Source organism: Ricinus communis, chromosome 6 (genome assembly GCF_019578655.1).
Source record: "Ricinus communis isolate WT05 ecotype wild-type chromosome 6, ASM1957865v1, whole genome shotgun sequence".
Taxonomy (NCBI): domain Eukaryota; kingdom Viridiplantae; phylum Streptophyta; class Magnoliopsida; order Malpighiales; family Euphorbiaceae; genus Ricinus; species Ricinus communis.
In genome coordinates, this window is record NC_063261.1 from 8,470,803 (window position 1) to 8,531,750 (window position 60,948).

The 60,948-nt window shown below is 35.3% G+C and overlaps 2 protein-coding genes and 1 pseudogene across 2 annotated transcripts; 2 read left to right on the forward strand and 1 right to left on the reverse strand.

Moving 5' to 3' along the window:
- The first annotated feature begins 6,610 nt into the window (after positions 1–6,610).
- LOC125370271 lies at positions 6,611–19,569 on the forward strand. Its single transcript, XM_048375270.1, has 2 exons — positions 6,611–6,977; positions 19,400–19,569. Exons 1-2 carry the CDS (start codon positions 6,611–6,613, stop codon positions 19,567–19,569), a joined length of 537 nt encoding a protein of 178 aa, XP_048231227.1.
- An 8,423-nt stretch (positions 19,570–27,992) lies between these two features.
- On the reverse strand, positions 27,993–34,559 carry LOC8289188 (probable disease resistance RPP8-like protein 2). The gene is made up of 2 exons (XM_002512119.4): positions 33,246–34,559; positions 27,993–29,929 (listed from the first exon to the last, which is right to left on the reverse strand). Exons 1-2 carry the CDS (start codon positions 34,228–34,230, stop codon positions 28,488–28,490), a joined length of 2,427 nt encoding a protein of 808 aa, XP_002512165.2. The 5' UTR covers positions 34,231–34,559; the 3' UTR covers positions 27,993–28,487.
- Positions 34,560–36,048: 1,489 nt separating this feature from the next.
- LOC112533714 lies at positions 36,049–45,855 on the forward strand (annotated as a pseudogene).
- The last annotated feature ends 15,093 nt before the right edge of the window (positions 45,856–60,948 follow it).

Genomic DNA, 60,948 nt, shown 5'->3' on the forward strand with positions numbered 1-60,948 from the left:
CTAGCCCAATTTATTAAACTTTTCCCAATCCCCCATTTACTTGATTAACCTAATTAGCTATTCAGTTATGCAAAAGAGGCTTACTTAGTCTAGCCTAATTATAACTTATGTTCCAGTTACCAAGTATTAATCCTAAATGGGCAACATCTTACATTTCAAGGCTTGTTTTAATTTTTCTAAGTCTAATTGGTTTTATAATTTAGGTTAAGTTTACCATCTTTCTAACCTAATGGGCTACAGATTACATGCAAAGGTTCAATTAAAAGCCCTAGGTCTAGATGTGCCTTTTTTAATTATCAATCACATAAACAGGCATTCATCCATCAAATCACAGATCATAAAACATAAATCATAAACAAAGTAAAAATAAAAGAAAGTAATAAAACTAAGCTATTACAACCCTCCTACAATTAATTAACTCGAAAATAAATGAAAATATGCAAAAATAATTAAAAAAATCCTAAAAAATCAACAAAACTAGTGATTAATAAACGAATGGCTAATTAGCTATGTGATAGAGTCGATCAACTCTGGGTACAGAGGATTGGCGGTTCATAGAGCCGATTAGCTCTAGTGTTTTTCCTATGCCAGATTCAACAATTTGATCCTCCAAACTCCCATGCATTCAAGATCCATGCACAAAAACATATAAAAATGACCAAAACACAACAAAATAATTTTTAAGACAAGAAGACTCAAATTAACTAAAAATAAACTTACAATAAACAAATTTCCTAAGTATGGAAGTTTTCTAAAAACATGAATATTAAGCTAATCATGTGAAATCAATAAAACTTAGATCTAATCATGCAAACAAATGTGAATTATCATCAAAGAAAACCTAGCATGCTAATCTAGTAATATAATTGTCAAATTCAAGACCTAAGAACACAAAAGTTATCAAATTCAAAATTCAAGTATATAAATATAATGAAAAGAACATAGAGTTAATGGAATCATCATAATAATCCTAGATCTAGGCATATAAAGCATGTGAAATAGTTATTAGGAGGAAGTCATAACAAAACCCTAGCATGTTACTAATCATAAAGAAAATCATAAAAAGAAAAGGAAGATGATGAGATGATTAGTTTAAAACTCTCAAGTTGTTACGTATTATGCAGAACCTCGAGTCTCAGGAGTAGAGGAGGAAGTTGAATTATTGATTGGGTAGCAATACATAGTGTTTTGGCTAGGTGTTTAGTTTTTATAAATCTCAAATCTTTACTAATGATTGCCAACCCCCTAACTTAGGGTTTCCTTTTCTATATAAAAAAGGATGGAGGAAACCCTCGGCCATGATACACATCTCCTTAATTATTGATAATGACCAATAATTATTCAATAATTACTGGACTTATCAAAACTATTATGAACAATACTTACTGATAAATATTGAATTAATCATAAAAATATTTAAAAATTCAAATAATTATCAATAAAACCTTATAGAAGATATATTTAATAATTTTTGGCGGGAGCCAAAAAAACCCCTAAAACAACACAAAAAAATTTATTTTTTCGAGCCTATCAGACTATATAGAGCCAATCAGTTCTACACATAGCCAATTGGCTTTGTGTACAACTGACTGGCTGTGCACGAAGCCGATTAGCTCTAGGTTGGCCACCTTTAGAAATTTTTACAATTTAGCCCTTAAACTTTCTAATTATTTTATTTTCATCCCAAAGGCTTAATTTCTTCTATCAATTTAGTCCAAATTGATTTCAGAAAATGATTTTTTTTCTTAATTACTTACAATCCAAGCTAGGATTTGACTGTCCTCAACTCCTAGAGACTTTGGAGAATAACAATTTTCATCATCAGAATTTTTATAATTTCCTCGATATTTAGATTCGAAATATGAGTGCTTATAATCACATAAACACTTAGACAACTTATTAGCAACTCTCGATTTGGATGTTAAGATCAAAATGGAGATCAATTGACCCTTAGGTCAACAATTTCTCCCTTTGTGATTTTGACAACCAAATTGATTATAGAGATAAAATTGTGTGATTATAAATGCAATTGAATGAATAATAGACAAGATCAAGATTAGAAATAAGCACTCCCTCTTAATTTAAATAGGTTTCAGTAAAACAAGTTTTTAAAAGAAATTTCTCCCCCTTAATATGCATTTAAGTTTATGACACTAATGAAGGCTCATTTTGTTTAATGACCTTAGCACTCCCCCTAAATGATCGTCGTTACCAATAGTATCTTTTCTCGACATCTCTCCTCCTTTATTAAAATAAAAAATATGACAAAGAGACATTAAAAGGATAAAATAGACTCAATGAAAAAGAATTAAATTTCATAAATGAAGAGAAAAGATGCAAAAAGATGTGTGATCAAGGCATGGTTTTATGCATGAAAAGAAAAGAAGGAAAAGAAAGAAAATAAAAATTCAAAAGAAATTAGTTATCCTCTTCTTCTTCTTCCACCATAGGAGCCTTGCCTTTTGCACCACTACTAAAACCGACATGAGTAGTAGGTGCTCTCTCAACTTGCTCTTCCTCTTCCTAATCCTCGTGTGACATGGAGGAAGCTTATGAAATTTTTAAAATCTATAAGATCTGCATATAAATGATAAAAATAGTTCCAAGTTTATTCCATTCTCTTGAGAACCTTTTCATTAGAAGAAAGGAAAGCTTGACTCTCATAGGTTGAAGGAGTAGACTCACTAGAAAATCTATGATCCTTCTTCCTTTTCTTCCTATCATCCACATATTCTCCAATTAATAGAAAGAATTCCCCATCAATTTTCCATTCAGGGCTTAACTTAATAACCCTAGCATGTTCAAAGAATGGAAGACCTAATGAAATAGGAGCAATAGGAAGAGTTAGGTAGGTCTTATTGAGAGGAGTGAGGAATTTGAAGTGTTTGGCTATTTTGGTGATACATGAGGAAACAAGAATAACACCCTTTTCAATGTTGCTAGGATGGAAGAGATGATTGAGAAAAAATTTAGAAGTGAGAATCCTCTTACTATTGATCATTGCGTATAAGAACAAGAGGTCTTTTTGAGGAACTTTCTCAATCCCATTATCTCTTGCATGTATGTTTGAGGCCACCATCCGATGCACTATCCAATGAGAGAGGGGTTTTAGGTCTTTTGAGAGAGAGTCTTTGGTGTTAGTGTCTTTTATAGAAATTTAGCTTCAAAATTGAGAATGAGAGAGAGGCATTTCAATAATATTCCTAATAATTCTCTTAAAACCAAAAAATGGATGAGAAGTAAGCTTTAGACAAGGTTTACTTCTTTCTAAACATCCTAAACTTGATCCTATAGAAATCATCACCATCTCTCTTTTTGTTGATCACCATTGAAGAAAGGAATTCATTTATGAGATTTTTATAACCTACATCTAGGATTTAGGGTAGGAGGAAGAACTTCTAACCTAAATTCTCAAGTAGAGAATTTACATCTTAATCAATACTAAGCTTTTGAAGTGCCTCTTCATTAAAGAACCGAGTAGCTTAGTGATAAGTGCTAAAAGCACTTACTATTGAGCTATATTTTATATTGATTTTACTTCCAATTGAGTTTAATTTATTTGTTTAGAGCTTGGTTTTTAGTTCTTTTGCACATCTTGAAGATATTACATGGCAAATAGGTATTTAGAATAAAAAAACATGAGAATCAGGCTAAGAGAATGCATTTCTATCAAGGTTAAAGTCCCACACGGGCATGGCACAGAAAGACACTTGCCCGTGTCACAAGTTAGAGCAAAAAAGATTAAAGTAGTAGAAAATTTTCATGGAAGCATACGACTATATGGCTTGCTCGTGTTGATTGAGCAAAATGGCAGATTGTAAAGTAGCTTACATGGGAAGGATGCATGCATGTGTGCCTTTCCATGTCACATAGTCAAAATTGATAGATTGTGCATGAGGATCACATGGATAGCTCATATGCCCATGTAACCCTCCTGTGTGACCAAAAATATGGATTTTTGCTATAGATATGCTTAAGACATGATACGATTATGTGGTGCCTGTGTTGTCCCCCTGTCAATCATAAAAATTTACTAAAGGAACATTTAGGGTTGTTTTAGGAGGGAATTGTCATTATTTCATTTCTAGAGAGAAACACTTAGAAGACTTGTTTTACTTTTATTTCTTAGGGTTTTATTGGTTATTTTCAAGGAAGAACATCATCTCAATCATTGTTTTCCAAGATTGAAGATCCAAGATTAAAGATTTTCATCTCTAATCATCCATGAATAGTTTGAGATTTCTTTCCCTAATCTTTTTTTTTTCACAATGTATAGGAACTAATTTTCTTTTTATATGGGTATTGATGAACCCTAATTTATATTGTATGGATTGATTCAGAGCTAATGCAATTAAGTCTTTTTTATAAGTTTTTTTGTTCCTTTGATTGCTTAATCATCTATTTCAATAGATAAGTCGACGTATTGATTAGGATTTGTTTTCATAAATTGATTAGAGATAACTATTTATGAATTGATCACATCTTAGAGATTAAGGATTGATTGGAATATTAGAGATAGATCTATAAGATCCTTTGGCTTAATTGCTCCTTAATATTAATGCATATGACCTAAGTGAATGGGTTTGAGAAAGATTTCTTTCCCTCCTCTTAGAAATTAGGGGTTTAATCACTTGAGAAAGGTTTCTACCTAATTTTGTGGAATACCAACTCAACTAATGGTTTTGATTCAATTGATATTTATTTCATGAAGTTTACAACTTATTAGGGGGATTCATCACCTGATAGGTTTTATCTTTGACAAATATACCAATTATTTATTTCCTATTTTCAACATTAGTTTACTTTTAAATATTATTATATCCAAACTATAATTTGATTGTTAGACGTTAGTATATAAGTGAAAATAATATTCATAGTTAGTCTCTAGTGGAACGATACTCTTATTCATCAATTTATTTCTTGATGCGATCGATGCACTTTGCCGTGTGTGGATCAGGAGGAACCAAACTAAGAAGGGGGAATTGCAGCTCCACCTAAGGAGAGAACCATGCAAGAGTATGCAAGCCAAATCTAAATGGGGCTACTTCGAGTATTATTAGACCAAATTTTGCTATAAATAATTTTGAGATCAAGCCTAACATTATTCAAATGGTGCAAAATAATTGCATTTTAATGATTTACCAGATGAGGATCCAAACACTCATTTGGATGTTTTTCTTAAGATTTATGATACCTTTAAGATTAATGAGGTATTAGATGATGATATTAAATTGACGCTATTCCCATTTTTGTTGAAAGATAAGGTGAAGAAGTGATTGAAGTCATTTCTAGCTGGGACATTTATGATGTAGAATCAGCTGGCCGAGATATTCTTAGAAAGATACTTTCCACCTTCCAAGATGGTCAAGTTGAGGGATGACATAGAAAGATTTCTTCAACAAGAGAATCAAACTTATACCTGGGAATAGTTCAAGACTTACTGAGGAGCTGTCCACATCATGGTTTACTTTTATGGCTATAAATTCAAATGTTCTTTAGTGGACTAAATTATGCAAGTAAATAGTCTATTAATGCTGCAGCATGTGGATAATTGAATAATAAGACTCCACAAAAAGCTATGGATCTTATTGAGGATATGGCAATCACGAACTATCAATGGCAAAATTCTAGAGAGTAGGTTTGAGTCAAAAGTGTTGGGATCCATGTAGTCGACACTATGGTAACTATAAATGCACAATTATAGGCCATGAGCAAGAAGATGGATGCTTTAACTATATCTTCATTTCGAAGATAGGCACAAGGTATGACTTATGATTGGTGTGGGGGTGGCCATCAAAGTCAAGATTGCCAAAATGGTAATACTTTTGCTAAGCCAGAGCCGATTGATTATGTGGAAAATGCTCAAAGGCGGTAGAATAACCATTGTAGCAACACTTATAATTTGGGGTGGACAAATAATTCAATTTTTCTTGGGGAAATTAGAATCAGCAAAGACTTCCACCACCAAGATTTCAGCAGCAAAACCAACATCAAGCTCTTCCTAGAAGGGGTGACTTAGAGGAGATGATGGAGAAGTTCATTCTCAACTTCTAAAACTCGATTTCAATCTATAGAAACCACTCTTATGAATCAGCAAGCTTCGATTCACAACTTAGAGATTGAAGTGGGGCTGATTACAAAAATCTTAAGTGAAAGGCCACAAGGAAGCTTGCCAAGTAACATAGAAGCTAATCCTAAAGAGCAGTTTAAGGTTATCACATTGAGGAGTGGTAAGGAATTAAGAACTAAAATGAATGAAGCAAATGAGAGTTCGACTACAGTTGAGAATGTAGTTAATGAATAAAGGGTGAAGAGGCTAAAGTGGAAGAGAAAGATGAAGCAATAGCAAAGCCTACCCCTATTGTGAAGGAGTATCAACCAAGGATGCCTTTTCTAGCCCATCTTTAGAAAGACAAAATGGATACACAATTTGTAAGTTTCTTGAACTTTTTAAACAATTGCATGGTAATATGTCTTTTATGGAAGCTTTATCATAAATGTCCAAGTATACTAAGTTCTTGAAGGAACTCCTCTCTAATAAGAGGAAACTTGAGGAAGTAAGTTCACAAAGGAATTCTTCTCTAATAAGAGGAAACTTAAGGAAGTGTCAATGGTGCAACTCTCAGAGAAGAGCTCGGCAATTATTGAAAGAAGATTACTAAAGAAGCTAAAAGACCCTAGGGGTTTTACTATTCCTTATTTTATTGGTAATGTGCCTGATTTGGGGGCTAGCATTAGTGTTATACCCTACAATTTATTTAAGAAACTAGAACTTGAAGAACCTAAGCCTACAATCATGAGCATTCAATTAGCTGTATACTCTAAGCGTATCATTGAGGATGTGTTAGTTAATGTTCAAGAGTTTATTTTTCTTATGGATTTTGTGATTATGGATATGGATGAAAGTGTTGATGTTTACCTTATTTTAGGAAAACTCTTTCTTGCTACAGCCAGAGCTGGTATTGATTTTCATGATGGTAAGCTTATTCTTATGGTTGGGGAAGAACAAGTGACCTTTTAGATTCCTAATGCTATGAAACACCCACTCATACTTGATGACATGGACTTTAGTGATGATAAGATTGAGCATTGAACTATTAATTTTATTTCATCTATTGTTGCTAAAAAAATTCTCTTAAGTTATGTATAGTACATGAGTAGGAAAATGTAAGATGGAAGAAGCTTTAAAGTAGCTAATCTATCTTGAGGGAGAAAAGCCGATGAGAAAGAGGGCATTCGAGTCTATTAAGATGCCACAAGAAAATAGGATAAGACCATCCATTGAAGACCCACCTACTTTGGAGCTTAAGCAACTCCCGGCTCATTTGGAATATGTGTTCTTAATGGAGGGATCGGAGCTCCCAATAATAATTAGTTTTGAATTATTAGAGGATAAAAAATCTCAGCTATTGGAAGTGTTAAGGAGGCGATAGAAGGAAATAGCATGGAAAATTGCACATATTAAAGGGATAAGCCCTTCTTTTTGCACACACAATATGCTTATAGAAGAAGAATTCAAGACTATGTTGCAGCCCCAAAGGCGTCTAAACCCCAACATGAAAGAGGTAGTGAAGAAGGAGGTGATCAAGCTTCTTGATGTAGGGATAATTTATCCCATTTCAGACAGTTCTTGGGTAAGCCCAATACAAGTGGTGCCTAAGAAAGAAGGCATGACAGTCGTAATATATGAAAATAATGAGCTTATCCTAGCAAGGACAGTAATAGGTTGAAGAGTGTTCATCGACTATAGGAAATTAAATGATGTCACTAGAAAAGATAATTTCCCATTGCCCTTCATTGATCAGATGTTATAAAGATTGTTAGGGCATAAATATTAATGCTTCTTAGATGGTATGGTATGTCAGGGTACTTTCACATTTCAAGAGCTCCTAAAGATCAGGAGAAGACCACCTTCACATGACCCTACGGGACCTTTGCTTATAGAAGAATGCCATTTGATTTTTGTAATACACCAGCCACTTTTCAAAGGTGCATGATGGCTATCTTTTATGATTTGGTAAGAATATTATAGAAAACTTCATGGATGATTTTTCTATTCAGAGGGACTAATTTGAACAATATTTGGAGCATTTAGAGAGAGTACTAATTAGATAAGAGGAGACCAATTTGGTTTTAAATTAGGAAAAGTGCCATTTTATAGTACAAAAGGCATTATTTTAGGCCATAAGATCTCAAGTAAGAGAATTGAGGTTGATACAATAAAGGTTGAGACTATTAAGAAATTTCCACCTTCGTCATCTGTTAAAGCTATTAGGACTTTTCTTGGACATGCATAATTTTACCATAGATTCATGAAAGACTTCTCTAAAATAGCTAGACCTCTTACTAGGCTTTCGGGGAAGGATTTTGACTTTGTGTTTGATGAAGAGTGTATGGCAACCTTCTCCTCTCTAAAAGCCAAGCTTATTAATGCCCCAATTATGGTAGCACTAGATTGGAGTGTACCATTTGAGCTAATATGCAATGCGAGTGATTTCAACATTGGAGCTGTTCTTGGTTAAAGGAAGGAAAAGCACTTTCAACTCATCTATTATGCAAGTAAGACGATGATTGAAATGCAAGCAAACTACACTACTACTGAAAAGGAATTGCTTGCAGTTATTTTTACTTTTAACAAGTTTCAATCACACTTGATCTTGTCAAAAGTGATTGTGTATACTAACCATTCGAGATTGAGGTATTTATTCTCTAAAACTGATGCACAACCAAGATTAATAAAATGGGTTTTACTTTTATAGGAATTTGACTTAGAGATAAGACAAGAGAGGAGCAGAAAACTTGGCAACTGACCATTTATCGCGCCTTGAGAACCCTCATTTAGAAAAGCTACATGAAAAGGATGTCACTAATCATTTTTCGGATGAGCAATTGTATGCTATGGTAAGTTTGGTAAGTTATTCAAATTTTTCTATTCCATGGTATGCTGACTTTACAAATTATGTTGTTGTCATAGAACTTCTGAAAGATTATTCTTGTCAACAAAAGAATACTCTTTATTGATTTGAAATATTACTTTTGGGAAGATCACTTTTTATTTAAAATATATGCTGACAAGATAATAAGGAGGTGTGTGGCCTTGCCGGAATCTATGAGCATTCTTGGTCATTGCCATAATGGACCAGCTAGAGGACATTATGGAGCAAGTAGAACAGCTCAAATAGTACTATAATCAGGATTCTATTAGCTAACTCTATTCAAGGATAGCCAATTATTTGTGCAAGAATGTGATCATTGCCAACATACACGTAACATTTTGTCTCATGATGAGATGCCCCAAGATATACTTTAACATGAAATTTTTGATGTATGGGCATCGACTTTATAAGACCGTCTCCTAATTCATTTGGTAATAAATATATCTTGGTGGCTATTGATTATGTTTCAATATGGGTTGAGGCACAGGCTTTTCTTGGAAATGATGCTAGTTTGGTAAAATTCTTGAAAAACATTTCTGCAAGTTTGGCATCCCTAAGGCCATTATTAGTGATAGGGGTACACACTTTCACAATGCTCAACTAGAGAAAGTGTTGAGAAGGGTTGGCATCATGCATAAATTTGCCACTCCCTATCACCTTCAAAATAATGGCCAAGTAGAAAACTGATGTGCGTAAAATACACACATCTAAATGGGGTTTTTAAGATTGATTTTATGGACATTTGGATGTGAATTGGTCCCAACACTCACCCTATGCGTCTGTTTGTGTGCATTAGGTCCAAAAGAAGTCAAAGAATGATAAAGGGAAGAATTGGAGCATAATTGGACGTCAAAGCTACCGAAACAAGCTAAGTATGCGCATAAGGAAGCTGAACATGGCCATGTTAGTTTCAACACTGGTCGTGTTCCCAACACGGGCACCAACACGGCCGTGTTGGGTGCATCAAACATCAAAGAAAAAGAAGTTTTTAGGGAGCACGACCACAGAGAGTAACACGGGCATAAACACCAGCCAGTGTTGGGAACATGGGCATCAACACGGCCGTGTTGGCGGCGACAGGGGAAATTAATTAAAAGAAAGAAGAGAGGAAAGAAAGAAAAAAGAGCGGGGGAGAACGTCCCAAACCCTAATATTTTTCTCTCTAAGGGTTTTCTTAGCTGGAACCAAGGGAAAAGGAGAATTGGATCAAGGTTTCAATCGGATTCCCTTCAAAGATTGAAGATTGGTAGAGGTTTGCTGATTGGTTTCAAATCGAGCAAGAGGAACAAGAATCGATTCAATTTGAGTAAGAGGAATTGGGGCTATTTACTCTCATCCAAGGGTGTAATCGGGTTTCTCTACCTTTACTCATTGTTGTAATTGAATTCTTGTGGATTTTGATAATGAACATGATTAGCTAGATTGATTAAATCCATTGGGATTTCTTTACTATGTTGGCTTAGTATTATATTGTTGGATTATTTGGGTTAGTTTTGTATTCTTCTTGCTTTCAATGCATTATTCATGAGACGTTGTGAATTGTGTGTTTAGATTGCTTTGTGTGATTGAGAAGTCCATTTGGCAATTGGAATTTTGAATAGCAAGAACTGGTTAATAATCGCTTAGAGATAAGGATAATTAACCAGCCGAATTAAGAATTAACAAAGCTAAATAAGAGGCGGATTAAAGCTTAATGCTAATTTAAGAATCAATGGTGAGGAAGAGATTCCAACTTTAGTTTATTAGGTTTAGGAATTCAGTTATCTCGAGAGAGAAACCGAATTCGGTTAAGAATTCATCCATGGGTAGCATAATTAGACTCACCAATCCTTTATCTTTTGTTTGATTGCCAACTAGTTTAGGTTCCCTTTGGGTTTGCTTTCCTGTCTTGGTTATTTTATTTATCAATTACTCCTGCATCTCCCTTAGAACTTAGCTTGTAGCTATTAGTTAGTTTAGAAATTATTCATCACTCATTTTAGGTTAATATAACAAAGAATAAATGAGTAACTCTAGGCTTTCACTTTCCCGAGGAATACGACCTTGATACTCGCCATTAGTGCTAGAGTGCATCGATAAGTACACTGCCTTAGATTGTAGCTAACACAATTAGCACACATCAAGTTTTTGGCGTCATTGCCGGGGAATGTTTGAAAACTAGAGTGAAATTTACTATTTGTTAATTTAGCCATTTTTTTATTTTTTTTATATTTATTTCTTTTATTTATACATATTTATTTAGTTAATCTTATGATTCAGATAGTGGAACATGTGCGTAAAACACACACATCTAAATGAGGTTTTTAAGAATGATTTTATGGACATTTGGATGTGAATTGGTCCCAACATTCACCCTATGCGTCTGTTTGTGTGCATTAGGTCCAAAAGAAGTCAAAGAATGATAAAGGGAAGAATTGGAGCATAATTGGACACCGAAGCTGCCGAAACAAGCTAAATATGCGCATGAGGAAGCTGAACAGGGCCGTGTTGGTTTCAACACTGGCGGTGTTCCCAACACGGGCACCAACACGGCCGTGTTGGTTGCATTAAACATCAAAGAAAAAGAAGTTTTTAGGGAGCACGACCACAGAGAGTAACACGGGCATAAACACCAGCCCGTGTTGGGAACACGGGCATCAACACGGTCATGTTGGCGGCGACAGGGGGAATTAATTAAAAGAAAGAAGAGAGGAAAGAGAAAGGAGTGGGGGGAGAACGTCCCAAAACCCTAATATTTCTCTCTCTAAGGGTTTTCTGAGCTGGAACTAAGGGAAAAGGAGACTTGGATCAAGGTTTCAATCGGATTCCCTTCAAAGATTGAAGATTGGGCGAGGTTCGTTGATTGGTTTTCAAATCGAGCAAGAGGAACAAGAATCGATTCAATTCGAGCAAGAGGAATCGGGGCTGTTTACTCTCATCCAAGGGTGTAATCGGGTTTCTTTACCTTTACTCTTTGTTGTAATTGTATTCTTGTGGATTTTGATAATGAACATGATTAGCTAGATTGATTAAATCCATTGGGATTTCTTCACTATGTTGGCTTAGTATTATATTATTGGATTGTTTGGGTTAGTTTTATATTCTTCTTGCTTTCAATATTAATAAGATAATGCATTATTCATGAGACGTTGTGAATTGTGTGTTTAGATTGCTTTGTGTGATTGAGAAGTCCATTTAGCAATTGGAATTTTGAATAGCAAGAACTGGTTAATAATCGCTTAGTGATAAGGATAATTAACTAGCCGGATTAAGAATTAACAAAGCTTAATAGAGGCGGATTAAACCTTAATGCTAATTTAAGAATCAATCGTTAGGAAGAGATTCCACTTTAGGTTATTAGGTTTAGGAATTCGATTATCTCGAGAGAGAAACCGAATTCGGTTAAGAATTCGTCCAGGGGTAGCATAATTAGACTCACCAATCCTTTATCTTTTGTTTGATTGCTAACTAGTTTAGGTTCCCTTTGGGTTTGCTTTCTTGTCTTGGTTATTTTATTTATCAATTACTCCTGCATCTCCCTTAGAATTTAGCTTGTAGCTATTAGTTAGTTTAGAAATTATTCATCACTCATTTTAGGTTAATATAACAAAGAACAAAGGAGTAACTTTGGGCTTTCACTTTCCCGAGGAATACGACCTTGATACTCGCCGTTAGTGCTAGACTGCATCGATAGGTACACTGCCTTAGATTGTAGCTAACACAAGTAGCACACATCAAGTTTTTAGCGCTGTTGTCGGGGAATGTTTGAAAACTAGAGTGAAATTTGCTATTTGTTAATTTAGCCATTTTCTTTTATTTATATTTATTTCTGTTTTATTTGTACATATTTATTTAGTTAAGTTTATGATTCATATAGTGGATGATAAGGAGGTTCAATGCTAAACTCTTTGTATGATACGTTGGAAAATGGGATCAGGAACCAAGAGAGTGCTAAAAATTGGGATACCCGTGCATCTTTAGAAGCTCGAGTGGAATCGTTTTGCAGGGCTACCGATCAACTCTCCACTCCTATCCTTTCATCTCAAGTTTTTTGTGAATTTTGTTGTGGTTTACATTTGAGTAAAGATTGTCCATTGTATAGTGATGTTGCTCATTGTTCTTATAACTATGAACAAGTGAATTATACGAGAAGTTGGCCAAATGAATCGTATGGAAGCACCTACAATCAAGAATGGAGCACTCATTCACCCTTTGGATGGAGCTTAGATGGCCAAGAACCACTAGAATTTCAGCAGCCTAATCTTGCACCATCAACTGAAGGTGAAGAGTTAGTGTCAGAGGAGCTGATGATGAGGTTTATTGCAAGTCTTAAGGATAGATTCCAACAAACAGAGAGGATACTTGAAGATCAACAAGCCTCGATTAAGAACATAGAGCATCAAGTAGGCTTAATCTTCAAGTTACTAGCTGAAGAGCAATTGGGAACTCCATCAAAGCACTCTGAATCCGAGGAACACTTGGTAGTCACTTTGCATTCAGGTGAGAATTTTTTTGGGTTATCTATTATGTTTGACGATGATGCTTCTGTGCAGGACGACTCTTTGAACATGGAGATAGAACTAGAAAAGGAAGAGGGAAACATGATCCCTCTAAAAGACTACCAACAGGAACGTACAGTTGATGATGTTGAGTTGTAGTTAGAGGAATTTTTGGTGGATTTTCCACAAGTCCCTTCGATGATGGAAGATGAGCATGAGTTATCCAATGAAGAAGTCTTGGAGGAGCTCGAGTTTCTTCTAGCAAGTGAACCAAGCCAAGGACTAGAGAAAACCATCGATGTTCCTGAAGAAATTGCCCAACCGTCAATCCTTCCAATTGGTGAAACTCCAGCTTTCAAATTGGAAGAGCCCCTAGAGCATCATGACTACGTGCAATTATACGAGGAGCGAGTTTTTCCCATTATACTGGCAGCTTTCTTGATAGTCGGGAAGAGGAAATTGACAATTATCCCTCCAAGCGGATACTTGAAGACATTTGCTTGTAAGAAGGATGGATGGTCGTCGATCACGCCCGTTTGCTTTTCACCATGAGTCCAGCTAAGAAGACTCATCACATCAAAAAGAAGCGCTTTTGGGAGGCACCCCAATTTTTATCTTTAATCTCTAATATTTTAACCTTTTGTTTTGAAACATTTTATTAGTTTTAGTTTTCAAATTTTTTTTAATTTTTGTTTCAGTTTTGATTTTAATTCTTTATTTTATTATTTGCAGCCACTCCGCTACCACAGACTAGCCAACGCCCTGATATCCCTGATGATGCACCTCTTTTCACTCCGGAGCCATAGTTAGGGCAGTATTAGCTCTTTTTTCCTTTTTCATTTCTTATATTTTGTACACTAGGGACAGTGTGTCCTTTAAGTGTGGGGTGGGTGATATTTATCCCATCTCAGTTGTTTGTTTATTCTTTGTGCAATTTTTTGTAAGATCTTGAAAATTTTTTACTTTATTTCGATGCTCTTACTGTTGACTTGATTTTGAAATACTGTTTATGTCCATGTGATCGGGTAAAACCGATAGTGTTGAGTCTTGCGAAAGAATGTAAGATAATTAGTTTGATTTTGCACTAAGTTGCTTTGGTTTATTTAATTTTGTTTTGATGATTTTTGTTTGGAACCTACTCAAAAGCACACGTGTGAGAAATTGAGCCTAAATTGTAAGGATACACTTTATATGCTTGTATTTATTTCTTGTTGAGAGTGCCAATTACTGTCTTTGCTTTTAGAACTTGCTCGGTAATGCTTATGAGGGCCACAAGGAGAGTTAACACTTTGGTATGATAGAGGCACTTAGGTTTTTGATGGTTGCTACTCGTGTTAGCTACAATCTAAGGCAGTGTACCTATCGATGCAGTCTAGCACTAATGGCGAGTATCAAGGTCGTATTCCTCGAGAAAGCGAAAGCCCAGAGTTACTCCTTTGTTCTTTGTTATATTAACCTAAAATGGATGATGAATAAATTCTAAACTAACTATTAACTACGAGCTAAGTCCTAAGGGAGATGCAGGAGTAATTGATAAGTGAAATAATCAAGACAAGAAGACAAACCCAAAGGGAATCTAAACTAGTTGGCAATCAAACAAAAGATAAAGGATCGGTGAGTCTAATTATGCTACCCGTGGACGAATTCTTAACCGAATTCGGTTTCTCTCTCGAGATAACCGAATTCCTAAACCTAATAACCTAAAGTTGGAATCTCTTCCTAACGATTGATTCTTAAATTAGCATTAAGCTTTAATCCGCCTCTATTAAGCTTTGTTAATTCTTAATCCGGCTAGTTAATTATCCTTATCTCTAAGCGATTATTAACCAGTTCTTGTTATTCAAAATTCCAATTGCCAAACGGATTTCTCAATCTCATAAAGCAATCTAAACATCACAATTCATAACATCTCATGAATAATGCATAATCTTATTAATACTGAAAACAAGAAGAATACAAAACCAACTCAAACAATCCAACAATATAATATCAAGCCAACATATTAAAGAAATCCCAATGGATTAAATCAGTCTAGCTAAACATGTTCATGTTTAAAACAATCTAGGAAATCAATTACAATGAAAGAATAATGAAAATAAAACATGTACACCCTTTTCTCTCGAATTGGATGAACAGCTTCAAATCTGGATCTACACTTTAATTAATCTCCCAAACTGCCTCTTGAATTGCTTCCACTACGGTTTTGTACTCGGAACCTTGCGATTCCGGGATTCTTACTCCCCGCAACTCTTTCTCGCACTCAATACTATGCAGAAACCGAACCAACCACTAGGGCTCAATGTCACTTCTTCCCCTCTCTTCTTCTCTAAGAAAAATGAATTTTTCTTATATATTTAACTCAGCACGGCCGTGGTCAAGGCCGTGCTGTCCATGCCATGCTGAAACTGTGGATCTCACCAAGTAGGGTTTCACCACGGCCGTGTTTCTCCCCGTGTTGGCTACCACGGGCCGTGTTGCTCCCCGTGTTATCCACCACGGGCCGTGCTGAAGGCCGTGGTGGCTATGGAAACCGTGCCCAAACTATTGTTTTGAAGACCAAGTTTTGATGGTTGGTCACGGCCAGAGTCTAGGCCGTGATGGTCAGCACGGCCTTGACTCAGGCCGTGATCAATGTGTGCAACGCGGGCTCTTGTCCGATCTTGATGAATTCTCATCCGTTTCCGCACGTATTGATCTATAATTGCTTAAACACCGATGATGGTCCTATAAATGTTCCTGAAATGCAAAAGAACATAAAACACGGGTGATCTGGGAATAAAAGCACAATAATTAATCTGGATCTACACTTTAATTAATCTCCCAAACTGCCTCTTGAATTGCTTCCACTACGGTTTTGTACTCGGAACCTTGCGATTCCCGGGATTCTTACTCCCATAACTCTTTCTCGCACTCAATACTATGCGAAACCGAACCAACCACTAGGGCTCAATGTCACTTCTTCCCCTCTCTTCTTCTCTAAGAAAAATGAATTTTTCTTATATATTTAACTTCAAGCACGGCTAGTGGTCAAGCTCTCATCTTGTGGATCTCACCAGTAGGGTTTCACCACGGTAGTGTTTCTCCCCGTGTTGGCTACCACGGGCCGTGTTGCTCCCCGTGTTATCCACCACGGGCCGTGCTGAAGGCCGTGGTGGCTACGGAAACCGTGCCCAAACTATTGTTTTGAAGACCAAGTTTTGATGGTTGGTCACGGCCAGAGTCTAGGCCGTGATGGTCAGCACGGCCTTGACTCAGGCCGTGATCAATGTGTGCAACGCGGGCTCTTGTCCGATCTTGATGAATTCTCATCCGTTTCCGCACGTATTGATCTATAATTGCTTAAACACCGATGATGGTCCTATAAATGTTCCTGAAATGCAAAAGAACATAAAACACGGGTGATCTGGGAATAAAAGCACAATAATTGCTAAGAACATACGCAATAATATGCAAGCAAATATGTGTAAAACTATGCTCATCAGTTTTTCATTCTAGCCAAATAGCCTTCATTCGTTTATTGATTCTGTAGATAACCCCTTCTTTCACCATTTTTTTTATCATATTCCATTACCACTTAGTTTTATTCTGCTTTGGGTTATGATTTTGCATATGAGTTATTTTTATTGGGAATTTTTGTCTTGGGAATAGTGTGGAATCTTATAGCAACTTTCTTCAATCCAAAAGAAATTCACTCTATTATGTGAATGTTCTTCCTTTATGAAAAAAAAAGAAAAAAAAAGAAAAAAAATAATAAGAAGAAGAAGAATAAAAGGGAAGGGTGATGAAAAGAAAGAAAGTAAGTGAGCTAAACATTTTGACTTAATTCCTATTTCCCACCTTGGACTACTATCCATTGTTTACCCCTTGTGATTATTGTGACTTGTGTGTAGGTCATGTATTTCATTGCAGAACACCATAGGTTCAACTCTGACCAAATTTACCTACCCTTACCTAATCCCCATTACAACCCTTATAAAGACCTCTTGACATGGTCGTTGACTCTCCATAAGTGGTAGGAGTAGGATTTAAGAGCAAGCATATAGTAAGTAAGGCAGTAGTTGATGCATTGAGCGATTAAACACTACCCTTTAAACACTTTGAGTGATTTAGAGTGAATCTGGTGAGGAGTTGATTCTGAATAATTTTGTTGAGACAGTATTTTATGAATTATTGGCATCTTGGTTGTGATACTTGAATTGATTGCTTCGTTTCTTTTTGTTTGACTTACGCTTGTTAAGGATATGTGCAATAGCTCTCTAGCTTGTCTATCAGTTTAAGTGTTGTTCCTTAGTTGTTTATTTTCCTTATTTTACTTTTGATTGCTTAAGGACAAGCAATGAGCTAAGTGTGGGGTTATTTGATGTTCGTAAAATACACACATCTAAATGAGGATTTTAAGAATGATTTTATGGACATTTGGATGTGAATTGGTCCCAACACTCACCCTTTGCGTCTATTTATGTGCATTAGGTCCAAAAGAAGTCAAAGAATGATAAAGGGAAGAATTGGAGCATAATTGGATGCCGAAGCTGCTGAAACAAGCTAAGTATGCGCACGAGGAAGCTGAACATGGCCGTGTTGGTTGCATCAAACATCAAAGAAAAAGAAGTTTTTAGGGAGCACGGCCACAGAGAGTAACACGAGCATAAACACTAGCCTGTGTTGGGAACACGGGCATCAACACGGCCATGTTGGCGGCGACAGGGGGAATTAATTAAAAGAAAGAAAAGAGGAAAGAAAGAAAAGAGAGCAGGGGAGAACGTCCCAAACCCTAATATTTCTCTCTCTAAGGGTTTTCTTAGCTGGAACTAAGGGAAAAGGAGACTTGGATCAAGGTTTTAATCGGATTCCCTTCAAAGATTGAAGATTGGGCGAGGTTCGTTGATTGGTTTTCAAATCGAGCAAGAGAAACAAGAATCGATTCAATTCGAGCAAGAGGAATTGGGGCTGTTTACTCTCATCCAAGGGTGTAATCGGGTTTGTCTACCTTTACTCATTGTTGTAATTGAATTCTTATGGATTTTGATAATGAACATGATTAGCTAGATTGATTAAATTCATTGGGATTTCTTTACTATGTTAGCTTAGTATTATATCGTTAGATTGTTTGGGTTAGTTTTGTATTCTTCTTGCTTTCAGTATTAATAAGATAATGCATTATTCATGAGACGTTGTGAATTGTGTGTTTAGATTGCTTTGTGTGATTGAGAAGTCCATTTGGCAATTGGAATTTTGAATAGTAAGAACTGGTTAATAATCGCTTAGAGATAAGGATAATTAACTAGCCGGATTAAGAATTAACAAAGCTTAATAGAGGCAGATTAAAGCTTAATGCTAATTTAAGAATCAATCGTTAGGAAGAGATTCCAACTTTAGGTTATTAGGTTTAGAAATTCGATTATCTCGAGAGAGAAACCAAATTCGGTTAAGAATTCGTCCATGGGTAGCATAATTAGACTCACCAATCCTTTATCTTTTGTTTGATTGCCAACTAGTTTAGGTTCCCTTTGGGTTTGCTTTCCTGTCTTGGTTATTTTATTTATCAATTACTCCTGCATCTCCCTTAGAACTTATCTTGTAGCTATTAGTTAGTTTAGAAATTATTCATCACTCATTTTAAGTTAATATAACAAAGAACGAAGGAGTAACTCTGGGCTTTCACTTTCCCGAGGAATACGACCTTGATACTCGCCATTAGTGCTAGACTGCATCGATAGGTACACTGCCTTAGATTGTAGCTAACACAATTAGGAACCATCAAAAACACAAATAGAGAGCTCAAGAGAATTCTGAGAAGACTGTATAGGAAGGATTGGTCTATGAAACTTGATGATACCATGTGGGCTTATAGAATTTCTTTTGAAATAACCTTAGGCACTACTTCTTATAGATTAGTATATAGAAAATCTTGCCATCTACCTGTTGAGATTGAGCATAAAGCTTTTTAGGCTATTAAACAAGTTAACCTTGATCTAACTAGTGCAGGTTTGAAAAGAAATTTGCAGGTTAATGAGTTAGATGAATGGAGGCTACATGCATATGAGAATGTTCCTCCAACCAAGAAACGCACAAAGAGACGACATGATTCTCGAATTAAGCCAAAAAGGGAGTTTCAAGCTGGAGATAAGGTACTTCTATCTGATTTGCAGCTTTAGTTATTTTCAGCTAAGTTAAAATCACGTTGGTCTAGTCCATTTATGGTTAAACAAGCTTTTCTATATGGAGTAGTGAGTTAAGACATCCTAAAAAGGGTGAATTTAAAGTCAATGGCCATAGATTGAAACTATATCTTGCAAGAGAGTTTGATTCAGAAAAAAAGTCTTATAATTTCGTGAGTCAACATGAGAAAACACCTAGATGTCTAGCTAAGATAACATTAAAGAAGCGTTTGGTATGAAGCAACCTACTTTTTGTTTTCTTGTTTCTTTATTTTAGTTTTATGCTATGCTCATTTTCAGTATTAGTTATTTATGCCTTTGTTATGCAATTTTTGTGTTTAAGGAATAATAGGCTCAATATACACCATTCAATTTGCTTTAGTCTAATTTTCATAGGTTTGAGCCCATCCTAGTTTTAATTGAATCCAATAAGGATATTGGTGTTTTAGTTAGTTAGAAATAAACTAGTAATTGTAATTTTTAAGTACTTTTCTTTTTCCTTTTTCTTTAAGGACTAGCATTTTAGTTTTATTTAGAAGACTAGAATCCTAATATTATTACCTTAGACTTTTGAACTTCAATAAGCATTATAACTCTTGAGATTTGCTCTATAAATGGAACCTTCTCCATTCCTTTTAGATTTTACATTCTTCCTACTTTTGCCATAGCCATGAGTTCTAGGGATACTCATGTGTATGATGTTCCTTCTTCCCCATTATCATCACCACCTAGAGCTAGACATAGGTCAAAATCACCATCCCTATGTAGCAAAAGATCACCCACACCACATCCAACTAAGTTTTGAAAGCGTGACTTTCCTGAACTCATTCATCATCCTCTAGAAGGTGGGTTCTATAGTATAGGAAGGGGAATCCATGGGATCTAAGGCTAGAAGAGTTTACTGTTGTATTAGGTTATTAAATAGCATACTTTAAGCCCATTGAGCATGTCTTCTCATTGGATGAAATAATAGAGAATGAGCGCCTTGTACGAGCTTATCCAAAGAAATATCTTTATGAAGACAATACTTCGAATGGGGCTCCCAAATCTAATAATAGTTTATAGAGTGATCTTAGTGAACCTAGTGATTAGGAAGGGAGTGAAGCTGCTCCTCTTACTCCAAAAACTCGAGGATGCTCCAAGAAGCATACTCGTGTTATCTCAACAACAAAAAGGGGACGAGGATGTCCAAGTAAGGTTGAGCAATCTTCTAAAGTCAAGAGAGGGAAAGGACATCCAAGGAAGTTATTGTGAAGTCTTTAGATATGAAAATTGGAATAATGTTTAGACTAGTGATCTTAGTAAACTAGTTTTTCTTTTAGTTATGTGATTTTCTTCTTTAGTTTAGGGTTTGATTTGAATCCTTAGATTTTTGTTAGTTTCTTTTCTATTTATCAATAAATTTTAGTTCCTTTTAATTCAATTTGATTTGTTATTTATTTGTGTTTTCATTTATTTTGGTTATTATCACTACAAATAGAACATCAGTTTAGAGACCACCTTTTGTGATCTCTAAGTGTTCGCTATTACCACTTACTGAATTTGTCATGACCTGAAACCTATCACATGAGATATTGTCTACTTTAGCCCCTACTAGCCTTACAGTTTTATCCCTTTGGCGGATTCGAGAACTTCCCAAGAGGTCACCCATCCTGAAATTTCCCTAGTCTCTAAGTGGTCGCTATTATCACTTATTAAATTTGTCATTATCCGGAACCAGATCACTTGCTCGGGTAGTAAGGCTCGTCCTCCTTTGAGATGGTCTCCCAGGCCTTGTCAAAAGAAACTATCGAGTTGTATAATGAACCTCTAAAATCATCTGAATCTATGGTCATCTAGTCATAGAGGCCAAGTGCAACACCAAACTAGGGAATACTCATCGTGTAAGTCTGTTCCCCTAACTAAAACGAAATGGCCTCTAGCTAAGACCAGTCTCTGATCTGCGTTTGAAGAAAGAAAGTGGAGGCGAAATCAATTGTGAGCTCTCTATAAGTGGGCTCCACAATGCAGAAAAAGGCCTCAAAAGATGGTGTATGAAGTAACTCTCGAACCTCAGCAACTCGGCCAACTGTCTCCAATGCCTGCCAATCCATACATCTCCCGCAGCCTACTATCTGTATCGCAGCTGCTGATAACTAGCCTCGTGAGTGGGGCTTTGAAACTGTAAAAGTCTATCTTGTGCGGGAGCTGGAGGTGGAGCTGGAGCTCTAGGGGCAGGTGGGACAGGTGCTCGAGGTACAGGTGGTGCAGGTGCAGGTGATGCAGGCTGGTCAAGCAGGTCTGGACGCCTTCTCTTGGAGACACCCACCTTCCCAGGTCTCTCACGCTGATCAGTCATAGTACTTGCATGAAAATTGATCAAAACTCCTATCAAAACAGTAATTCTAGCACCAAACAGACAATTATTATAATAACAGCAGTAGTTTAACAGTAATATAATAGTAATTTAACATCATAAGGACATCTGCATTAGTCAATTTCCAATTCAGCAGCATAGTGACTAATTCACAAAACCAGCTCACAATCCAACAAGTTCAAACATACTAAACAGCGGCAATAAGGCAATTCAAAGGTAGAAAGAAGAAATCAAAAATATAAACAATAGTAACATATAAAGAAAAATAAATCAATAATAGCAAATCAAAATTAAAAGAAGAGCAAGAAATTCAATAAAAAATGCAACAAAAATGATGAATTTAATGAAATAAGAAAATTAACAAGGAGATTGATGAAAATAAGAAGCAATACCAAAAATTACAGAAATAATTAAAGAAATTAAAGAAAAGAGTATAATCATATACCAAAATGGAGTATTAAACAAAGTTAAAGGAAGAAACTTACTTGATTTTTCAAAAAAATACTTGAAAATTGAAGGAAAAGATGGAGAGGATATCGGCCTATACGTGCGAAGAGAGAAAAGAGTAAAAATTTTACTACCTGTGATATGACGCAGCTTATATAGGCGCTGAGTTAACACGCCCGTGTTCCAGGTCATGCTGACCAACATGCCCAGTCCTACAACACATGTTAGTTGCGGAAAACATGTTAAAGTCTAATTTTTCTCTCAACATGGTTTGGGTGCCCTCAACGCAGGCGTGTTACTTGATACGAATGTGTTCACAGCCCGTGTCACTCTCGAAAAACATGCTGAAGTCCAATTTCAACTCATCACGATTTGGTTGCCCACAACATGCCTGTGTTGATAAGCACGGGTGTGCTCACGGGGCGTGCTGAAGCCCACAGTTAATTTCTAGCAATTTTTCACGCGTAATTTCCTGCAATATTCAACAATCAAACATCCAAGTTTCCTTCCACATACCTCAAAACACTCAAATGGCATATAAAACTCAAAAGTTAAATAAAAATGAAGACTAAAACTAAGAAAATGTTCCAAAATGAATGATCAAAATGTCAAAAACATAAAATAAAAGTTGGAGTGCCTCCCAAAATCGCTTCTTTTTTCCCCGAGTCATTTAGCTAGACTCATAATGCTTGAACTACTCCTGTTGATGTAATACAAGATTGACTCACTCCTCGAGCTCCAATGAATCACCATAGTAATGCTTCAACCTATGCCCATTGACCTGGAAGTTTCCCTTCTCTAGATGGTGCAAATCCACTGTGCCATATGGGATAACTCGCTGGATGGTGAATGGTCCTAACCAATAGCTCTTTAGCTTCCCAGGAAAGAGTCGGAGTCGTGAGTTATACAGTAACACACTATCCCTAACTTGGAACTCCTTTAGTGCTCCTTAGCCTCTTGTCATGCCACTTCTTGGTATGCTCCTTGTAGATTAAGGAGTTGCCTATATGCTTGGTTACGCCACACATCCAACTCATTAAGCTGCCACTATCTATGTTTACCTGCATCAATAACATCAAAATTGCAAGTTTTCAAAACCCACAATGCTTTCTTATAAACTAGCCTATATGGTGTAAAACCAGTTGAAGTATGATAGGCCGTCCTAAATGCCCACAAGGCATCATCTAGCTTCTCCGCCCAATCCTTCCTACTCACTCCTACAGTTTTCTCTGAAATTTGTTTCAAACCCCTATTAGTAACCTCCACTTGCCCACTAGTTTGGGTGTGATAGGGTGTAGAAAACCTATATGATACACCATAGTGTTTAAGTACCTTTTCTAACTGGGCATTACAAAAATGAGTCCCCTGTCACTAATAAGAGCCCTAGGTGTCCCGAACCTAGCAAACAGTCTTTTGAGGAATCTCGTAACTGCCCTAGCATCATCAGTGGGAAAAGCTTGCGCTTCTAGCCACTTTGAGATGTACTCGATGGCAACCAAGATGTATTTGTTACCATAAGAAGAAGGAAAGGGTCCCATGAACTCGATGCCCCAAACATAAAAAATCTCAACAGCTTGAATGCTCATTTGGGGCATCTCATCATGAGTATAGATGTTATATAATCTTTGGCATGCATCACAAACTTGAACAAATGCTCTAGCATCCCTAAAGATCGTAGGCTAGTAAAATCCAGAGTCTAGCACCTTCCTAGCTATATGATTTATAGCTTGATGACTTCCCATTAGTCCTTCATAGCAATGCCTCAAAATCTGGAGGATCTCCTCCCCATGTACACATCGTTGAATAACCTGATCTGCACAAACTCTGAACAAGAAAGGGTCCTCCCAAATATAGTATTTCAATTCAGAAAAGAATGTCTTCTTTTGCTAAAATGTCGTACCCTTCGGAAGGACTTTAGCAACTATATAGTTTGCAAAATCAAAAAACCAAGGGTTATCAAAATTAACCTGAACTGAGCATAAGAACTCATCCTGAAAATTGTCATCAATCGCCCTCTCATCAAGTGCCTCCAAAGTCGGGTTTTCTAGCCTAGAAAGGTGGTCTGCTGCCAAGTTCTCAGCACCTTTCTTATCCTTGATCTCAATATCGAACTCTTACAACAACAGAATCCAACGAATGAGTCTAGACTTTGCATTATTCTTACTGAACAAATACCTGAGTGCGGAATGGTCCGTGTTAACCGCTGTCTTTAATAGTATCAAATAAGATCTGGACTTGTCAAATGCAAAAACAACAACTAGAAGCTCATTTTCAATGGTGGTGTACTGCTCCTGGGCATTAGTCAATGTTTTGCTAGTATAGCAGATTGGTTGGAACTTCTTATCTCTCCTCTGTTCAATAAGATATTTATTGATATTCCTAAAAATCTATCGCTTTCTTTAGGGTTTCCATTGAAATCCTACCTCTATAAATAGAAAGTGGAGTTTAGGATTTTAGAGAGGAAGAAATAACTAAAATTCAGCTGTGAGTTAAATTGATATAGAAGAAACACTGAAAAAAAGAAGGAATAGAGAGAAAATCAAAAACAAAAAGAAAGAAAAGCACTGTTAATCATAGCAATCGTTAGAAGATCTAAGCCACCAAATAAAGAACCATTTTAGGAAACAAACCATTGAAAAAGATCATTTTTGGAAGAAAAAAAATTAATCGACAAAAGATTTCTCAAAGCCAGATCTAGAACTGAATTCCTACCCAGTCTTTGTTTCAACTCCATCCTCGTCGCCTGAGACTCGTAGATCCAACATCCACGGTGACAATCTGAGGGTTCCTTCCGCCATACATCCACATTGATCATAAAAATCATTCTTTCATTCCTTATTGTGGTCTTTATATATTATTTATCATCAGAAACATGTTTAGGGTTTTGATCATTGATAAATATGATTAGAATAGATTCATATTAATGTGCATGTTAATAGGTTTTGAATCTGATAATAAAAACTTAGGGCTTTCTTTAAGATTTGATGTTTGACAATTAGGGTTTTATATTTGATTAGAAATATGTTATAGAGTTAATATTTAGATATGTTTATAATTATGATTAAGTAATTGTACCTGTTAAAACATCATTCTTTTTTTTATTGCCTTCTGTTAGTTTATAAGATTTAGGGTTTTGATTTGCTACTGTAACTTTTATGTCAGATGTTTTTAATATATTTTATTTTATTCTAATTAATTCTTAACACTATGCATGTGAAAATTGGCTCTAGGGATGCGAGATTGTGCTGGCTATTGAAGGAAAATCATGAAAACTCACCCAAGAACCCTATAGTCGATCGACTCAATATAGAGCCAATTGGCTCTACGTTGAGCCAATCAGCTCTTCATGTAGAACCGATCGGCTGTTCAAGCCAGACTCTTGTATTTTTTATGTGCTTTCGGTCTCTGTATAGTTTTAAGTCTTTTTTCTTTTTGCAATCATAGTTGTAGGCGGGTTGTAATAATGAGGATTTTTCTTCCTGCTTTATTTTGTTTATTTTTTGTTCATTGTATGTTAATTAAATACATGATTATGTGATTGATTAACTAATATGGGCCATATAGACTTAGGATTGCAAGGCAAGTTCTAGAAGCAAAGCCAAGTACAATGCACACTCAAACAAGAAATATAAAGAGCATATGTATAATGAATGCTTAAAATGGCTCAAAATCTCACATTTGAAGTGTGGCATTAATTGCAATTGGTTCTCAACATCATTAACTGAGTCATCACTTAAGAAACACATGCATATGACATAATCAACATTCTAAGTTAAAATTTGACAACTCGAGAAATAATTAAGTAACACCGGTTTAACCCGACAGAGTTGATATATTAAACACCAGTAATTATTTTCCAAGGACAATGAACAACAAAGAAAAGTAACTGCAATTCTAAAAATCAAATCGTCAATTAGCTTAAAAATATCATAACTCAAGTGCATAAAAATATAGTATCCTAACATCATAACAATATATATCATCATCGATAGCCATCTCAGACACATCCAAAAGTCACAAGAAAGAGAAAGAAACATACGGTTTACCCACCCCACACTTGAAAAACATACTGTTTTGAGTGTAAAATGAAGTGGGTAACCCGTATGGGAAGTACAAATAAGAGAAGCAAAAGCAATAATATCCAAGTACATAAAATGTACGAAAAATAAAGTAAATAGACACAAAAATGAAAGAATATCTAGTGGAGACTGCCCTGATCATCCACCAAGGCTGGTGGAGTGAAAATCGGTGCTTCCTCGGTAGGAGCTATGCTAGTAGTCAATGGAGGGTGCTGAGTGGCAACTGAAGCTGGTGGGGTGAAAATCGGTGTGTCCTCGGCATGAGCTGTGCTAGTAGTCGGTGGACGGTCCTGAGTGGCAGTTGAAGATGGTGGAGGCTGGGTCGTATCTGAGAAACAACCGCTGAGGTCCAGGTCAATATCACCCATGTCATCAAAGAATCGCTGCACTCCATCATCCCTGCCGGAATCGGCCATCCGCTGGAGCTGAGCAGCCATCTGATCGGCCTGTGTAACCTATCTCTCGAGGCCCTCCAAATGCTACTGCAGTACCTCGTTAAAACCCTAGAGCTGCACTCTGGTCTCCTACTGGAACTGCCTGAACTCAGTAAAGTGCTGCTGTTGAAGGTCTGAAATCCTGTCTAAGCAATCTGCAAGAGCACCTTTCGAGCAATGGAAGTGCTGGCAGTGTATGAAGATGAAGCACCAGGAGAGGGGGCAAAAGCACGCGCCGGGTCAGGTACATCTCCTAGTTTGAGCTCTAGTATGTCTACAGCTGGGTTCTATGGTACTCTAGCTCTGGCCTCCCTAGCCTCTCGCAGGATCCGGCTAGAATTAGGTGGACCTAACATGTTGTATAGTATGATGTGATGAATATAACTATGCTTCATTTATAGGGAATAGGCCATTAATTAATAAAATTGAAAGTAGGGTTACACAATTAAGGAAGTTGGCTTCCAGATCCATCTGTAGATGTAGCGATTCTTCCTTACGGAATCTAGTACGCCACTCAATTAGAAAGTGTCCCAGTGATTTATCCAGGCGACGACTCCCTCTCTCCGTGCTAGGCTTCGTGACTAGTTAACATGTTTCCAATTAGGTTGAAAAGCCTTATAATGTCGTTGTTGCTAGATACACCTAGGTCTGGCCCGAAACTACTGCCTACACCTAACTAAGACTTCGACCTTCCATACTTTCATAAGATTCAGAAAGAACAACAATTTTCAGCATTGGATTTTTTGAAATTTTCTTGATATCTAGATTCAGAAATTCAATGCTTATAAGCAGGCTTCAGTAAAGTCGAAAAAGCTTATCCGATATTTATGGAATAGCGTGTCCTTAGCTTTCAGGGGCTAATGATGACATCTAATTTTAACGTATCCCATATCTATCGAGATAGGGATAGGTTTAAGTCTGGTAAAGATCTTGAAGGATTTGGATCTTCAAAGAGACTTTATAAATGAGAAACGGTTTAAGTAAGTCTTAAAAAATACTAGAGTTACACTAAGCATCATTATTTGCTATTATTGATGAATTGAGGAGTTTAAAAGCATATCAAGAGACAATAATTAGTCATCTATATATATTACAAGCTCATCATTAACAAAGTATGATTTTATACACTTTCTAATTAGAGTAATCACTTTCTAAGTTCAGTGTACTTCTTTAATACTGACTTAAGCATCAGAGGCTTCTCTATACCAAAAGTACAAATTCTTTGAGGCTATTTTCTGTCTTGACAGAAGGATTTCGCTATGTTAAAGATCTATCCTTTCAACATTATTATTTTAAATATTACTAATAATCATATTATATATTGTAATAAAAAGATTACTTTGCATTGCATAATTAATTACATCACACACAATCATCCTCTATCAAACATAATCAATTTCAATGCAATGATTACTGTATTACAGTTTTTATTATATTGCATTATTTATTATATCACACTCAATTATATCAAACTCGATTATGCTCTCCCAAATAGAAGCTTATCTTTTATGTGAAGGTTGAACCGGTGCCACTCTTCACGTGGTGATGCTATTGAGCTTCTCTTATTATGCTTCTCAACAGAAAAATTGGATGCTATGTTCAAATTTGATACACTATATTCCCATTTATCATCAGGACGTACAGTCGAGGGCAACACGATATGATTTGATTTATGTCTTGCCTTTCAGAGCTCGAGCTGCTTGTACTTTCACTCTTTTGTCTCGATATGCAAAGCCAAGGACAACATCCTGCAATTTGCTTTTCATCTTCTAAGGCACCATCTAGCTCAAAATTAACATCCATCTGATCATATTTCCAGCGTATAGGCTTCATATCGACATTCCACCCGGAACAATATACAGACAAGGATCGAAGGTGGATAAATTTGTTTCTTGCTTGACCTTGTGCCTGGAAAATTTTATTGAGTTTCGAGAGGGTGATGGTATCAGCAATTCGTATCACCAATTTTCGAAGACTAGGCAACGTGGTGAGATCCTCTAAATTAGCAACTGGTGCAGGAAAATTCACTAATGTTTGCAGGTCCTTCAGGTTAGCCAATCTTAGACTTTTGGTTTTAGCGCCAGAACGTCGTGGAAGATACAAATGTCTCAACCTTTCCAGCTTCCAAATAACGTCAGGTATTTCCTCTGCTGAGTCATAAGGATCCAGATTCAGGGTTAACAAGTATCTAAAATTGCCAATAGATGGAAGCCTCCCAACCCAAGCAGAATTAACATTCAGAAGCCGTAAATGGATTAGATTTTTTATGTTTCTGGGTATGGCAAAACCTTGAACCCCTTCAAGATCGAAAACTCTGAGCAACTTGAAGTTATCAACCATGGATTCTATAAATGGCTGACTTATGCCACTAGCTCCATCCAATGAAAAACCCAGGATTGACCTGTATGAAGAATATTGGACATTGACTTTCCCGTTGAAGTTGTTCAAATGAACAGCAATTCTACGAATTCTGTGAGGTGCTATTGCCTCATTTGTCACGAACGAGTTATTTCTAAAATTGAGATTTATAATTCGGAAAAAGTCCTTATCTTTAGCCTTTGACAAACACATATCAAGCATCAGATCGTGCATATGACAAATTCCAATTCTTCCAGTTGGATCCCTTTTTTCCACTTGAACCATGTACCTCTGCACCAGCTCGAGCAAGTACCGATATGCAACATCCTCCAGTACTTCATTTTCTTCTAAAACTGATGATAATATGATGCCTTCAGCTACCCATAAATTGATTACTCGTTCAACGGAGATATCACTGTCATATGGGAAAAGGCCTAAATAAAGAAAACATGGCTTCAAGTGCCGTGGCAAGTAGTCATAGCTTAAAGCTAGCACATCAATAATCAGTTCTCCTCTATCATCTTGCCTTCTCTTCAGATGCGATTTTAGATTTTCGTGCACCTCGTTCCAATCGTCATTTGCCTGCAAAATACCTACAAGCACAACTATGGCCAATGGCAAACCTTTACACTGCCTTACCATATCCTCCGCTAGCATTTCCTTGCGCGTATCACCAATTAAATCTGTGAATAAACAGTACCGAAAAACTTCATTCTAAATACTTTTATTTTTTATTTTTTCTTAAAACAGAACATATTATTTTACACTTTTATACTAATGATCTATTTTTTATATATAACTATTAGAAGAAGCTAAGAATGTCTTGCATATAAATGTAGTTAAATTTCATAACACATCCAAATAAGTTAGACATTATATCAAATTTTGAGTTAAATATTTTTAGGCATAATACTATATATATATATACATATAATTTTAATTTCTCATAAAGAAAATCTGTTTTACTGTTGATTGTTTCTAAATTAATTAGGCATTTAATAACTTAATTTTAATTACATAACTTTAATTGGATTTCAATTGATAAGTAGCTAAGAAGATAATAATTAACAAAGAGAAATGTAATGTATCAATTTCATATTAATGTAGTAACTAAGGAAAATTAAAATTAAATAATTGAAACGAATAAATAGACATTTTACAAAATCAAACTAAATATAAAGTTAAGTAACTATTTGTATCATTATTTATCTAAGAAAAATAAGATTTTAAATTATAATAATAAGTTTCAAACTTTTACTTTGCAAGAAGAATTAAAATGTGGATATATATATATATATATATATAATTTTGAAATACAAATTTTTTTCATATGTGTTGTTGTATTATAAATTTTTATGTTAACATCTATATTTATTTTTGATACATGAAATTTAAACTTGTGATTTTTTTAATTAATTTATTAATTAAATATTCATTCTAGAAAATAGCCTTATAACTTTACTTTTAATATTATCTTAATCAATAAATTAGTTCCTAATTAGACAATGATTCTAATTCTAAAAAAAATAATATTTTATATCATATTTTTAATATTATACTAATTAATAAGTTAGCTTCCTGATTATCCATATACATTCTGAGACATATAATTTTTTTGATATATCTTACTATTTTGAAGATTTTTATTTTGATATATATACTTAATTTTGACATATGAGATTTAAACTTATGTGTAATTTTATTGTTCTAATTAAATAATATTTTGATTCTAGAAAATAGCATTATAATTTTACTTTTAATATTATCTTATTAATAAATTAGTTTTCTATTTATAAAATGATTCTAATTTCAAAATATAACATTTCAAATTATCTTTTTAATATTATATTAATTAATAAGTTAGTTTTCTAATTATCTATATAAATAAATATATATATATATATATATATATATATTTTTTTAAATTCTGAGACATAAAACTTTTGTGACATGTCTTACTATTTTGAAGATTTTTATTTTAATACGTGTACTTATTTTTGACACATGAAAAGCTTATGTTTAATTTTATAATTTTTTTATTAATTTATTAATTAAGAAGTTACATTCTAATTAAACAAAAATTCTAATTATAGAAAATAAAAGTACAATTATATTTTTAATATTATATTAACTAATAAATTAGTTTCTTAATTAGACAATAATCCTAATACTAGAAAATAAGATTTGAAATTATATTTTTAATATTATTTTAACTAATAATTTAATTCTCTAATTATATAATAATTTATAATCTTTACAATATCAATTATATTTACAATATTAATTTATATAATACTAAAACTAATTATATATTTTAAAGATTTTGCATTATTAGACTAATAAAATCTAAAATACTAGAAACTTTTAAGAAAGTCTCTAAAAATATGTATTATATTACTATTTTTTAAAATGTTATAGTCAAAAATCTATTAAGTCTTTTTCATAAATTTGATTTTTATTATTAGAATAAAAATAAAAATAAAGGTCATACAAAGCATAGATAAACGACTAATTTAAATAAATTTCATCCACTTGTAAGGATGAGCAACGGTTATTTTGGTTCGATTTTGACCAAAACCAAATAATCAAATTTTATAATTTTATAAATTGAACATAAGGTTCGAATCGATTCAGTAAATAAACTTGAGATTTCTTATTTTTTTATAATTTAAACTATAAATATTTTTATTGAGTAAATAAATATATATATATATATATATATAAATATAATATTTATTCAACGTAAAAAATGATAAAAAGTATTTTAACATATATGAATAAATATATTTTTATAGTTAAATATATTATCTTTTAAAATACCTAAATAAATATAATATATGCTTATATATAAATTTCAATTGGTTCGATAATAATCATGATTTTTAAATAAAAATCGAACTGAACTAAGATATCATTCAATTTAACCAATTTTAAATCATATTGAACCAAATTTTAGAAATACTCAAGCCAACTTGAACTAATCAATTCGATTTGCTTTTTCGATTTCGATTCGGTTTTGCTCACCCCTACCAATCCTACTCTTGATCTAATTCACTTATGATTCTTCTAAAAAATGATATGTAAGTTTTATATATTTGATATATCATTTATAATATATTTGAATTGTCCACCAACCACTTCTCATAGATATTGATGGTAAAAGAGCCAAACTTGAAAAGGGATAATTTACAAATTTAATATCTTAATTTTTAAATTTTTTTATTTTAATATTTGAATCATTCTTTTATTTAATTAAGTGTCTTAACGTACTATTATATATATATTATGATATCTCTTACAGATTTTACATGTTAAACTAATAATTTAACTAATTTATATATAAAATGACTTAAATATTCGTACTCATTATTACTTACAATTTTTTCTATTTTTTCTTTTTCTTATTTTTTATCTACTTTCTATCTTTTATTAAACTTCTTTTAGCACTAAAAAATTAAAAATATTACATTAGTTTTTATATATAATCTCATCTTTATTTTTAGAAAGTATCTTTTTTAAGAAAATTTAATATTTTCTTCTTTTTTATTATTTTTTGAGATGAAAGAATATATATTCTTTTTAGGTAAATACAATAAAATTTTAAAAATAAAAAAGAGCATTTAATTAAAAATTACTATTTTTTCTTTTAATTTTTAATAAATAAATAATTTTTAAAAAAAATATTGCTCAAAATGGATGGGAAAAATGTGATATTGCTTTAAATGAAAATATATAAGCCAATTCACTTTTCAAAATAAGACTTATAAAACATTGTTAAAAATATTATATTAAACATTTTAGCAGATTTTAACATTTAATTAAATAAAAAATAGTTTAAACCAAAATAAAAAAAATAAAAAAGTTAAAGGAAAATATTTATAATTTTATCCTTTGATAAATCGCTTGGTTTCAAGAATTATATTAAATATAATCATTATTATTATGAAAGTTTATGCAAAAATGTTTGTTGATCGAATCCGGTAGATAAAGGAGGATCACCTGATGAGATTTTCTTCTGAAACAGTTTCCAGCTATCAGCCTCATCCAGAATTTGTGGTTCAAAGACGAACCCTCTAGAATGTACGGATATCGCTAGTTCTTTGCTGCGAGAGGTGAGTAGTATCATGCTTTCAGTAGTCTGCAGCGGGAACGCAGGACTAAGACATTTCCAATCAGCAATCTCCCAGATGTCGTCAAGTACAACCAAACACTTTTGCGATCCTAGTTGGCCATAAACCACCTTAGCTAGCCCCTCATCTTTCATTTCCGCAATCTCCTCTCTCTTCTTTTTATCAGGAGAAGTAAGTTTAAATAAAATCTTTTCCCAAATTTCCCGTTTCTTACATTCTTGAGATACATATACCCATATGCAGAATGTAAAGTGGTTTTTCACTGAGAGATGATGGTATACCTGTTTTGCGAGTGTAGTTTTTCCCAAACCGCCCATCCCGCATATGGAAACTACTGGGCATTCATTTGAATTGCTCACCAATTTCTCTACCAAATTATCAGTGTCTTTCTCCAATCCAACAACATCAAGTTCGGGAATATGAGAATAACTTTTCAGCAACTGTCTTCTATTAGGATCAGATGATTTCACCATCCCGACTAAATTGTTTACCCCGTAATTTTCTAAGTTCTTTTTCAACTTGGAAATCCGTAAAGTGAGTGCGTCCACATCTGATTTGAGCTTGTACCGCAATATTGGATTGATGTTACCGCCAATCGTTGATTGTCTCTCCAATGCAAAAGTCTCGATACAGTCCTCAGCATCACAAACAACATCTTTAATCATTGAATTACATAGCCGTACTCTTTCATCATAATCTTCTTTTGCTTCTGCGTCCTTCAAGAAGGCCTGCAGTAATTCTAGTTCAGTCTTCATCTCTTCGACATTTTCGTGGACGTTGATTAGGGATTGAGTTTCGTCTAAGAGAAAATCAGCAATTCTTTCCAAACAGAAAGACACAGCGGCATCTACCATTCTTGCCTTTTCTTTTAGGTTCACAAATGGTGCTGATTAGGTGATGGAGATGGTCTGATTTGTCCTCCAACTACTGTGTTATGCTCTCTAAGGTTTGCTACTCTCAAAGTACAGAACTAACAAGGGCTTGGGTTCTTCTCCATGTGTTGACCTTAGAGTTTGGTGGCAATGAAAAGCTTGAGTTGATAAATGGCAAAATCTCTTGTTGTAATTAGCAAATCTCCAGGCTTTAGCAAAGAGGACTAATAGTGGAAAAATTAACTAGAAGGGAAAGGATCTATGAGATAAGTCTCAGCTCATTAAAACAGCTGAGGCATGACTTTTCTATTTATAACGAATACATGTAATGGTTGCCCTAAGCTACAACCAATCAAAACAAAACATTTGTACATGGATAAAGGGCTAGAGTATCAGCATAGGATCATAAGCCCAGTAATTGCTAGTAGAAAGTTATTACATCATGCCATTAAAGTAATGTCTTGTCTATATTTACTATAAGGGGGAACAACCTGCAGTTTGCTCTTGGTATTTGTCTTTTACTGCTCCAACACTCCCTTTTAAACTTGAGAGTATTAAGGGTCTTTGAACCATACCAAGTTTGCTCCTTAAGTATCGAAAGTGATTGTGTGAGAGAGATTTCGTCAAACAATCTGCTACTTGATCATGAGAGGGAACATACCTCACTTCAAGTTGCTTAGCGAGAACTTTCTCCCTCATAAAGTGAGCATCAATTTCGATGTGCTTTGTTCTAGCATGATAAACAGGATTGAGTGCAAGTGAGCCTGCACTCATGTTGTCACACCAAATAATTAGTATTGTTTTGCACATAAGATTTAGCTCTTGTAAGAGACTTTCTGTTTAGGAAATTGCATAACCTACTCTAGACAATGCCCTGTATTCAAATTCTACACTAGAGAGGAAGACTATAGATTGTTTCTTTGAGGACCATGACACTAGAGTATCAACTAGATAAAAATAATACCCATTGTTGACTTTTTGTCATCTTTGCTACATGCCCAGTCAGCATCAGAAAAGGCTTGCAGAATCAGTTGTCTACTGTAAGATTTGATATGAAGCCCCATTTCTTTAGTTCCCTAAAGGTATCTTTGGATTCTCTTAATCTTTTATTAATCCACAATTGTGGGATGTTGAATATGTTGACTGAGTTTGTTCATAATGTAGGCAATATCTGGTCTGGATTACACAAATATTGAGGACTAACAATAGTACTCCTCAATATATAGGATTCTTGAGAGACTCACTTTCACCATCATTTAACTGCTTCCTTGTAATTGCTGGAGTTGGACATGCTTTAATGTTACTCATTTCTGCCTTTTTCAAAATTTCTTCTATATACCTTGTTCGTGTCAAATACATCCTTGTCTCATCTCTCTTAACTTCAACACCTAAGAAGTGATGAAGCTATCCTATATCTTTAAGAGTAAATAGGTTGTGTAGTCTTTTAATAAATTGCTGCACTGAACTTGAGCTACTACATGTAACAATTATGTCATCCATTATAAGGTAGGGTTACAGTATAATACTAATATATTTCATTCCTGGTGAGGACACCTATTTTTAGTTATGGACACACAAGGCCAAAACATGTGTGTCGAGCGTGCTCCTGTAGAAATTTCTCGATTTCGAAATGCATAGGTACCTCAGTCATAGATAGGCCCGAAAGAGAAGGGGCTGAGCGAGAAAGATGCCTCGGGGATCCCTTGGTTGTACGAGCATGGAAAGGTAAGACAGACCACGGCGTAAGAGATAGAAAGTCGCCTCGTCTATGATCTCGTCGTCTCCCCCGATTACTCGAAGATGCACGCACGAATAAAGGGCCATGCGCTCAGTGTCGACTTCATGGCATGTGGGATCTTTGAAGGTCCCAAGACTATTATCGCTGGCTTAAATGAGGCCACGCTTTTGGTCTTCGATGATTGCACCAAGGAGAGATGCATCGCTGCATACCTTCTAGCCAAGAAGGTATACTGGTTAAAGGGGGAAATAAGTATTTTTATTAAAGGCAAATCACATAATATACCTAGTTATTTTTATCTCTTTTGTATAATCCATCAAAGAGAAGCAAATGAAAGGCTTTCATAAAAATTCTTGTAGAATCGAGAATGAAATTTTCATTTTGTACATTGCACATCATGAATTAGTAACTGCATCCAATCTCAAAAAGATCCCTCTATATTCGAAATATGCTTTTCTAGGAGCATTACGATCTGCAGCTCAAATCGTCTCTTACAAAGTCTCTATTGGTCTTATTCTTATTGTGCCCCTTGTGAGTGTTTCTGGATCCGCGAAGGCAATCGCTCGGATGTTGTCCAGAGGTACCATACTTGGAGTTTTTAAAACCCTACTTGACTAGAGTTTCTCTTAGTTTTTCGTACTAGGCCCTTGGTGCCTATTTCAAGCAATACAAGCCCTTGTTTAATCTACATACATGATTAGGTTTAAGCTTCTCAATGAATCCACTAGGTTGCTGGATATACACTACCTCTTGTAATCTTCCATTCAAGAATGCATTATTAATGTCAAGCTACCTAACAATCCAATTTCTTGAGAAAACAATAGTGAGAATTATTCTCATAGTAGAGGCTTTAATGACAGGACTAAAAGTCTCATAAAAATCAATTCCTAGAGTCTATGTAAATCCTTTTGCCACTAACTTGGCTTTACATCTTTGAAAAGTTCCATCCTTATTGAACTTTGCTTTGGAGACCTATTTATTGCCCACTAAGTTACATGATAGAGAATATGGCACCAAGTCCTAAGTCTTATTTCTTACTAGTGCATTTATTTCTTCTTTCATGGCATTTAGCCAGGGCTTCGAGCTTATAGCTTCTCTAATGGATGTTGGCTCCATAGGCATAAAACTAGAGGCAGCTAGCATTTGGTAATATGCAAGGAGCTTCTTAGGTTTAAATACTCCAAGCTTGGACCTGGTGAACACATGGTGCCTTTGCAATTATTATGGCCAAATTCAAGAGTAGTTCTAGGTTTAGGAGTTGGTGAGTGACTTTCTGCTATTTGACTAGGTTCATTAGGAGCAACAACATGTTCATGTTCATGTTCCCTTATAGACTGCATGTCCCCAATCTTTCCCCTTTCATCAAACACTCTTTTGGGCCCATATTCTTATTGAAACTAATACATGGAGTGAGGTGAAGAGAACTCAGCAGCATAAGATATTGACCTTGGGGAAGCCTGAGATGATGCAGCACCAACTGAGGGAGTAAGAGTGTGGGATGAAGTAGTGACATATGAGGAAGGTTGATTTGAAGGAAAGGTGGGAAACCAATAAAGTGTGCTGATGCTGGTAAGATTTTTAAGAGCTTTAGTATTAAGAAAACCATTTATCAAAGGAGATTCCAGCTCAATAAAGATAATATGTCTAGTAATATATATTCTGCCAGTTGCGCTGATGCATTTATAGCCTTTGGGTGAATACCATTATACCCTGAGAATACACACTTTATTGTGTGAAATTGAAACTTGTGACTTTGATAAGGCTTGAGACAAGGAAAACAACTACAACTAAAAGTTTTTAGTGTTTGATAGTCAGGTTGTCTTTTAAACATAATGGCTAGTAGTGTTTGACCTTTTAAGGTAGGTGTAGGGAGTCTGTTGATCAAATAGACAGAGGTTTGGAAGGCTTCTACTTAATATTTGAGTGGCATTTGAGCTTGAGCTAACAAAGTCAGGCCAGTTTCAACAATATGCTTGTGTTTCCTCCCAGCTCTATGATAGGTCACAAATAGTTATATTTATTGTGTTTAATTCCCTTGCGATTTGGTTAAATAATGTACTTAATTATGGAAATTCTGTTTATTCTGACTTATGTGATGAAATATCAAGGATGGAGTAAAATCCATCCTAAAGACATGTTTTAAGTCATCATTTGTCAAAAACCAAGTCTTTTGGAGGAAGTGCAGAAATCTGCACAGAAGATCACTGTCGACAAGGTGTGACCATGCTTTACAGCCCATGAGCTCTGCAGAAATCTGTGCAGAAGACTATTGTCAACAAGGCGTGACCACGCCTTGTGTCCCATAAGCTTCGAAATTTTTAGAGATTAATTTGTGGTGGACCTATCCCTAATTAATTTCCTTTATTTTTAGAAGTATTAGATTAATAGAACTTTCTTCCATGTATTTAGAGTTTTAATTTATTTAGATCACTCTTAATCTTATCCTTCCTTATAGGGATAAGATTAAATAGGAAGCATATTTTTTTTTGATAAGAATTCTACTATTAGGGTTTAGGGTTCTACTTCCTATATAAGGACGGCTGGAAGTACTTTTATTCATTCATATTCTTATTCTTCTCCTATTCTCTACAATTCTTATGAATTCTTACTCCACTATGAGTGGCTAAGTTTTTAGTTTCTAATTCAAGAGTGAATAAATTCCAATTGTCATTTTGTGAGGCTTTATGCTTAACAGAATTCTTCTTTAATTCAAGTATTCTTTATTTCTTGTTCTTATTATTTATGAATTATTGATATTGATTGAACTGACGGCTCAACTTTGATATTGATTTTTCTATTGCTAAACTTTGAGTTTGTGATCCGTAATTGTCATGAACGATTGACACAAGTAGCAAGGAGCTGACTCGTGTGTGTGTGATTACAGCTTATTCAAATTACATAGCTTGCATGATAGGCTCTAGGAAAATAAAGAAACAAGGTTAATTCAATTATAGTTATCTCAATTAATTAATGTTGGTTTAGTCATTCTCATTATTCTTAATGCTATCATTACGTTTATATGGAACGTTATCATGCCCAGTTGACTAATGGTGAGTTTTGATTTGGATGTTGGGTTTGAGTCAATTATATTAGGAGAATTATACTTATTACGGCTCTTTCGAATAAGTAGACTAAGTACTTGAATAGAAGAATTGATATTTTAGCCTATGATCATGATTACAATTGGATGGAATTAGCACTCTTGAATTGGAAATTTGTTAAGATTGATTTTTATTTACTTTAATATTCAGCCTTCATTATTTTCTGCTTATTTATAATTTTGATTCAAACATTCAAAATTCCCCCTTTTTATTTTACTTTGAGAAGCTATCCACATTGGTTCCCTTGGGATTCGACCTGATTTCACTATTTCTACAAGTTAGTTTAAGAAAATCAGTAATTTATTTTGAAGGGCTTTGACAACCTGTTCAAATTTGGCGCTATTGCCGGGGAACCTATTTTAAGTTTCTCATTGATTAATTTATTTGTTTATGACTCGTTCTTCTCAAGATATTGATTTGCAGTTTAATCCTGAAATTGAGAAGACAACGCGTCGATTAAGAAAGGAGACTAGACAAAGAAAAAGTTGTCTCATAGAGGAGTTGGAAATAGATTTGGCTATTGGTGACAAGTCTATTTTTCAAGAAGTTACAGAAAACATGGCGTACAGACCTCTCAAAGAGCTAGCTGCACTGGATTTAAATCAACAACCTTTATGCATTACATTTCTCAATATTGCAGTTGATTTCGAATTAAAATCCGGTTTAATTCACTTACTCCCTTCTTTTCGTGGATGTGCAGGTGAAGATCCTCATAAACATTTGAAAGAATTCCATATTGTATGCTCCGGAATGAAGCCACATGGTGTGACAGAAGAGCAAATAAATCTTAGAGCTTTTCCATTTTCTTTGAAGGATAAAGCAAAAGATTGGCTCTATTATCTACCCTCCGGCTCAATAACAACATGGAATGAGATGAAAAGATTGTTCTTAGACAAGTTCTTCCCTGCAACAAGAGCTACCAATATCAGGAAAGAAATTTGTGGAATAACACAGTTCACTGGAGAAACATTGTATGAATATTGGGAAAGGTTCAAGCAACTGTGTGCTAAATGCCCACATTATCAAATCTCTCCGCAACTCCTAATCCAATACTCCTATGAAGGATTATTGCCATTGAATAGGAGCATGATTGATACAGCAAGTGGTGGAGCTTTGGTAGACAAGACACCTGAAGAAGCCAAGCAATTGATTTCAAACATGGCTGAGAATTCTCAGCAATTTGGTACAAGGGCTGATGGAGCTACAAGGCGAGTTAATGAGGTAAGCACTAAAAATCTTGAAAATCAAATTTCTGATTTAACTGCTTTAGTTCGTCAAATGGCTGTAGGGCAATTGCAAATGGCAAAAGTTTGTGAAATATGTTCGGTCCAAGGACATCCTATCGATATGTGCCCAACGTTGCAACAAGACTCTATACAAGAGGCTAATGCTCTAGGCGGTTTACTGGTCAACCTCAAAGGAAGTATGACCCTTTTTCCAATCATTATAATCCTGGATGGAGAGATCACCCGAATTTGAGCTATGGGAACCAAGGAGGACAACAAAAGTATCCTTCCTAGAATTTCAATAGACAACCTCAAGCTTCAAATTTCAGGTATATCCTTGGAAGATATTGTTAAAAATCTTGCTAACAATAATCTTTAATTTTGACAGGAAACAAGGTCAAGCATTCAGAATTTAGGCAATCAAATAACTCAATTGGCTACGTCAGTTAGTAAATTGGAAGCCCAAAATTCTGGAAAACTACCTTCACAACCAAAAATAAATCCAAAGGAGAATGTTAGTGCAATTTCTCTAAGAAGTGGAAAGGAGATTCATTCAGGCTCGATTCCACTTAAGGAAAGTGAACTTAGCAAGAAAAGTGAAGAAGAAGCTTCTTCCAAAGCATCACGTAGGGTAAAATTTGATCCTCCCCTATCTCTTTCATCTCATACTCCATTGCCTCATTTTCCTAGCAGATTAGCAAAACCAAAAGAAGATGAGCAAGAAAAGGAGATCTTGGATACATTTAGGAAGGTAGAGATAAATATCCCACTATTGGATGCTATCAAATAAATTCCTAAATATGAAAAATTCTTGAAGGAATTGTGCACCAGCAAAAGAAGAATGAAGGAAAAGGAGAAAGTAGTGGTAAGTAGGAATGTGTCGGCAATCTTGCAAAAGAATATGCTAAAAAAATGCAAAGATCCAGGTATGTTTTCATTACCTTGTGTTATTGGTAATACTAAAATTGAGCGTGCCATATTAGATTTGGGAGCTTCTATTAATGTCATGCCATTTTCTATTTATCAATATTTAAAACTAAATGACTTGCAAAAAACTGGTGTAGTGATTCAATTAGCTGATCGTTCTTTTATTCATCCCCTTGGAGTTGTTGAAGATGTTTTGGTGTAGGTTAATGAGCTCATATTTCCTGTCAACTTTTACATTTTGGAAATGGATGGTAATTCTTCATCAAAATCAGCTTCGATTTTGTTAGGACGGCCATTCATGAAAACTGCCAAGATAAAGATTAATGTAGATGAGGGTACTCTCTCCGTAGAATTTGATGGAGAGATTGTTAAATTTAATATTTTCAATGCAATTAAATACCCTAATGATGTACATTCTCTTTGCCATATTGATGGAATTGATCAAATTGTGCAAGAAGTTTTTGCAGAAGAAAGTGTTGGTGATGAGCAGGAATTATATGAAAATTCTAATTTTGAAGGAAATGATTATGAGATTGGTGAAGAAGAATTATTCTCAACAACAATATCTGAACCCACAAATCTCAATACTGAAATCTCTAATACTAATGACAAGATGTTACCTTCAATTATGCAGGCACCAAAATTAGAGCTGAAAGCCTTACTGGATCACCTAAAATACGTATATTTAGGTGATAAGGAAACATTGTCTGTTATCATCTCAAAAGGACTAACAATGAAACAAGAAGGAAGATTGATTGGAGCTTTGAAGGAATACAAGGTTGCAATTGGTTGGACGTTGGCTGACATAAAAGGCATTAGTCCATCAATTTGCATGCACAGGAATTTGCTAGAGGATGATGCTAAACCATCAAGGGAATCACAAAGGAGACTAAACCCAACCATGAAAGAAGTTGTCATGAAAGAGATACTCAAGCTGTTAGATGTAAGTATAATCTACCCAATCTCAGATAGCAAATGGGTAAGTCCAATTCATGTTATCCCCAAGAAAACTGGAATGACTATGGTAAGGAATTTAAACAATGAACTTGTACCAATGCATGTGCAAAATGGTTGGAGAATGTGTATAGATTTTAGGAAGCTTAATTAAGTAACTAGAAAAGATCATTTTCCCCTACCTTTCATTGATCAAATGTTAGAACGATTGGCGGGCAAATCTTTCTTTTATTTTCTTGATGGCTTTTCAGGATTCTATCAAATTCCTATCGCACAGGAAGATCAAGAAAAAACAACATTCACTTGTCCTTTTGGAACCTATGCTTATAGGCGAATGCCTTTTGGCCTCTATAATGCTCCAGGTACGTTCCAAAGATGCAGGATGAGTATTTTTTCTAAATATATTGAGAAATGCATTGAAGTGTTTATGGATGACTTTACTTGTGTATGGGGATTCATTTGATGAATGCTTAGAAAATTTAACCAAAGTTTTAAGGAGATGTGTAGAGACAAACTTGGTTTTCAATTACAAGAAATGTCATTTTATGGTCACCCAAGGCATTGTTTTAGGGCATGTGGTCTCCTCTAAGGGTATAGAGGCTGATAAGGCAAAAGTAGACATAATTACAAACTTACCATACCCTACCAATGTTAGGGAAGTGCATTCTTTTCTAGGACATGCAGATTTTATCATAGATTTATCAAGGATTTCTCCAAGATCACTTTGCCATTGACAAATTTACTGCAAAAAGAAGTTCAATTCAAGTTTGGGAAAGAATGCAGAGAGGCGTTTGTAAAACTCAAAGATTTGTTAACAAGCATGCCTATTATTCAACTACCTAGATGGGATTTACCTTTTGAAATCATGTGCGATGCAAGCAATTATGCAGTGGGAGCAGTTCTAGGGTAGCGGATTGAGAAGAAAAGTCATGTCATCTATTATGCTTCCAAGACGTTAAATTCCGCACAATGCAATTACTCCACGACAGAAAAGGAGCTTTTATCAATTGTCTTTGCTTTGGATAAATTTTGATCTTATGTGCTTGGTTCTAAAGTTATTGTGTATTCTGATCATGCAGCTTTGAAGTATCTTTTAGCAAAGAAAGAATCAAAACCAAGGCTAATTTGGTGGATTTTGCTTCTTCAAGAATTTAACTTGAACATCAAAGATAGAAAAGGAGTGGAAAATTTGGTTGCGGACCATTTGAGTAGATTGATAAGGGAAGAAGATGACCTACCTTTCTATGACAACTTTCCTGATGAACATTTGTTCCAACTCAAGGGTATGATTCCTTGGTACGCAGACATGGTAAATTACTTAGTCACAAGAAATCTACCTTATTGTCTTAGTAAGTCTAGGAAGGCAAAGATAAAGAGTGAGTCTAAGTATTATGCTTGGGATGAGCCCTTCTTAAGGAAATTTTGTTCCAATCAAGTGATTAGGAGATGTGTGCCTGAAAATGAATTCCAATCTATTTTAACCTTTAGCCATGATTATGCATGTGGAGGACACTTTGGACCTAGACAAACCGCTAGGAAAATCTTAGATTGTGGTTTATATTAGGAAACTTTGTTTAAAGATGCATATCAATTTTGCAAAAGTTGTGAGAGATGTCAAAAAGTGGGGGATCGATTTTATGGGTCCTCTACCCTCTTCTTGTGGTTTTTCATATATACTTTTGGCTGTAGATTATGTATCAAAATGGGTGGAAGCTAAAGCCACCAGAACTGATGCTTCTCAAGCTGTTGTAGGTTTTATCAAGGCTAACATCTTTAACAGGTTTGGAATTCCAAGCGCAATCGTCAGTGACCAAGGAACTCATTTTTGCAATAGATCGGTTACAGCTTTGATGAAGAAGTACAGAGTAAATCACAGAACAGCCACCGCATATCATCCTCAAACCAATGGACAAGCCGAAGTTTCCAATAGAGAAGTTAAATCCATCTTGGAAAAAATTGTGAATCCAGGAAAAAAGGATTGGAGCCTTCGTTTAGATGATGCTCTTTGGGCATACCGCACAACTTACAAAACTCCCATAGGAATGTCCCCTTATCGGATAGACTTCGGAAAAGCATGTCACTTGCCGGTAGAAATTGAGCATAAGGCCTATTGGGCAGTTTGGCAATGCAACATGAACATGGATAAAGCTGGAATGTCAAGGCTACTACAATTGCAAGAATTAGAGGAGTTGTGATTATATGCCTATGAGAATTCAAGAATTTACAAAGAGAAGTCCAAATTACTCCACGACAATATTCTTATTAGGAAACAATTTAAGATTTGTCAAAAAGTATTGTTATATAATTCTCGATTGAAGCTTATGCCTGGTAAGTTTCGTTCTCGATGGCTCGGTCCATTTGTTGTTACTAATGTGTTCTCCTATGGTGCAGTGGAAATTAAAAGCTTGGATTTGAATAAAATCTTCAAAGTAAATGGTCATAGATTGAAAATCCTCCAAGAGGGTGAAATTGTTCAATGTCTCGATAATTTTCCCCTGGATTACCCTACTTATCTGGATGACTGAAACGTTTCCTCACTCCGTCGAGCAAAACGATGTTAAACGAATTGCGCTATTGGGAGGCAACCTAAATGTTTTCTTTATTTTTTATACTTTTTATTTTCTTTTCTTTCACTTAATTTATTTTATTTTCTAATATTCTTTTTTTTTAATGAAGTTCAAATTTTTTTGGCAGGAGGCAAATCTGGATAAGGCGTGACCACGCCTTGTTCCCAAACATCTTCTGTTCTGTTTTATATATATAAAAAAAAAATATGCTATTACTTTTACAGAAGCTCACTTCTTACAAGGCATGACCACACCTTGTTTCAAGCCGTCTTCTGTTTTGTTTTGAAAAAATGCACCTCAAGATTACAGAAGCTCGCTTCTTATAAGGCGTGACCACGCCTTGTTTCAAGCCGTCTTCTGTTTCGTTTTGAAAAACTGCACCTCAAGATTATAGAAGCTCGCTTCTTATAAGGCGTGACCACGCCTTGTTTCAAGCTGTCTTCTATTTCATTTTGAAAAACTGCACCTCAAGATTACAGAAGCTCGCTTCTTATAAGGCGTGACCACGCCTTGTTTCAAGCCATCTTCTGTTTTGACTTCATTTTTTTTTACAAGAGCTACCTTCTTATAAGGCATGACCACGCCTTATTTCACATCATCTTCTATTCTGTTTTGACATACATTTCATTTTTTTACAGAAGCTCGCTCTTTACAAGGCGTGACCACGCCTTACTTCACACAATCTTCTGTCCATTTATTATTATTTATTTTATTTTATTTTATTGTTTTTTATTTCAAAAAAAAAAGAAAGAAAAAAGAAAGAAAAAGAAAGAGACAGTGAGAAGGTTTCCCAACAATCACTATTGCTTCCCTTTGTTTTTTCTTTGCAGCAACAGCCACTATTCACTTCTGCCTCCTCCGCCCGAACACAAACATCCACCGATCATGGTACGCCTTAAGACTACCGCTCGAAAGAGAACCTCCACCCGTCGGCGAAGTAAAGGGACATCCTCCAATCCCGGCGACACGACTGCCATACCTCAACCAAAACATAGCAAAGCAGACTACCCTTCAGACACGACTACCGTTCCTTAACCCTACCGTAACAAAGTAGATCCACCTACGGAAACGACAACAGTACCTCAAGAGTCTAATGCGATAGTCTCGCCCAACATCGATAAAACCACAGCCCACGTAAGAGTTCATCCGGAAATAACAAAGAACCGCCTAACGAAAAACACATTTAGGCGAACTCGCCTAGGGAAAGGGAAAGCTGTCCTACCACCATCGGAAGACAAACTGACTGGATTTTTGAAATTCACTACCAAAGCCCGGAAGGACAGGTACGCTGATGTACGAATGCGAGCAATTTACCCAGGTAAGTATGTCGACACTCATTCTCTTGAAAAACTGGATATAAAACAAGATTTTGATCCTTTGATAGCTAGTATGTGGTGGAAAACCTTAGTGACTGTTAGATACCCCACATTTGTTGAATTGATTAGAGAATTCTACACAACCTTTCAGTTTGAAACACCAGAGAATTTCACATTTGATAGTCCTGGAGTTGTGAAATATCGACTCATAGGCAATGAATTTAAGCAATCCATCACTGAATTCAATTTGGCCCTAGGATTTATTGACACTGAATTTTCTCTAAACAATCAATACAGGAGCTCTGCCTTAGATTTTGTTGATAATTTTGATCAGGCAAAACTTTGGAAGACCATGTCTTCTGACCCAATGCATTACGATCCTAACAACTCCAAAGGTGGGTATCTTAATAAACCTGAATGGGTTTACATGCAACGATTTTTAGCATTCAGCTTTTCTGGCAGAAAAGACACAGCAAATGTATGTACAAAAGCTGAACATTATTTTATTTGGTCCATGTTGCATAATAACACATCAATTTGGGTTTTTGGTTGGCTTCACAGTTCAAATTTATGCTGACTTGTAAAAAGCATTTATGTTTAGGCTTTTTAATTACTCATTTGGTTGTTCGCCTTCAATTGCTTGATCTCAATAATACTAACTTACATATTGCTTATGAGATGGAACCATTGGACATTGCCTGCTTGATGATTGTGGAGCATAATGGGGTGTACTCTTTCCAAAAGCCTTCTCCGCACGGTCAAGGTGATCCTCTAAGATCTAGGAAACGATCTTGCCCAATGAGTAGTCTTCGTGATCTAGAGGATTCCACTGGACCAGATTTTGAAGCTCGATTGGACAAGGTGGAACGAAAAATTTCAAAGATGGAGAGAAATTTAGAAGCCTTGATGAAACACTGGGGAGTTCAGCCCCCCTGCCCACCATCACCATAGACTACTCCATCCAAGTGGCTCATAGAACAGGGGAGTACCACATCTCTTTTCATTTATTTTGAGAGCCATTTTCTTTTTGATACATCGAGGACAATGTATAGTATAGGTGTGGGGGAGGATAATCACATGATCTCTTTTTGAAAACATCTTTTTATGCTTACAATTAGGTATGCTTTAATTCATATGTGCTACTTTTTCTTTTGCAACCTTGAGTTTTATTTTGATAACCTGGAATACCATGTAAGTTAGAAATACATTTTTGGTTTGAATTTCAATGCATGAAAGGGGATAAGCATGATTAGTGTTTCTTTAAAACTATCTGAAGGTATCTCATTAGTTTATTGATTGAAAAATGCACAAGACTTGATACAAATGTAAACATTCAAGTGAGCTTGTGAGCCTTAGAACAGTTCATTATATTTTGCTCTGATTGTTTTTTATGAATGTTATCAAACTAGTATGATTATTCTAGAACTTTCTTCTGAATTCATGTTGAGACCACGTTTTTGGATTGATGCTTTAATATGATAAAGGCAATTAGGATTAACCTATTCTTAGACTCTTAAAAGACCTACCTTGTTGATTTTCCTTTTAGTCGGCCATTTTTTTTCTAGAACTTGCTTCTAAATTCATGTGAAGACCACATTTTTGGATTGATACTTTAATATGATAAGGACAATTAGGATTAACCTATTCTTAGACTCTTAAAAGACCTACCTTGTTGATTTTCCTTTTAGTCAGCCACTTTTATTCTAGAACTTACTTCTGAATTCATGTTGGGACCACATTTTTGGATTGATGCTTTAATATGATAAGGGCAATTAGGATTAGCCTATTCTTAGACTCTTAAAAGACCTACCTTGTTGATTTTTCTTTTAGTCAGCCACTTTGAGCCTATTTTCTTTTCTCTTGTTTTTAACACATGTTGTTTAACCCAAGACCTTTTCTTTGCTACCTCTATTTTTCTACCCTTGTTAAGACAAGAAAGGAAGTGTTGCATGGTACAAATGAAACAGAGACAAAAGAAATAGAGACAAAACAAACAAAAAAAGAAAAAGAATGAAACAAAAAAAGAAAGGAAAAGGAAGAAAATGAGGAAAAGAAAGTTGATATCTATTCCTTTCATGAAGAGGAGAATTGAAGAAGTATTCATCAAATATACTGAATTAAATTATTACTCCTCACAAGTTCTCATATAAAATATGGGAATAAATATCAAATTTTGATCGAAATTTTTTGTAGTATGTTTCATGGATGTGACATAAGTTATCATGCAAGAATCTAATCCTTTTGTCTTGATTATGAAATATTTCAATTTTTCCTTTTATCATACCCTTTCCTAAGCCCCATTACAACCCTTGTAAAGTCCCTTTGATTTTTTGCATCTAATTCATGTGTAATGGTGGAGACTTGATTGATTAGCAAGCTTATGGTAATAACATGCTATGTTTTGATTCTGAGAGCAAATGCACCCTAAACACTTTGAGAGTATTGAGTGAAACCATGTGAAGGTGTTAAGTCTCGTTGCTTTGATTTTGATGAATTATTAAGATACCTGTTCTTTTTACAAAATTTATCCTATGAGTGCTAATCTCTTGATTGTCATTATTATTCAGCTCATTAATGTATGTTTAACTTATTTGGTATTTGAGGAGATTAAAATAGATGAAAGGAAGGTTAAAAGGAGAATTGGTATGTTGAATTGAGGTATGCTTGAGGACAAGCATAAATTAGGTGTGGAGAAATTTGAAAGGTCACAAATAGTTATATTTATTGTATTTAATTCCCTTGTGATTTGGTTGAATAATGTACTTAATTATGAAAATTTTATTTGTTCTGACTTAGGTAATGAAATATCAAGGATGGAGCAAAATCCAGCCTAAAAACATGTTTTAAGTTATCATTTATAAAAAACCAAGTCTTTTGGAGAAGGTGCAGAAATCTACACAGAAGATCACTGTCGACAAGGCGTGACCACGCCTTACAGCCCATGAGCTCTGCAGAAATCTGTGCAGAAGACTATTGTCAATAAGGCATGACCACGCCTTGCGTCCCATGAGCTGCTAAAAGATGTGAAAGAGAGCTTCAAAATTTTCAGAGATTAATTTGTGGTGGACCTATCCTTAGTTAATTTCCTTAATTTTTGGAAGTGTTAGATTAATAGAACTTTCTTCCATATATTTAGGGTTTTAATTTATTTAGATCACTCTTAATCTTATCCTTTTTTATAGGGATAAGATTAAATAGGAAGCATATTTCTTTTTTATAAGAATTCTACTATTAGGGTTTAGGGTTTTACTTCCTATATAAGGATGGTTGGAAGTACTTTTATTCATTCATATTCTTATTCTTCTCCTATTCTCTACAATTCTTGTGAATTCTTACTCCACTATGAGTGGCTAAGTATTTAGTTTCTAATTCAAGAGTGAATAAATTCCAATTGTGATTTTGTGAGGCTTTATGCTTAACAGAATTCTTCTTTAATTCAAGTATTCTTTATTTCTTGTTCTTATTATTGATGAATTATTAATATTGATTGAACTGACAACTCAACTTTGATATTGATTTTTCTATTGCTAAACTTTGAGTTTGTGATCCGTAATTGTCATGAACGATTGACACAAGTAGCAAGGAGCTGGCTCATGTGTGTGTGATTATGGCTTATTCGAATTACATAGCTTGCATGATAGGCTCTAGGGAAATAAAGAAACAAGCTTAATTCAATTGCAGTTATCTCAATTAATTAATGTTGGAACGCTATCATGCTTAGTTGACTAATGGTGAGTTTTGATTTGGATGTTGGGTTTGAGTCAATTTTATTAGGGGAATTATACTTATTACAGCTTTTTAAAATAAGTAGACTAAGTACTTGAATAGAAGAATTGATATTTTAGCCTATGATCATGATTATAATTGGATGGAATTAGCACTCTTGAATTGGAAATTTGTTAAGATTGATTTTTATTTACTTTAATATTCAGCCTTCATTATTTTCTACTTATTTATAATTTTGATTCAAACATTCAAAATCCCCCCCTTTTTATTTTACTTTAAGAAGCTATCCACATTGGCTCCCTTGGGATTCGACCTAGTTTCACTATTTCTACAAGTTAGTTTAGGAAAATCAGTAATTTATTTTGAAAGGCTTCGACAACCTGTTCACTCTACCATTTTGAGCAGAAGTGAAGGAACAAGAGTGTCTAAAGGCTATTCCTTATTGTTTTACATAATTATTGAACCTCTGATATTCCCCTCCCATATCAGATTGAATACATTTAATTTTCTAGTCAAGTTCATTGTCAATAAGTTTTTAGATTTGTATAAAGGCACTCAATGCATCAGACTTGTTTTTAAGAGGGAAAATCCAAAAATACCTACTGAAATCATCAATGAAACTGATAGAGGGAAAATCCAAAAATATCTACTGAAATCATCAATGAAACTGATGTAATAGTAGAAGCTAGAAGTTGACATAATTGAGGATTGTCTCCATAAGTCTATGTGTATGAGCTTAAGAGATTTCGAGGCATGTGAAACGGAAGAAATAAAAGGAAGCAAATTGGATTTACTAAACTGACAAGCATCACAAAAGCTTTGATTATCATTGATATTAATTGTTTGATTACAAGCTTCCAAGACTAAACTTAGTACTCTATTTGAGGGATGGCTCTAACCTCCTATGCCAAACCTCTTTAGAAAAATTTAAAGACCTTAGAGACTCTTTACTAGTAGAGCTTCCTAATTGAGAAGAATAACAATTGAGTTTAGACATAGGACCTAATTTATTTGAGGCAGCTTTGATTGAAGTAGAAGAGATTGATGTTTGGTTGGGTAGTTGAAGTTGGTGCAAACCATCTTTAAGCCTCCCCTTGAGCAGCAACATTCCTATTGCCTTGTCCTTCAAAACACAACCAAGGTCATCAAATTTAGCAGAAATATTGTTACATGTAGCAAATTGTGATACACTAAGTAGATTCTTTTTTATTGCTGGAACATGCAACAAATTTTTTAATAATAAGACTTTGTTATTCAAAGTGTGCAGTAAGGAATCACCAATATAAGCTATTGACAGCTTTTACCATTACCTACCATAAGTAAATAATTACCATTATTTTTTGACTTCTCACTCATGCTGTTTGCATTGTATATAATAGGTAAGCTAGCACCACTTTTTGCATACTAAGCTGGATCATTCACAACTTCAAGAGCTGCAACATAAAAAAGTAGAGCTTTAGTTGTTTAGGTAGTTGGTACTATTCTGATTCTGGTTGGGAGGACTGCCTTGGTAGCTTTCATCAAACCTCTAATAGCACTTCACAGTTGTGTGGCCAATTCTTCTGCACACTGGACACATTAGCCTAGAATTGTTGTTCCTGACTCCTCTTCCTCTTAGCGGTTTGCCACCTCTTCCACCATAGTAGTTGTTTTGTTGATTGGTATGTTGTTGCTGAAGTTACCCTTGATTTCTGTTTTGAGCCCCTTGATAACCTTCATGGTTTCTATTAAAGCCACCCTAATTGCTGAAGTTCTTTGTAATAGCATAATTTTCTGTAACTTGACCAAGATTGATCGAGGCATCTCCTACATTAATTTGTTCCAACCTTTTTTCATAGCTCAACAATCTGGCCACAAGTCAACCCAGCTTATGTCTTCTTTCTCATAAATTTAGTAAACCACTGGATCATATTCAAGAGAGTCAAGTCTTGTCAGGACTTGTGTAACAAGATCATGTAAGGACATTGGTTTTCCAGCTAATACAAGGTTATCAGCAAGTTTCTTTGCAACTTTCAGGTATTCAGACATCTTCATGCTTCCTTTTTAAAACTCTATCTTATAAAGGACTACATTTGACTTTGACTTGACTCCAAACAAGTATCTAATTGATTCCTACAGTTTTTTTGTAGTTTCACACCCCATGATTTCTGAGGCAACATCTCGTTTAATGGAGTTATATAACCACCCTAATAAGATCTAATCACGAACTACCCAATCCTCATACTTTGGATTGTTCATAACTATTTCTTCCTCATCATTAACAAAAATGACAAACTCTAGTGGACATTTCCTAGTTCCAATTATGTGACCTTCCGTTCTATTGCCCCTAATGACTGGGAGGACAAGGTTTTTCCAGAGAAGATAATTCTCATGATTAAGCTTAACTGATCAGTATGAACCCAAGGGGTTACTTGAGTTTCCAAACACCTTTTATAGTGCTAGAGATGGTATGGACATTTCCCTGTTAGTCGAGATTTTTGAGGAGCTGGAGTCTTTCTCTTTTCCTCCTTCAGCAACTTCGAGAGACACATCATCAAGTTTAGATGTTGTAGCAGGATCTTTATCATTAGCCATGGCAGACAGCTCTGATACCAAGTGTGTAGGAATTGTGTTTATATTTCTATGATCAATGATGAATCTTTACAAAAAAGAATTTTGAGGTTTACAGTGTGAGTTTGCTTTGATATATACATGGTTGAGCTTGTAACAGTCTTCAAGCTACCTAGTGAGCTCATATGATCTATGTCAACGTTAACTTCTTGATTTGGAAAGGTTAAAGCCACCTTTCTTCCTTAGGGAAGAAATGTTGCTCCTTTTTCCTTTTACACTTGAGGCCATGCCCCTTGGTCCCTAAGTCTCTTATCCTTTGGTCACTAGTTTCTGGACTGGGTAAGACTTTTTCCTTTCGATCTTCAACACTCCCCCTTAAGATGGGTTCGAATAGGTTGATAGATCCCATCTTGCTAAGAAGGTTTTGATAATTTACTTTGTCGAGCACCTTTGTGAATATGTCCGCCAACTGTTCGTAGCTTCTGACAAATGGGGTTTCGATTTCTCCGGATTGGATCTTTTCTCTTATGAAATGACAGTCAACCTTTATATGTTTGGTTCGCTCGTGAAAAACTAGATTTGATGCAATGTGTCTGGCTGCTTGATTATCGTAGTACATTTTCATAGGACCTCTGCATTCTATTTTCATGTCAGCTAGCACTTGTTTGATCCAAATGAGCTCACTAGCTGTTAATGCCATGGCTCGATATTCTGCTTCTGCGCTGGATCTTGCGGTTACAGATTGTTTTTTGCTTTTCCAGGTTACTAGGTTTCCCCCTATGAAGGTGCAGAATCCTGAAGTTAACTTTCTATCACAGCTTCCTGCCCAATCTACATCGGAGAAACTAACTATAGTATTAGCATTATTATTATTTTTCATCCAAATACCTTGACCTGGGATGCCTTTGAGATATCTAAGGATTCTACCAATAGCATCTAAGTGAGAGGTACGGGGAGCATGCATAAACTGACTAACCATACATACTGCATAAGCAATATCAGGCCTAGTGATTGTTAGATAAATTAATTTTCCTACTAGACGCTGGTAGTGACCTATGCTGCCTAGAGGATCACCATCTTCTAAGTTGAGTTTTGTTTTAGTTTCCATTGGGGTATTTATGGGTTTGGCTCCTATTTTTCCTGTTTCTTTTAGTAAATCAAGGACATACTTTCTTTGAGACAAAAATAGGCCTTTATGTGATTTGGCTATTTCTATCCCAAGGAAGTAAGACAGTTGACCAAGGTCTTTGATATCAAATTCTCTTTTCATTTTCTGTTTAACTTCCTCAATCTCCTTATTATCATTGCCAGTTATGATAATATCATCTACATATACCAGAATAATGATGGTGCATGTGTGAGTGTGTTTTACAAACATAGAGGAATCAGAGGCGCATTTATTGAAATTGATTTTTAAGAGAAAATGGCTTAGCTTATCATACCATGCTCTTGAAGATTGTTTCAATCCGTAGATTGCCTTTTTCAACTTACATACCAGGGAATGATCACATGTAGATTTGTGACCTGGAGGAAGTGTCATATGGACTTCTTCTTCTAGAGACCCTAGGAGGAATGCATTTTTAACATCTATTTAGAATAGACTCCATCCTGAGTTAGTAGCAACAGATAATAAAATACGAACAGTACTCATTTTTACTAATGGAGCAAAAGTTTTCGGGTAGTCCACCCCATAGGTTTAAGTGAACCCTTTTGCTACCAACCTAACCTTATATCTCTCAATTGTTCTATCATGCTTATATTTTATTTTATATACCCATTTACATCCGATGGGTTTTTTATTTGGTGGCAAGGAGATAAGATCCTAGGTGTCATTTTTTTCAAGAGCCTGAAGCTCTTCCTCCATAGCTTTACACACTTGGGGTTGGTGTTAGCTTCATAAAAGGAGGTGGGTTCGATGTGATTGGTAAGATTCCCTAGATAAGCTTTATACTGACTTGATATTGACTCATAAGCAATGAAGTATTGGATAGGATATGATACCTTGTCGGACACATAGTCCCTTAATATGATAGGGGGCCTGGTGGATCGAGTGGATCTTCGTAAGGTAGTTTCTTCATGTGGCTCTTCTCCAGTTTCTCCCCCTGAAGGAATTGTCGGAGAGTCTGGAGTGGACTCCCCCTCGGGATGAGCATCCTATGCTTGACTGTCAAAAAAGGAAATATCATGCGAAAATAATAATGTGTAGGGCCCAGTGGTACTGATTGGATCATGGGGAAAATAGGGTTCATTTTCAGCAAAGGAGACATCTCAAGAGATGTAAGTCTTGTGAGTAGAAGGGTCATAACATTTGTACCCTTTTTTTTAGAGGAGTACCCTAAAAACACAGTTTTAACCGAGCTTTTATTAAGTTTGTGGCTTCTTTTGATATGGACAAAGCTGATACAGCCAAAAACTCGAATATGCCCAAGCTCGATTTTTCGTCCTTTCAGAATTTATAGAGGACTGAGATGGTTTAATTTTACACTAGGTAAGCGGTTGATGAGATACGTGGCGATTAAGAGGGCATCTGACCAAAAAATGTTTGGAACATTGTTTTAAAAAAGTAAGGTGCGGGTGACTTCAAAAAGGTACCTGTTTTTCCGTTCGAAAACCCCATTTTGTTTAAGGGTGTTGATACAGGTAGTTTGATGTAAGATCCCGTGTTTTGTAAAAAATTCTGAAAAAATTTTGTTAATATATTCAGTTCCATTATCAGAACGAAAATTTTTTATATTGCCAGTGTATTGATTTTGGATGAGATTAAAGAAATTTTAAGAGCAAGTAAATACTTCATTTTTTCCTTTTAACAAGTAGAGCCAAGTGGTTCGGGAATAATCATCAATAAATGTGACAAAATAATGGAAATGATTATAAGTGGTGATGGGGGCAGGTCCCCAAACATCGGAATGAATTAACTCAAACATCTTTTCAGATATGCTGGTAGATAAAGGAAAAGGTAATCGTGTATGTTTGGAAAATTTACAAATATCGCAATAACTAGAATTTAATTTGTAAGGAAAAAGCTTATTTAGGATATGATCGGATGGATGTCCAAACCGCCGATGCATCAACATCCCTTAATCGACCGGGCTCGTCGACGCAAGACATTGGGTGGTGGAGTCTCTAAGGTAGTAAAGGCCATTTTTAAAGTATCCCTCACCAATCATCTTCCCGGTGATGCGATCCTGAAACATTACTGAAGTTGGTGAGAAAATTGCATTACAATTTAGATGACGAGTAATTTTCCAACAGATAATAAATTTGATTTAAAATCAGGTAACAGTAATATATCATGTATATTTTTGCGGAAGATGGTGGAGGTGCCACAACTAGAAATTTTGGCTTGGCCACCATTTGCAACGATCACATGTTGAGACTCAATGGGAACAAAATTTTGTAGCTTTGTTTCGTCCCATGTCATGTGATCGGTAGCACCAGAACCAATAATCCAGTCTTTAGAGTGAAATGAGTTAGAATAATTTTTAGAGTTAGAAACTCAACCTAACCCATGAGACTGCTGTTGATTTACAAGCGATTGAAGCTGATAAATGAGCTGGGAAAGTTGTAAATTTTCAGCCGGGTCAGGTCGGGTTGCTGTTGAAAAATGGGTCGGATCTATACTAGGCCAACTGTTTGGGCCAGATCGGGTCGGGTTACTAGGCTCGGGTCTGGGTTAGATCGAATGGAGTTACTAGGCTCGGGTCGAGTGAAGTCTGTGGGCTCGGATCTTTTAAAAAGACTCGATCCAGGCTGCTGACCCGACTCGAGCATGAGGCTGCATATGTTGCCCATTGACCCGCTCTCATCATTTGCACTCCCTCTAGGGTTTCCGCCCCTCGACCCGCTCTCGTCATTACCCCAATTTCTAGGGTTTGCGAGGCCGCTGCCTCCAAATCTTTTTTCTCCCTTCTCCCTTCTTCCTCCGCCTCCACCTCTGTTGGTTGCGTGAGTCCCTCGTTCACCTTGACTATAAAGCGGCCGCAGTTGAGGGTGGAGGTGCCAGCATCTGTCATGGGTGTGGCCCTACTTTCGGTAGTGGTCGCATCTGTCAACAGAGGCAGGCACTCCCCTCGCGCGTAGCACTTTGTTGGGGTCTGAGTGGCGAGAGAAAAACACCTGATTATCTCGGTTGTCAAGGCTAGAGGTGTTCATTATGATGCGTCTAGTCTCTTCCTGTTGGAAGATGGCTATGACGGCGTCGATCTTCGGAAGGGTGTTAGACAAAAGAATTTGTGAATGCAACACTTCGTAATTGGAATCCAGACCCCCAGGTAAGTGTAAACTAAATCCTGCTCAGCTCTTCTTTTGACCTCTTCTGGATCTGTGGTGGGTGGGAGGTAGTTTTGCAACTCCTCCCACCTAGTTAGAACTTCAGTAGCGTAGCTTGTGCTATGGTTAAAAATATGAGCAAAATTTTGCTCGTGGCCGTATAGGCTTTTCATTTTTCTCCAAATTGCTTGTGAGGATTCGAGTAACATGCACAATCTGGAGATCTGTGGTTCCATGGTATTTGTGAGGAGGGACATGACCATATGGTCTGTTGTCTGCCATTCCTCAATCTCTTCTATTTTTTCTTTGGTTGGTGGCCCTGGATTGGTTGGTGTTGGTCTGTTTTTAGTTCCTATGATGAACCCTAACTTTTTTCTGCCGCTCAAATTGATGTATACAGACCTTGACCACTCAAAATAATTTTGGTTGCCTTTTAGCACAATGTTGGTTATTTTTGAAACATCATTGTGAGACATTTTGAAATTCTGTGTTTGAGGTTGGGGGTAGATGATGACAGGCTAAACCTGCTCTGATACCATGTAGAAATTATGTTTATATTTCTATGATCAATGATGAATCTTTACAAAAAAAGAATTCTGAGGTTTACAGTGTGAGTTTGCTTTGATATATACATGGTTGAGCTTGTAACGGTCTTCAAGCTACCTAGTGAGCTCCTATGATCTATGTCAATGTTAACTTCTTGATTTGGAAGGGTTAAAACGACCTTTCTTCCTTAGGGAAGAAAGGTTGCTCCTTTTTTCCTTTTTACAGGCCTGTGATGACTTGTCTGTACAGCTGAAAGCTGTACAGACCTGAGGCCATGCCCCTTGGTCCCTAAGTCTCTTGTCCTTTGGTCACTAGTTTCTGGACTGGGTAAGACTTCTTTCGTTTGATCTTCAACAAAGTGGAAAAATAAACTAGAAGGAAAAGGATTGATGAGATGAGTCTCAGCTCATTAAACGGCTGAGGCAGGAAATTTTTATTTATAATGAATACAGACAATGGTTGCCCTAAGCTAAAACCAATCAAAACAAACATTTGTACATGGATAAAGGGCCAGGGTATCAGCATAGGATCATGAGCAAACAATTACTAACAGAAAGTTATTACATCTAGCCACTAACATAATGACTTGTCCATATTTACTACAAGGAGGAATGACTTGCAGTTTGCTCTTAGTGTCTGTCATTTACTGCTCCAACATTAATATCTCCTTTCTCCCATTCTCCAAATGGACGACTTCCAAAAAAAAGAAAGTTTTTGATCAAAGAACAAAGATACTTGGATGCATAAGTTAGAAATTGTTTTGGAAAGTAAATAGAGTTTTAGTAAAGTATATGAGTTATGTCGGTCTGACAGTCTGGAACATCTAGTCTGTTCAGTTTGTTTATAGAGAGAAAATATTAATTTCTATATGTGATATGTAGTAATGAACTTCTCTTAAGACTAAAAAAGGAAAAAATGGTGGAAAAGGAACAATGCCTTGATGCCTCCTTTTATAGGAGTAAGAAAGAAGATAAATGTTACCGTGTATGACATGGTATAAATAGTAAAAAGGAAAAGGTGCAAATGAGACCCTAATTCTTGGGACGAAGAGTAGATAAGCCACTATTTTTTTTAATGCAAATAAATCGGTAAAACTATTTTTATTATATTCTAAACCCTTAGTTAAACGAAATGTTTCCAAAAGAAAATGTTCGTTTAAAGAGTACATAACATACTTAGAGAAGATATTAAATAATATATTTTATCTTTTAATTCTAAATTGTGCTATTTCATTTTATTATTAAAATATAATTTATCTATAATCAATCATTTCCAGTGTTTCTTTCCTAAAGCTGCTGCTATGCCTCTCTCTCTTTCTCTCTCCTTCTCCTCCACCTTCTTTTTCTTACATTTGTCAATCATTGACTTTAGTGGAGGAAAAAAACATACAATGCTAATCTTGTAAAATAAATAGGTTTCCGTTAATTTTTTTCTTTTATTTGTTAATGATGAAAATGAACAATTTTCTAATTACCCTTTGGCTTCCAGACCAATGATTGAGATCATGATAAAGGAAGGAAAGAGTGTTCCTCCAAATGTAATAATGAGGATACTGTAAAAGTAATAGACGAAAGTGGAAATGATAAGTTTTTGCTTGATGGTTTGTGTCTTGATGAGAAAATTTGTGTTGCATTTGAAGCTGCTATTTTCAAGGACTAGATATAGGTTTTGTACCCAACCAGGATAAATACTTGTGTCAATTTGTATTTCAAATCATAAAATATATAATTCTATAAAACTTATTAGTTTTCTGACTACTGTTAAACTTAATAATTGCTGACTCAGACATCTAACTATCCTATGAGGAAATGCATCACAACATATGCATCTCATCTCTCTCACTTATTCAAAAATACAAAGGATACAAACTACTGTAGTTGAAGTATAAGTTGAAATACTTGGCTTACTACCGTAGGTATCTAATAAACAACTTATAAAGCGTAGTTATATACTTGTTCAGTGAGCTACAAGCTCACAATCATACTCCTGCTAAACATCACCTTACACATAACATAATATTTGGTTTTTAACTTTCAGCCATAAATTATTGAAGAGTCCAATTCACCTTCCTCTTAGAAGTCTAATCCGTAGTTTCATTTGGTATTAGGGTAGATTTCTGTTGTATAAGGCTTAACATCCTTAAGTAAAGATCTAAGACGGCTGGCACATCTTAAGCCAATGCTCTATCACTGCCCGAAGGGCAATCTATTACCAAACTTCCCCTATTCAATGGGACTCATTACACAAGAGAAAAGAGACAGTTGAGTCTGGTTGATGAGGAATCCGACAACAACAGTGAGCAAAACAAAGAATTGGATGATGGAAAAAAACTATTGAGAAGGAAGAGAAGTCTTTAAAAGAAGTAGAGGAATTTGAAGAAGAAAAGAATGATGAGATGCTCGACTAGAATGAAGAAAGTTTTGCTAGATTAGAGCAGCAATACCTTATTGGAAAAGAAATGCTCAAAAAGGTCAAAGAGGAATATGTCAAGGATTCATCAGATGTCCAAGAAGAATCGATAGAGAAGACTAAAAGTCAAACTTCTAGTACTTATGAGAAATCTGATTAGGATGAAGTAAAATTAGAAGACTCAAAAAGAAGCCTTGACTTTACTGAGAAAGAAAAAGAAGAAATGGAAAGAAAAAGCAAGGCTAAAGTGGATACTCATGTTGTAGACCTAAGTAGTCAGACCTCATTAAGCAATCTAATGAATTTGTTCACTACCGCTCTCACTAGTCATCTAACAGTGCCGTCAAACTAGTATTATGGAGCTTAATCCTAAATTTGATGTCTACGTCTTGCTAAGGGACATTCAAAAGAAACAAAGTGACCATTTGCTCTCTTGAGAAGAACTTGAAAGAAGAATTCCATTAGTTTAAATTGGTGGTGGCTAAGGGATTCAATATGAGCATAGAGAGTCAAGCTTCAATATGGAAAGAGATGTCAGAGATAATTGAAGGACTCATGAGGCTCTCGTCTCAGGTAGGAAAGGTGTCCACTAAGGAAATTGATGATGTTGAGAAGAAGCGAAAAGGTAAAGCACCGGAAGTTGAACATCTAGTGAGCTCAACCAAAGAAGGAAAACAAAGGAAAAAGATCAAGCTTGGGATGGCCAAGCCTAGACAGGATGAGGAAGAAGAGAAGGATGCCAAGAGCACTAAGGTCTTCAAGACCACCAGACAAAGCAAGAAAGCCTAAGTCTGCCTAAATTCCGTCCTCTACAGCCAATTTCCTCTGTTCTTCTTAGTTTTCAAAATCAAGGTTTTTTAAAAGTTTTTAAATTCTAAACAATTTTATGATGATTGATAAGTATCCTTCTTTTTGTTGATGACAAAAAGGGGGAGAAAAACATGTATCGTGATGGATGAACTCAGGGGGAGTTACCCAAAGTTTTCATGCTAGAACAATATAGGCATTTGCTCAAGGGGAGCATGCCTTAAAAAAATGAACAATTTATCTACTGGTTGTTATATATGCTTGCTGTCATTTCTAATTATTTTTCCATATCTTTTTATGAATGAGATTGAAGATCATATATATGCATTTGTGTTCAGTTATCTAACCTACAGGGTAATGAGTACAATATCTAACTAAGCAACTAGATTTCTATTATATGCAAAGTTTTATTATGCTTCTTGTTCTTGCAATTAGGTGTTTTGTCATCATAAAAAAAGAGGAGATTGTTAGCTCCAAGAAGCTAATAATATGAATTTTGATGATAACAAAAATACTACATATATATAAATGACTAATAGTGTAGGGTAGAATGGATCAAATTAT

Excerpts from the sequence above, each read along its gene's own strand:
- LOC125370271 (XM_048375270.1), top strand. The coding sequence starts at position 6,611 with ATGGTGCAACTCTCAGAGAAGAGCTCGGCAATTATTGAAAGAAGATTA. Across the intron at positions 6,978-19,399 it reads TGGTATTGATTTTCATGATG|GTTTGAAAAGAAATTTGCAG; the intron begins GTAAGCTTATTC and ends TAACTAGTGCAG.
- LOC8289188 (XM_002512119.4), bottom strand. The coding sequence starts at position 34,230 with ATGGTAGATGCCGCTGTGTCTTTCTGTTTGGAAAGAATTGCTGATTTT. Across the intron at positions 29,930-33,245 it reads TCAGAAGAAAATCTCATCAG|ATTTAATTGGTGATACGCGC; the intron begins GTGATCCTCCTT and ends GTTTATTCACAG.